Source organism: Trichomycterus rosablanca, chromosome 9, assembly GCF_030014385.1.
Source record: "Trichomycterus rosablanca isolate fTriRos1 chromosome 9, fTriRos1.hap1, whole genome shotgun sequence".
NCBI lineage: Eukaryota > Metazoa > Chordata > Actinopteri > Siluriformes > Trichomycteridae > Trichomycterus > Trichomycterus rosablanca.
Genome location: NC_085996.1, coordinates 32261482 through 32333570, shown reverse-complemented (window position 1 = coordinate 32333570; position 72089 = coordinate 32261482). Strand labels below are relative to the sequence as shown.

Sequence of the window (72089 nt, the reverse complement as noted above, 5' to 3'; positions counted from 1 at the left end):
TGTTTTTGGACTGTGGGAGGAAACCGGAGCACCCGGAAGAAAAACCCACACAGACACGGGAAGAACATGCAAACTCCGCACAGAAAGGACTCGGACCGCCCCACCTGGGGATCGAACCCAGGACCTTCTTGCTGTGAGGCAACAGTGCTACCCACTTAGCCACCGTGCTGCCCTAAAATTGTAACTGAGTATGGTTTTGAATTGTTCAGTCACAGAAAAACAGCATAACACTCATAACATGACTTCAGCTGTATAAAGTGCATTGAAAAACAAAGTAAATTCCATTATTTCAAGCCACCTATCGTAAACGAGCTCAAAGGAAGCAATTTTGGATTTAGTTTCGTATGTTCTTCAGTATGGGTTACTTTTTAACCTGTCGGTGTAGAGTCACAGAGGTGGTATGCACTCTGTTAGATATAGTCGAGACCTGTCTCATTCGCTGATGTTTGTTGCTGTGATAACACCACAGCTTATGCTAACATTACACATTCCTTTTGTAGATGCTTGTTAGGCTACTATAAAGAACAAACCACAGGTTGCAGGTGCATTTTTACAATATTATTAGGTATATGTAGTAATATGCATCCCTGAAAAAATCCCTGTCCAACTTTTGTAAAGGCTTTGTGAAGGGAGTGATAAAGTGAATGATGTGCATTAGTAAGAAAGTTCTATTCATTTATTTATCTATTTAGTAATTTAGTTACTTATTAGGATTTTAACGTCATGTTGTACACTTTGGTTACATTAATGATAATATTTAATGATGGTAGTTACAGGATACACATGATTCATCAGTTCAAGTTCAGTGTCAAACACAGACATGGACATTTTTGTATCTCCAACTTACACGTCTCTTTGGACTGTGGGAGGAGCCCGGAGCTTCCGAAAAAAAAACCTATACATAACGGGACGGGACCACTCCACTTGGGAATCGAATCCAGGACCTTCTTGCTATACGGCGTCAATGTCCACCTGTTATGTTCTATATACTATGTGTTAAATGAAAGTGTGTATGTAAGTGAGTGATTTCATATAGAATAAATTGTTGTATAAATTAATTAATAGCTGTAAACCTAGACCACAACTAACTATAAACAAATTTCAAACAAATACTTGATTACATTTACATTTGTGGAATTTGTGACTGAACACATTTTGAGCGATTGAGGGTTAGGGGCCTTGTTCAATAGCCCAACAGTGGCTACTTGGCAATGATGGAGCTTGAATCGGAAACCCTCTGATTACTAGTCCAGTACCATAATCTCTAAGCTACTGCTGCCCTTCTAGACTAGAATAGTTATGTATTTTTTGACCAACAACTGAGACTAAAAAACAAAAACAAAATGGATTTTTATTTAAATCTTTATTTTTTTACTACTTTTTCCTGGTCATGGTTGTAGTGGGTCTGGAATCAATCTTGAAAACACTTGTCAAAAAGCAAACATACATCTTTGACAAAGTGGGAGTTCATGAAAGAGCGTCACACCAACACTTATTCATTCACAATCAGACTGACATATTGGTTCAATTTATAGAAGCCCATAAGTCTAGTGGCATGTTTTTAGGGTGTATAAGAAAATTAGAGGACTTACACAGACATGTGGAGTACATTTAAATCCCACAGAGACCATTACCAGAGGTATGGATCAAACCTGGGTAACATCAGCGATACCTGCTGTGACACCATACCACCCCAATAATAATAATAATAAAACTAATTTTTTATACATATATATTTATCTGAAATTGCTTGTCACAATGCAGTAACACACCCCAGACAGGTTGGCAATGCATGCGAGGCCTCGGCCATCCCCCCCTGAGAGTTTGCATGCTCTCCCTATGTCTGCGTGTGATTTTTGGGTTTATCTTTTAAAGGCATGCCAATAGGTGGCCTGGCTGCTCCGAATTGCCCCTAGGTATTAGTACATGAGTGAATGGGTAAATGTATAATGCATAATTGGCACCCTATCCACCAACATCACATCCTGGGTATGTTTCTGCCTTGTGCCTAGTGTATTTGGGTAAGCTCCAGATCACCAAGCGGTTAGTGAACATAATAGATGTGAAACCACAACATAAAAAATGCTTTACAGAGCTGGTAGCCTGAGTTGTAGGGTCAGAATAACACACATTGTTTGGTTGTTTAAAAGAACATCATCCCGTTTGTGTGGCCACAAAATAAACTGGCACTGCAGAGTCTTAGATGGGGTAGTGAGCATTGAGAAGTAGCTTAGGCCGCCTCTGTTCCGCATGCTGAGGAGTAGTAATCCCTACACCTGAGGCCGTTCTCAGAGAGGTTCCTGTAAGCCGAGAGCTAAACCAGGACATATCAGCGCAGCGACTACAATGCAGATCTGGCCTATCATGATCCATTACCTGCTAGCAGGAATGTAAAGAATTCTGCTCTTTTAGTGAAAACAGAGATGTTAATACTACTGTTCTCTACCTGGACTATGAGATTTACCACAATTTTAAAATAAAGAAAGACATGTTTAAAATGTGCAATTAATCAATTTAAGTGCACAGTATTTAATAACAAAGTGCTGCACTGAATTTATCACGTGTAGACATAGAGGATTAAGGTATTTCCTTGTGACCAGCAAAATATCCAGAAAACAGAACATACAGTAGCTGTATATCTGACTAAAATGACGTTCAAAATATAAAATAGTGCTATAAGGTGCTAAAACATTCACAATAGGTTAAGGACACCTGAACCATTGTTTATAATATGAGCCCAAAGCAGCGTGGACTCTACTGATTGATGGATGGTAGGTAAAAAGACGGAGCAGAAAACAGTAGCTTCTCTGTGCACTTGAGAAACATGTCTTGATCATCACTAATGCGACAGTAATTGCAGCTCTATGCGTGCCTGGCAGCGCAGAGCAAGCCCTCGCTACATAGAGGTAGGGCAAAGAAGCTTGGAAATGGAATGTCAATGGGATAATCCCCATGTCGCTGCTGACAGATCCTCTTGACCTTCGACTGCTAGATGTAATGCAGGGGCTGGAATTGAACTAACAACATTCGTAATGATGCCAATTTGAAGTAAATAATCAAAGGTTTTAAGATTTTTACTAACACAAGAGGTGGTGTCAGCAGCTTGCTTGTTTGAAAAGACTGCAAATGGTTTTGGCATGCTAGCTAGCAGGAGTAAGTGGGGGAAACTTTCCACAGGTGTAGTTCCCAAGACTTAACTCTTAGGTCTTAACTCTGTCAATGATTCTGTATTTGAAATTCTATTCATAAAATAAAAAAAATCTGATATGGGTGTATATATACTGTATATATATATATATATATACAGATTAAAATACACAGATGATATATTTTAATGATATATATTTATATATATATATATATATATATATACAGTGTATCACAAAAGTGAGTACACTCCTCACATTTCTGCAGATATTTAAGTATATCTTTTCATGGGACAACACTGACAAAATGACACTTTGACACAATGAAAAGTAGTCTGTGTGCAGCTTATATAACAGTGTAAATTTATTCTTCCCTCAAAATAACTCAATATACAGCCATTAATGTCTAAACCACCGGCAACAAAAGTGAGTACACCCCTAAGAGACTACACCCCTAAATGTCCAAATTGAGCACTGCTTGTCATTTTCCCTCCAAAATGTCATGTGATTTGTTAGTGTTACTAGGTCTCAGGTGTGCATAGGGAGCAGGTGTGTTCAATTTAGTAGTACAGCTCTCACACTCTCTCATACTGGTCACTGAAAGTTCCAACATGGCACCTCATGGCAAAGAACTCTCTGAGGATCTTAAAAGACGAATTGTTGCACTACATGAAGATGGCCAAGGCTACAAGAAGATTGCCAACACCTTGAAACTGAGCTGCAGCACAGTGGCCAAGATCATCCAGCGTTTTAAAAGAGCAGGGTCCACTCAGAACAGACCTCGCGTTGGTCGTCCAAAGAAGCTGAGTGCATGTGCTCAGCGTCACATCCAACTGCTGTCTTTGAAAGATAGGCGCAGGAGTGCTGTCAGCATTGCTGCAGAGATTAAAAAGGTGGGGGGTCAGCCTGTCAGTGCTCAGACCATACGCCGCACACTACATCAAATTGGTCTGCATGGCTGTCACCCCAGAAGGAAGCCTCTTCTGAAGTCTCTACACAAGAAAGCCCGCAAACAGTTTGCTGAAGACATGTCAACAAAGGACATGGATTACTGGAACCATGTCCTATGGTCTGATGAGACCAAGATTAATTTGTTTGGTTCAGATGGTCTCAAGCATGTGTGGCGGCAATCAGGTGAGGAGTACAAAGATAAGTGTGTCATGCCTACAGTCAAGCATGGTGGTGGGAATGCCATGGTCTGGGGCTGCATGAGTGCAGCAGGTGTTGGGGAGTTACATTTCATTGAGGGACACATGAACTCCAATATGTACTGTGAAATACTGAAGCAGAGCATGATCCCCTCCCTCCAGAAACTGGGTCGCAGGGCAGTGTTCCAGCATGATAATGACCCCAAACACACCTCTAAGACGACCACTGCTTTATTGAAGAGGCTGAGGGTAAAGGTGATGGACTGGCCAAGCATGTCTCCAGACCTAAACCCAATAGAACATCTTTGGGGCATCCTCAAGCGGAAGGTGGAGGAGCGCAAAGTCTCGAATATCCGCCAGCTCCGTGATGTCGTCATGGAGGAGTGGAAAAGCATTCCAGTGGCAACCTGTGAAGCTCTGGTAAACTTCATGCCCAGGAGAGTTAAGGCAGTTCTGGGAAATAATGGTGGCCACACAAAATATTGACACTTCAGGAACTTTCACTAAGGGGTGTACTCACTTTTGTTGCCGGTGGTTTAGACATTAATGGCTGTATATTGAGTTATTTTGAGGGAAGAATAAATTTACACTGTTATATAAGCTGCACACAGACTACTTTTCATTGTGTCAAAGTGTCATTTTGTCAGTGTTGTCCCATGAAAAGATATACTTAAATATCTGCAGAAATGTGAGGGGTGTACTCACTTTTGTGATACACTGTATATATACACACACACAGATTAAGCAAAACATTATGACCACCTTCCTAACTCACTGATCTGTGGCTATGCAGCCCCATACGCAACAAACTGTGATGCACTGTGTATTCTGACACCGTTCTATCAGAACCAGCATTAACTTCTTCAGCAATTTGAGCTACAGTAGCTCGTCTGTTGGATCGGACCACACATCTGTAAAGAGAACAGGGCTCCAATAGCGGACCTGCCAATTATGGCTTAACGAATTCCCATCGAGCTGCATGGTCCTGGGCTGTATACACAGGTCCCACTAAAAGAAGTTCTGCCCTCATGCCACCTTCATGGACTTTCTGACAGTTTGATGTTCATGTCAGAAACATGAGCATTAGTAGCCCTCTGGAGGTCAATTTTGTAGGGCTCTGGCAGTGCTCCTCCCTGTCTAGCTCTAGCTGTCCTCGTTTAATGGCCCGTGTCCATGCTCTTGAGACTGTGCTGGGAAACACAGAAAACCTTCTTGTGATGACATGTATGCATGAGCGGCACTGTGGCTAAGTGGGTAGCACTGTCGCCTCAAAGCAAGAAGGTCCTGGGTTCGATCCCCGGGTAAGGTGGTCCGGGTCCTTTCTGTGTGGAGTTTGCATGTTCTCCCAGTGACTGTGTGGGTTTCCTCTGTGTGCTCCGGTTTCCTCCCACAGCCCAAAGACATGCAAGTGAGGTGAATTGGAGATACAAAATTGTCCATGACTATATGTTTGATATAACCTTGTGAATTGATGAATGTTGTGTAAGGAGTAACTACCGTTTCTGTCGTGGATGTTACCGAAGGGTGTAATACACTCCGCCATCCTGGAGGAGCTGGATTACCTGTGCAACCTGAATGGGCTGCAGGTACCGCCTCATGCTACCAGTAGTGACAAGGACACTAGAGAAGAAGGGTTGTCTTGCTGTTGCCTCTCCAGTGCAACTGTTCTCACTTTCATTTGCCCCAAAGTGGGTGAAATTAATTCACAATTGCTTATCCTTCCTAACTGGACGGATTCATATCTCTGAAGTTTAAATGACTTGATGTTACACTGTAATGATTAAGCGTTTTCTTATTTTTTGAGCAATGTAGTAATACTTTCATACACATGAGAGAATCAGCTTCTAGTCTTGACCATTAGAAGTCTTGTTTTTGTGATGGGTGATGGCTGATGTGGGTCTTGGTTTGTTCCCCTGTAGGTAATTCCTTTCTTGGAATCATTTGGTGTGGGTTTTGCTCTTGTCTTGCTCTTTGTTGCTGTGGGTCTTACTGGTGTTGGACTTGGTCTTGACTAGTGTGGGTCTTGGTCATGTCTTGGTCTCAGTTTGTGTGGGCCTAGGGCTTGTCATGATATGGGTGGCTGTGGGATTTGCTTGTCTTAATTTTTATTCGTGTGGATCTTATAGGTGCTGGTCTTGACCTGTACTTGGTCTTGGCTAGTGTGGGTCTTGGTCATGTTTCAGTCTTATTTGGTATGGGCCTTGAGCTTGTCATGATATGGGTGGTTGTGGGTTTTGCTCTTGTCTGGATTTTTATTGGTGTGGATCTTATTGGTGTTGGTCTTGACCTGTACTTGGTATGGGCTAGTGTGGGTCTTAGTCATGTCTCAGTCTCAGTTGGTGTGGGCCGTGGGCTTGTCATGGTATGGGTGGTTGTGGATTTTGCTCATCCTGGTCTTGACTACAATATTAAGGTCCAGCTAAAGTGCTACACCAAGCATGTGGAGCGCGCTTAAATATATGTCCAAATAATTAATCTCAAAATCATTGAGGGCCAAGAATTTTTCAACAGTCTGAATTCCTTTGCCATGTGTGAGAAACCAGACTTCCTCCTTACTTGAACTTGAAACTGTAACAAGTTTATTCAGATTAGCAGAGCTGCAGAAAGAAAAAACAGCCCTGCGTAGCTGCAGTAAAAATATAAATGCATACACAATAGTGGTTTGATGCTGAACAGGCTACTTCTGTTAGTTGCTTGTATGTCTAATCCCTACTGAAATCTGATCTGGTGGTAAAATGTTCACGAACACCCTGTAACAAGCATTTTTGGGCCAAACAAGGTGAGCATGGCGATGGCTGGTAAAACATTATCTTTAGCACATTACTCCAGTATCTCAGGGGTGAGAGGAGTCTGTTCAAGTGATCCACATTTCAGCACATAGAAAGGGTCAAGGAAGTGGTGCCAAAAACGTCAGGAGCCTTTCAACAATCCCCTCGGTTTGTCATCAGCCTTATCAGATTCTGCTTTGCCTTGTGCTGTATCTCCTTCCTTGGTGTGAATGGAAAAATGGAATTCATTCAGGCAAGAGAGTGCACAGCAGCTAGCGTATGTGTGTCTTTGACGCTAGCTAAACAAAACTGGATTCTGAAAAATGCCAGATCTTTTCCAGATGGTTTTGCACAGCAGCTCCCGGTGCAGCTTTAGCACTGCGTTTATGATCACGCATCAATTTGGCCATTCAGTTCACAGAGCCGCTCTGAGATGCATGAGATAAATAAATGATTTTTCAGTGCTTTTGTTACTATTAACTTGCTGCTTGGAATTGAAGTGTGAACAACTGTAAAGATGATTTCAAGTTAGTCAAGTACCTGTAATTAATGGAATCTGATTGATTTCTGTGAGAAGCCATACTATTATCAATTCTTTTTTATCATGTCTTCTATCTTCAGTAACCACTTTAAATAGATCAGGGTCCCAGAAAGTCTGGGGACTATCCTAAAAAACCCTGGATCCAAGGTTGGAATCCATCCAAGCCAATCTAACACAGGGTATCACATACTCAGTCACACCTATCAAGAGTAGCTTATCCACCTACTGGTGGGAGGAAACCAGAATGCAAACATGTGGAGAATGACATAATAAAAAAAAGTTCTATTGGATATTGACATAACAAAATGTTCTGTTGTGACCCGCCCTGTTAAAGTAATGCTTTTTAACCCCTTGTTATTACTGCATGATTTCCTGTTTATTACACCAAATAATTGTAGATCATATCTATATCACACAAATGTAACCTAAAAACAAACTAAACAAGTTTTGTAATTTATGATTTTATTATTTTATGGACATTTAAATCCAAATTTAATCGAACATCCATATATCCCTTATCGGTTATAAAGAGTAATAACTGTGACTAAACAGTTTTTCACAACTGTGGTATATAAAATAACATGTGCATAACACACACTCACTCACTTTCTTAATCGCTTATCCAATTAGGGTCATGGCCGGGTGCTGGAGCCTATCCCAGCTTTTCAATGGGCGCAAGGCACACAGTAACACCCTGGACGGGGCACCAGTCCATCTCAGGGCAGACACACACACACACACACACACACACACACACATTCACCTATAGGGCAATTCAGTGTCTCCAATTAACCTGACTGCATGTTTTTTGACTGTGAGAGGAAACCGGAGCTCCCGGAGGAAACCCACGCAGACACGGGGAGAACATGCAAACTCCGCACAGAAAGGACCCAGACCGCCCCGTCTGGGGATCGAACCCAGGACCTTCTTGCTGTGAGGCGACAGTGCTACCCACCCACCGAGCCGCTTATGTGCCCCCGTGCCTTCAACTTTTTGCCATTGGTTTAAAAAAGACCCTTCCCCATTGCAGCATGACTGTGCCCCTATGCACAAAGTGATTTAGAGAATAAAGTCAAGATGATTTTGAGTTAAAGTCGAGATGATTTCGAGATTAAAGTCGAGATGATTTCGAGATTAAAGTCGAGATGATTTCGAGATTAAAGTCGAGATGATTTCGGGATTAAAGTCGATAGCAACTTCCTTGTGTTAAATGGGGGATGTTCATGATTTGGTAAAGTTATACTTTCGTATCAGTTTCACAAAGAAAAAAATCCTCGATCTCCTGCACATCAGCACCAGTTTGTTATTAGTATAAGGATGCTGAACTAACTGTGTTTATTTAGAAGAACGTGCGCCACCGGTGCGCTCGGCGTCTGCGTCGTTGCCAGTACCTCAACCGAGCCTTGTGGACTCATACGATAAACTAAAGCCGTATGGCATTGCTATAAATGATTGCACTGACAAACAATGACCCAAAAAAAGTCAACGCAAGTTATTGGATAACCACACTAACGAGCATTGAAACGCTGCTCTCAGCGCTTGTGTGCTGATCCAGGTACTGAGACCGGTGCTTCTCTGAACTGACAAGCCCACGACGGCTGCACACTCTTTGGCCATAATGTTTCAACTTTATTCTTATAATCATTCCGACTTTTTTCTCGAAATCGAAACTTATAAGACTTTATTCTCATAATCATTTTGACTTTATTCTCGAAATCAAAACTTTTACGACTTTATTCTCATAATCATTTCGACTTTATTTTTGAAATCAAAACATAACATATTTTTTACAGTGGCCCTAATACGCTGTCGTAGTGTTGTCATGTTTTGGAATGAGATATTTTACAAGCTTATGGCCAGATGTCCACATTCTTCTAGCCATCCAGGGTATTCCCATAATATCTGTATTAGTAAACATAAAACATTAACAAGTGCTTCTTTAATAGCATAAATTTATGCTATCCTAAATACGCCCCTGGAGTGGCTAGAAACAAGAAGACAGACTCTCTCTGTTTCCTCTTTTCTCTGGCTAAATTACACAGTTAAATAGATTTAAGCACGAGTCTCCAGTTGAAGCCTGTGTGAGTGTGTATATGGAATTTATTCAGTGTGAGTGTGTGTGTGTTTGCAACCAGCAAAATATGACCAGTCTAAAATCCATATGCAGGTCATCATTATTTTGCTATTGGGCTCTTTTTTCTGCCTCCATGAGCTCGCTACTGCACCAACAATTTGGAGGACAAACGTACAATTGGCCCCGGTAACAGACAGCCCCTTTAGTTAAAGTGGTGCAGTGTGAATTATGGCAAAGCTTTGAATTATGGAGGAGCTACAGTGATTCTTATCTTCAGGGAGTTATTTCTCTGACTTTGTTAGACGGAAAACACCAACCTTTCAAAGAAAAAAAAACACATTTACAAACATTCAGACCATGGTATGTGTGATAAGTGAGCCAGCTACGGTTTAGTAGCCTGGGGGTAGGGTGCTATATGGTTTCTGTTCACATGGTGCCACCGTAGTACATAGTCATACACTCAGGCATGCACACACACACACACACACATTACACACATTCATAATTGTACATTTGATGTATAAAGAACTGAAGAAGTGGCAGTCCAGATATAAGGATAAGATGATATGGCCCACATCCGTCCCGCATCTCCCGTGGGCTATTTAAAAGTACAGTAGGCTGTACTTTCCGCTGCAAAGCCAAGCACCCACCCTTCCGTTTTTGCTCCATATTGAAAACAGATGCTGTTGGATGCAAGGCCCTGCTAATTTAAGTGGACAGGGCATATGGCAAAGAATCACTGCACACTACCCCCTATTGGCTTTCATTTCAGAAGCTTTCAGAAACTTGTTCTATCAACAGACGTCTGTGGTGAAGCCCTGCATGTCTGTTTTACTTTTACGAATACGATCCCGTCCAGAACGGAGTCCGAGTGGGAAGACGGTTCTCCAAAGTCACACGTACTGCCTTTTTATGCTCTTAAGTACACTCCTTGCTGAAGGCAAAGTTCACAGCTGGTAAGCTAAACAAACATTATGCATATGATGATAACAGTATTTCTACAAACACAGGTGCTCATACACACACATCCACACAATATAATTCAGGTCTACAGTATGAACATAGCTTTATACAATTGTTATGTCAAGATATCATCAGCAAAATCTCTTTTAAAAGGAACTACTCGACTCTACCAGCCACCCTAAAGATTAAGCTCACATGGCTGAAACTTAATACTGCACGAATTCCAACAGTGTTGTTTAATATTACTCACGTTTGTAGTGTGTGTGTGTGTGTGTTAAACAAGTAATTTGGTCAAAATAGTGTGTGACTGTGCATGGTTGGGTCGGGGGTGGGGGGCATTCAGAAGAATATATAGTCAGTTGTTGTAATTGAGCATTGAGGTAATTTAAGCTGTTCTGTGCTTTTTTTCAGGTTGAGATTCTGACTCTGTCAAACCTCACCAGCAGTCGCAGACGATCTCTATTGTTATTTAATCCATGCTGACAATTTGAGCTGTGAAATGAACCTCAGATGTATTCTCACCATCTCGTATTATATAAAATACATAAGCAGTAATAAACCATGTACTCTAAAAGACATAAACTTTTTTTTAATGCATTTTCTCCCCTTTTTCTCCCCCTTTAGCGCGTCCAATTGCATCATACTTCCTCTCTGCCTATGCCGATCCCTGCTCTGCCCGAGGAGATCGAAGCAAACCCACGCCCCCTCCGACACGTGGGCAGCAAGCTGCATGCATCTTATCACCCACACATTGACGAGTGTTGTGCCACCTAGCGTTGTGTACGGAGAGACACACACTAAGAGCACTCTTTCCTCATCTCTGTGTAGGCGCCTTTAATCAGCCAGCAGAGGTGGTAATTGCACCAGTCTGACAGAGAGAGACCCATATCCGGCTTAGTCCCGCCCATCTGAACAACAGGCCAATCGTTGTTCATGTGGCCGCTCAGCCTCAGCCAGCAAGGCAGAGCTGAGATTCGATACGATGTATTCGAGATCCCAGCTCTGGTTGCAGCGTGTGTTTTTACCGATGCAACAAAAGACACTAACTTTTAATAAGCCAGATATGTATGTCCAATTTACAAAAATTAAAAATTGCTTAGAAATAAGTAATTATTATTTATTACTATGCCACCATAGCCAGTAATTTTTCTGTAATGATTAAAAAATGACCCATTTTAAGGTTCCTCTAAGGTTAGGCAATGTCGAGGTCTCACCATAAATGTTTAACAGGGTTAGGACTTACCGCTTAAATTATTTGTGTTACACTGGCAGTGTGCTTTGGGTTTTGTGCTCAAACTTCCTTCTCAGTTTAAATCTTTCCCAATATCTCTGTTTACTGCACCATTTATAATCCTAGTAGTCTGCTGATGAAAAACAATTTTTTAACACAATGCTACCACCACCATATTTTACAGTGGGTCAAGTGTTACATGACCTATGTGCCTTGTTAAATATTTAGTCCAATTTAGATATTATGATAGGGTGATGAACTATACACCGATCAGCCATAACATTAAAACCACCTCCTTGTTTCTACACTCACTGTCCATTTTATCAGCTTCACTTACCATATAGAAGCACTTTGTAGTTCTACAATTACTGACTGTAGTCCATCTGTTTCTCTGCATGCTTTTTTAGCCCCCTTTCATGCTGTTCTTCAATGGTCAGGACCCCCACAGGACCACCACAGAGCAGGTATTATTTGGGTGGTGGGTCATTCTCAGCACTGCAGTGACACTGACATGGTGGTGGTGGGTTAGTGTGTGTTGTGCTAGTATGAGTGGATCAGACACAGCAATGCTGACAGAGTTTTTAAACACCTCACTGTCTGAGAATAGTCCACCAACCAGAAATATCCAGCCAACAGCGCCCTGTGGGCAGCGTCCTGTGACCACTGATGAAGGTCTAGAAGATGACCAACTCAAACAGCAGCAATAGATGAGCGATCGTCTCTGACTTTACATCTACAAGGTGAACCAACTAGGTAGAAGTGTCTAATAGAGTGGACGGTGAGTGGACACAGTATTTAAAAACTCCAGCAGCGCTGCTGTGTCTGATCCAGTCATACCAGCACAACACACACTAACACACCACCACCATGTCAGTGTCACTGCAGTGCTGAGAATGATCCACCACCTAAATAATACCTGCTCTGTAGTGGTCCTGTGGGGGTCCTGACCATTAAAGAACAGGGTGAAAGCTGGCTAAACAAGTATGTAGAGAAACAGATGGACTACAATCAGTAATTGTAGAACTGCAAAGTGCTTCTATATGGTAAGTGGAGCTGATAAAATGGACAGTGTGTGTAGAAACAAGGAGGTGGTTTTAATGTTATGGCTGATCAGTGTATAGTTGATAGTTTTACTCATCATAGATTGAACTGAGCTCCAAATTGTAAAGTGCCTTTAATGTGATCTTGTATTTCCCCATCACTAAGCAAAAGACCTTTTGGTATCTACAATTTGATGCTACCTTGAATACATTGCTTCTTGGACATCTTATGAAAAAAAACTCTGCTCACTCGCTTCCTAGCCTCAACTTCTCTGGGAAGGATTTCTACAGCATTTTGAAGTGTGAATTGTGTGATTTTTTTGCAAATTGTCAAATGGGCATTTGTGAGGTCAGGCACTGGTGTTAAACAAAGCCAGATCAAGGCTCTGTTCAGGCCACTGAAGTTTCACCACACCAAACTCAACATTGACCTTGGCTTTGGTCACAGGGGCATGGTCATGCTTTAAAAGGAAAACACTTTCTTCAAAATGTCGCTACATAATTTTGTAACATCATTTTTTGTAATATTTAGACACCTGTTGGCAATGGATGGTGGATAAAATACCTGACCTTAACAACATGGAGGGCTGTCCACACACTTTTGGCCTATAATGTATTTTAGGAAATGTAACACATTGTAATGAAGTAAGATTTTTAAATGATGTTTCTGCATTACAAGTATTGATCATTCAACTGAACTATTTAATTTTTAAATCATTGATTTAAGTCTAACATTGAAATCTAAGCCCTAATATACAGTGTATCACAAAAGTGAGTACACCCCTCACATTTCTGCAGATATTTAAGTATATCTTTTCATGGGACAACACTGACAAAATGACACTTTGACACAATGAAAAGTAGTCTGTGTGCAGCTTATATAACAGTGTAAATTTATTCTTCCCTCAAAATAACTCAATATACAGCCATTAATGTCTAAACCACCGGCAACAAAAGTGAGTACACCCCTAAGAGACTACACCCCTAAATGTCCAAATTGAGCACTGCTTGTCATTTTCCCTCCAAAATGTCATGTGATTTGTTAGTGTTACTAGGTCTCAGGTGTGCATAGGGAGCAGGTGTGTTCAATTTAGTAGTACAGCTCTCACACTCTCTCATACTGGTCACTGAAAGTTCCAACATGGCACCTCATGGCAAAGAACTCTCTGAGGATCTTAAAAGACGAATTGTTGCGCTACATGAAGATGGCCAAGGCTACAAGAAGATTGCCAACACCCTGAAACTGAGCTGCAGCACAGTGGCCAAGATCATCCAGCGTTTTAAAAGAGCAGGGTCCACTCAGAACAGACCTCGCGTCGGTCGTCCAAAGAAGCTGAGTGCACGTGCTCAGCGTCACATCCAACTGCTGTCTTTGAAAGATAGGCGCAGGAGTGCTGTCAGCATTGCTGCAGAGATTGAAAAGGTGGGGGGTCAGCCTGTCAGTGCTCAGACCATACGCCGCACACTACATCAAATTGGTCTGCATGGCTGTCACCCCAGAAAGAAGCCTCTTCTGAAGTCTCTACACAAGAAAGCCCGCAAACAGTTTGCTGAAGACATGTCAACAAAGGACATGGATTACTGGAACCATGTCCTATGGTCTGATGAGACCAAGATTAATTTGTTTGGTTCAGATGGTCTCAAGCATGTGTGGCGGCAATCAGGTGAGGAGTACAAAGATAAGTGTGTCATGCCTACAGTCAAGCATGGTGGTGGGAATGCCATGGTCTGGGGCTGCATGAGTGCAGCAGGTGTTGGGGAGTTACATTTCATTGAGGGACACATGAACTCCAATAAGTACTGTGAAATACTGAAGCAGAGCATGATCCCCTCCCTCCGGAAAATGGGTCGCAGGGCAGTGTTCCAGCATGATAATGACCCCAAACACACCTCTAAGACGACCACTGCTTTATTGAAGAGGCTGAGGGTAAAGGTGATGGACTGGCCAAGCATGTCTCCAGACCTAAACCCAATAGAACATCTTTGGGGCATCCTCAAGCGGAAGGTGGAGGAGTGCAAAGTCTCGAATATCCGCCAGCTCCGTGATGTCGTCATGGAGGAGTGGAAAAGCATTCCAGTGGCAACCTGTGAAGCTCTGGTAAAGTCCATGCCCAGGAGAGTTAAGGCAGTTCTGGGAAATAATGGTGGCCACACAAAATATTGACACTTCAGGAACTTTCACTAAGGGGTGTACTCACTTTTGTTGCCGGTGGTTTAGACATTAATGGCTGTATATTGAGTTATTTTGAGGGAAGAATAAATTTACACTGTTATATAAGCTGCACACAGACTACTTTTCATTGTGTCAAAGTGTCATTTTGTCAGTGTTGTCCCATGAAAAGATATACTTAAATATCTGCAGAAATGTGAGGGGTGTACTCACTTTTGTGATACACTGTACCGACGGCATCCATCAGCTCATGAACTTTCAGGTTAAGTGGGGGTTTTGTTATCCCCCACGTGCCCTTTGGGTGTGATTAGGCTATGTTTGCCCTGTCCACCTCTTGTACTTGTGCTTAAATGTCAAAAGTATGGCAGGAATGCCAGTGAGAAGAGGTGAAATGAGGTCATGCGGAGGATGTAAATAACAATGTTTTTTTTTCTTCTTTCTTAATGGACTTATCCACTTGAGGAAAGGCCACACTGCAAGCCCGGTCCAGTCCTACTGGCCTCTATCTAAGCGTTTTTAAAAAAGTACTAGATCACAATCAATGACCTGACCTAAGTTTTTACACCAGTTTAGGAAGGATCCCATAATCTACACAGAAGGCCCTCTATTTTCCTACAGAATGCAGTGATTGGTTGACTAAACTTTAACAATCATAATAATTACTACTATTAATAAGTTCAGGGTCATAAATGTTATTTTTTCAAGGCTGTTCATAGGATTTTATAAGATTTCACACTTACAGTCACTGGTGCAGGTGTTTGCTTGCAAAAAAAGAACGTCCGGTTTGTACCTGTTTGGTTTCCTAGGCAGAGAAAATTAATATGGCCATGTGAATATGCACCTGTTCTGGAAAAGCATGACTTTACGGGAACTTTTCTCCCACAGGGATTGCCTTAATTATGCAATTTCAGGATCCTTTGACAGAACCTTGATGCTTAAATGTTTGGTCAAGTTCTTGTTCCATGTTAAGTTTACCAACGTGTTAAATGATTTCTTAAGGGATTTCAAGAATGTTTGAGTCTTGGCCTAGAGTTGGAATTATTTTCTTCTATTACACTAGCCCCACCTAGTGCCGAGTGTATTAAAACAACACCTGCACCGTCTTTAAGTCTGTGAAGGTTGGAGAACATTATAAAACACTTTTAAAGGCTTTTTTCCACCACTACAAAAGTACTTTTTTGGAAAACCTACAGCTGACGTCAAATGTTTACATACACTTTATGGCCAAAAATAAGTGTTTTGGCCACTACTGGATGTGTAAAATAAATTATATGCTTCCAGCTTTTTGGCAGTAGTTAGGGAATACAGAAATTCCCTTTCCAGAAATGACTGTTCCAGAATAACTGTGCACAAAACACTATTGAGACATGCCAAGGTAAATGACAGCTTTGGGTCAGTTTTTTGTCCTGTATAACTATGCTTCACTCTAGTGGTTTTATGAAGCTACTACACACATAGACAGTACATGTAGTAAATATTAGAATTCCCATAACCATGATACGACAATAACAATAACACAGTTATTATAATAAGAACCAAATTATTTTTTATGCTTAAACCATGGTTAAGTTATTGGGGTCAGAAGCAGAAAGCTTGTAGCCGAGCAAACAGTTTGTCCACAGAGTGCAATTTTTTGTTTTCTGTGGCTTGAAGTTGGATGTTCAATTGTCCCTGCTCAACCAGTTGATCATTCACTGTCTTTTTTACCACCGAGCCTAGTCAGGGGCGGCACGGTGGCTAAGTGGGTCGCACTGTCGCCTCACAGCAAGAAGGTCCTGGGTTCGATCCCCAGGTGGGGCGGTCCGGGTCCTTTAAGTGTGGAGTTTACATGTTCTCCCCGTGTCCGTGTGGGTTTCCTCCGGGTACTCCGGTTTCCTCCCACAGTCCAAAGATATGCAAGTAAGGTTAATTGGAGACGCTAAATTGTCCATGACTGTGTTTGATATAACCTTGTGAACTGATGAATCTTGTGTAATGAGTAACTACCGTTCCTGTCATGAATATAACCAAAGTGTAAAACATGACGTTAAAATCCTAATAAACAAACAAACAAACAAACATATCCTGGTCAGGGTCAGGGTGATTCACTGGGTGAAATGCAGGAACCATCCCAGACAGGTTGCCAGTCCATCACAGAATACACACACACACACTTAGGGACAATTTTGGAGTTGGTCTAACTGCATGTTTTTGGACTTGTTAAGCTTAGTAGTTAGTTATTACTAAAATTATTACAGCAATTCATCTTTCATGCTTTATTGTGGAAAAGTACAATTCAGATGTTAACGTGGAATTTACACACATTTTACAAAGTATACAGAACTATTTTCATTTGCTTATTTAAGGGAGATGACTTTTTCAAATGTGACTGTACAATACAAGTGAAATAATTATATAAGCGTCTTTGGCTTACTTACACATGTAGTGCAAAAGTCCTTAGAGAGGGTGGATTGATGGGTAGCACTGTTGCCTCACAAGTAAAAGGTCTGGGGTTCAATTCCCAGGTAGAGTTTTCTGGGTCCTTTCTGTGTAGTGTTTGCATGCTCTACCTGTGTCTGCGAGGGTTTCCTCCTTCAGTCCGAAGACATGCAGTCAGGTTAACTGGAGCTACAAAAAATTTGTATTTATTGCAGCAATCATTCATTTAGTTTGGCAAAATAAATTCATATAAATAAATAACAGGCACATCATAAGAATGACATTTACGAGTTTCAAACAAAAAACTAGTCAACGATGATATTCTAGGTAATAAATATCTTGCAATTAGGTGTAAATGCAATACCTCCATTTAGGTGTTAAGCTACAAAATAATTGCAATAACTGATAGAATAAAAAAACAGAAATAATTAAATGAATACTGTCCTTATGTATTTGTTTTTGTACTGGATTTGTATTTGTAGATTCATGTAACTATAAAAGTTAGGTGGTTATTATAGTGTAACAGTTTATCACAGTAAACGGTGTCTAAAGTTGCCTATTTTAGGTCACTATAGGTGACATAGTCCCAGTATTTTGTACATTTTTAACTAATTCATACTGATTCTGATACTGATTCAGTGTGACACTGTATCAGTGGGATTAATTTATCTCACTTGCTAAGATAATATCTCACCTGCTTACCATGCCCTGATTTGTTCAATTGTAACCAGTCAAATTTAAAACAAAGTCCAACATCCAATGTTGAGCTCTGTCTATGGAACACTGGAAGCAATAACAGAAATCCAAACAGTACCTTTCTATATATGTAACAAATATGTTGGTACCCTTAATATCATGTGGCACAGTCTTTGGAGACACTTTTTAGCACAGTCCATGAAGACTATTTTTTTACTTTAAACTCTTGGTGGGTCTTGTCTTCCAATTGCAAGTAGCTTTTTCTACAAATTTTAGAATTAGATAGATTTAGCTTTTTATTCCCCACAAAAGATTTAGATCAGGACTTATAGCTGGCAATTTCAGATTAGTCTCATCTATTCTTACACATATTGACGGGTTAGCTCTCTGTCATGGACACAACCATGTTTAGGTACAGTTGTTAATGTGGTTTTTATTTTATCAAAAGCAGCAGTAACTCATTTTTATGACTTTGGCTGTACTTTTGTTGTTCTAGCTACTGGCATTTTATCAGCACTATTGTTTCTGACTTCCTTCTCCATTTCTTCCATAAAATTACAAAAAATCTCAGCATAATTCCAACACTAATACAATCCTTATTTCTAAAAATGTCATTGTGTTCCTTAGCTGTGGGTTGTAGGCATTTTAAGTTTTCCAATTGTACCGTTTACCAAGAATGTATATGTTAATGATACAGAAGTTACCTCATCATGATTCCATTCCCCAATACTACATGAGTTTTGTATAGTACATGTTATTCTCCTCAGAACTGTGCTGTGTGTGCTGTGTGCTACAAACTTACAGCCGTGTATCTTTTATTTTGGCAGTGGTGACTTAGTGGTTAAGATGCTGGACTAGTTTGTTGCCGGTTCAAGCCGGCAACAAACTAGTAAGGTTGCCGGTTCTAGTAAGGTTGGACTAGTAAGGTTGCCGGTTCAAGCCTCATCGCCACCATTGTTGGGCTCCTGAGCAAGGTCATTAACCCACAATTGCTCAAACTGTATTCAGTCATAACTATAAGTCGCTTTGGATAAAAGCGTCTGCTAAATGCTGAAAATTTAAATGTAGGCAGTTTCTTTAATAATTTGAGTTTAAATTACCTTAGAACCGTTCATTTCTGTTTATTAACACTATAGTATCATCAATACAAGCAGTAATAGTAAAAGGGGGTTTATTTCTATACCCTCAATTACATTTTATCTATAAATTTTAAAAATATGCTGGCTAGCTTCTGTTGTTCTAGCTACTGGCATTTTATCAGCACTGTTGTTTCTCCTCCATTTCTTCCATAGAATTATAAAAAATCTCAGCATTATTCCAACATTACAAACCTTAACTCATTTTCCTTTGTTGTGAGTTGTAGACATTCTAAGCTTTCAAATTGTACCTTGTTTACCAAGGATGTATATGTTAATGACACAGAAATTACCTTCATACTACATGAGTTCTGTTTAGTACATGTTATTCTCCTCAGAACTGTGCAGTGTGTGCTGTATGCTACAAATTTACAGCCGTGTATCTTTTATTTTCTTAGTAGGCACAGTTTCTTTAACAAATTGATGTAAAATTACCTCAAAACTGTTCATTTCTGTTCCTTAAGTGTTCACTTACTCAACAATTACTGTAACGGTAAACGTGTTTACTTCTAGAGGTGAACGCTAAAAAATAGGCGAGGTTGCACCGGAGCCATAATACATAGCCACTGGCGCTAAATAGTCATATTAGTTATTACATACTACGTAGAAGGCTACTAACAAAACAAAAGTGCGCATTTAACAATTGACATATACTACTTAGTAGGGTAGTATGCAGTTTGAGACTAAGCATGAGTCACTTCCTTAGCACAATGTACCTGGGTAGGAAACAGGGAGGGAGGGGTCTAGTCTGGTCTACTGCTCACCTGAGAGCGGTCGTGTCTCATTCCGAACTGCTGAAATAGTTGAGTAAAGATTTTTCTCTGGTGAGTAGATAATATTGTTAATAAGTTATATTAATAACTGTGTAAAAACCGAAATTGTTTTAGTGATGCACTGTAGTAAAAAAAGTATACATGAATCTAGTTTAAGTAATTGCACAGTTGCTCTATTTTACTATGAAAGTACAGTGAAAGGTGGGGCAGTCCAAATAACTTTATTCTTCAGATTAAACTTATAAAAAGTTATCTTAATGTATCATTACATTTACTTTTTCATTCATTTCGTAAATAAATAATGACCAACTTATATCTAGTATCTAGTGGTAAGTTAGGATGTATGGTCTGGTCATATTGCTGTTACATTTATAAAACTATCAAAGTATTAAGTAATCTTTGTTTTATTAATATAAAATTAAAGAGAAATTTTTGGGCTGTTTTTTAATTGTAAAACCAGTTTTGTAATGACAAAATGTGATTGTTGTTTCTTGTTTCTTTTTTTTTCTTAATGGTTTTCAGAAAAAATAATGGATTTTTAAAGCTTTGGCATTACACAACCATTTTCTGTTATTACAAAATACTGTATGTAGAGAATCATCTAGATTTGGATATGTCAGTACAGTGTAATGTAAGTTGTCAATACTTTAATAATGCTGACCAAATTATTACTCTAAGCACATAGTTATTAAGTAAGTTTTACAATTGTGCTGACAACACTATAGTATCATCAATACAAGCAGCAATGATAAAAGGTTTTAAAAGGTATAGGTTTTATTTCTATACCCTCAATTACATTTTATTTATAAATGTTGAAAATATGCTGTCTAGCTCCCTACTTGACAAACACTGATGGTCTGTAACGCGTTACTTAGTAACGCGTTACTCTAATCTGACCTCATTTTTTAGTAACGAGTAATCTAACGCGTTACTATTTCCAATCCAGTAATCAGATTAAAGTTACTTATCCAAGTTACTGTGCGTTACTATTTTTGTCATTTTCCTTAGTGAAAAGATATTTTTGCTTTCTTCTTGGCAGGGGCGGAGCCAGGGGGTGGCCAGTGGTTGCCATGACCACTATAAAGTAATCTTCGGCCACCCCCCTGGCTCCCCCCCTGGCTCCCCCCCCCCGGCTCCCCCCCCCCCCACCGCTTTGCCGGCAATTTTTTGAAGCATTTCTGCACGCAGGAGCAGCGCACCTCAGATGAGTAGTTCTTCACCAAAACAGTGCAGTATTACACTCAACATAAATGTCAACCACCAACACAATTACAGAAGTACAGTAGTACTATTTAGTAGTATTCGTGGCGCGCTACGAGTAAAAGCGCCAGCTTCTCTGCGCATTCCAGTGTTGCCAGATTGGGCGATTATCCGCCAAATTGGGCGGATTTTGTTGGAAAACAATTTAATAGCAGGTAAATAACACTTCTATTTAAAAGAAAATCTTCCGTTTTAAGAAGCTCCAGCATTGTAGAAGGCTATTAAAAGTAAAGTCAATTTTCAATGCTGATTTAGCGTAAGTCTGTATCATATTCTTGAAAGAAAATTAAAATTTGTTTTCCATGCATTCACACTAGCATGTTCTGGGATTCAGTTGAGTCTCATCAGTACACACAAGTTGGCAGCCAAATGATAAAGTATTGCAAAGGAATATCTTTGAAATATTCCGCATTATATAACTAATAAAGTAACTTGTAATCTAACTTAGTTACTTTTAAAATCAAGTAATCCATAAAGTAACTAAGTTACTTTTTAAAGGAGTAATCAGTAATCAGATTACTTTTTCAAGGTAACTAAGCCATCACTGTTGACAAACCAATAAATTTTGATATATTTCAGGGAAACACACCCTGACTAACAATGTGTGCCTACATACATTTTTCCCTGTTACTGGTGAGCATTTCCAGAGTTTGTTTGGATTTGGTTAAGATCAATCAAATGTTATTTTTGTTTATAAAACATGGAGCATGCAGTGACTGCACTGATTTCCATAAGTGACAAAAATGTGAATTAGTTAAATAGGAAAATTACCTGACTTGTGTTCGGGGGAATATGCACTTCTTTGAAAGAATTCACTGAAAACCATGAGGCATGAAGTGGGACTGTGTAGGAGATCATAAAATGTTGAACCTTTAAAATAGGGTACTGGTTACTGGTTATCTTAAGCATATTATAGGGTCTGGAATTAAGGGGTTACATTGCATAGTCCCTTTTGTAAATATTTAATATTCATTTAAAATTTCACATTTTGTCTGCTCTGTATTGCTTGCAACCTGCAACTAGCTTAACTAGGTGTAATGTATTGGTCTGACTATAAGGAAGTTTTATTTGTGCCTTCAGGCATACTATATCAATAGGCTCAGACTTGTATCCCTAAGCTAAGTTTAATTACAAACAAAATGACATCACCTCAGTGTTTTGAACGTACCAACTCATTTAATATTTAGCACCATATACCCTCAACCAACTAGGTGTTAACAAAAAAATTTTATTGAGTTCCCTCCACCATGACTATCCAAACATCATCTAAATAATTATATACTATGGAGCATTGACTGTAACAACAGTTGTGTACAATCATCTGGTAGTCCAACCCTCAACTGCAAAGATTGCTCTTATTCACTCACTGCAGCTTGATTTGTTTACTGATCCATCTGAAATTAGATAAGGGAATTTGTTGGGTTAATGTGCTAAGCTTTTCTGCTCTCAGTCATGTCTCTGCTTGTCTGAAATTCCAGTGGTGAAGTGTTGGCCGTCTTTGTCGATGACCACCCTTCACCACTTTTTATACAATGAAGTCTCACCCATTTTCTGATCCTGTGTATTGTACAATTTTCTAATTAATCAGCCTCTCTAAGCTCTTTCGTTCTGTGCTGTGTAGTTTTGTTCTCTTCTTGTTGAAACATGCCTGATTTACCTTGTAAAGTCTCTAGCAGTTACTGAATGCTTTGAATTTTGTGCTGGGGGAGCAAAACTGCAGAAGTAACAGAATATGTGACTGGAATATACGTATTTAAGCAAATCTTACAAGCTACACAGTTTGAATTAAATACCACACGTCTGGCATTATGGGTAAAATATATAAAAAAACATTTTTTTCTCATTCCTGGCATTGTTATTAGAGCATATACAACAGGAGCAGACTTGTAGCACATGCTGCGAAAATATTTTTGTATTTACCCTTGACATACATACAATAGTAATTCAGTGTTTTGGCTTTAAGATATGTTTGACATTTTTTTTTTACAAATTGAAGTCAAACTAACAATTTGAACTGTGTACGTGTTGTCACTGAAGGAGGAGTATGATTTTGAAAGCATCAACATTTTTCTCAGTAAATATATTTCTAATGGGGCTACTGACATGAAATTTTCACCAGATGTTGGTAACAACCCAAGTAATTTACAAAATACAAAGAAATCAAAACAAACAAAAGCCAAGGAAACTCTCAAGTGGTTTCAGAGAAAAAAAATAAAGCTGCTAGAATGGCCCAGTCAATCACCCGAATTGAATCCAATTAAGAATCTATAGAAAGAACTGAGTTCATAAAAGAGGCCCCCGGAACCTTCAAGATTTGAAGACAGTTTGTGTGGAAGAATGGGCCAAAATCACACCTAAACAATGCATGCGACTAGTTTCTCCATACAGAAGGCGTCTTGAAGCTGTCCTTACCAACAAAGTATTAAATACATTTCAGTAAGCGTGTTCAATACGTTTTCCCTGTGTCATTCCACTTAATTACACATAACTTAATTTATGGACTTATCTGTTTTGATTTCTTGAATTACTTGAGTTGTTACCAACATCTGGTGAAAATTTCATGTCAGTAGCCCCATCAGAAATATATTTACTGAGAAAAATGTTGATGCGTTTAATACTTATTTTCCCCACTTTATAGACCATATTTAAATTATTAGGTCTTCTAAAATGTTCAAAAACACAACACAGTGCAGTGTTTTGTATACTATACAGTTGCCAGGAAACAGAAGTAAACCCTTTGGAATTACCTGGATTTCTGCACTGGTTAATGAAACATGGTTTGATTGTTAATATATTTCAATTATAGGCCAACACAATCTAACTAAACTAATAACACACACACACACACACACACACACACACACACACACACACAGTTGTTCTGTTTAGGTCTTTTATGAAGCATATTGAGTAAACGTCCACAGTATGGGCTGAAAAACTTAGTAAATCTTTTATTTTAATATTGTTAGATCTCCCTGTAGCAGCACTCTATCCAAAACCATTTCATGGAGTTGCAAATAAGATTTGCACGACCTTGAAAAAGAAATATGGACCATTCCTTACTTAAAATGTAATTCTGTTCATCAGTGTGCTCTGTAAAATACATGAACTGTTTGTGTGTTATTAGTGTTTTCTATTACTGGGAATTTGATAACAATTAGACCATTTTTATGAGTATTTAATGCAGAAATCCATGTAAAGGCTCACTTACTTTTTCTTGCAACCTAATATAAATAGGTAGTCTGCTAACTGTATGTCAATGTTAAGCAACTTGGACTGTTGAATCTAAGCTTTAACCTACAATTATATAGCTTTCATAAATGTAAAAACAACATTTTAATACAGTTACATAAATGTAAAAAAACAATATCTTCAATAACAAAAGTCTAATTATTTGTGCATTAGTAATGTAATTAAGTGTATTTGCTAGCCAGCTTTCCTGCATGGTTATTATTTGGAACTGGGTATCAAATAAGAGCCTAAAAGAGACAATAATCTGATTTCCTGTTTCTGATCTTCATCGATACAGATAATGATCCTGTAATTAAATCCACACAGTGACCAACATGAGTGTGTGTGTGTGTGTGTGTGTGTAATTCTTTAGGACAGTTTGTATCCTGTGTACTAATGTCTATATCCAGTTTTGATGCATTTGATGTTTTGGTTTATTTAAACCTCTCCGGCCACTCTGGATGTGTGTTTATAATATTCCACATAACATAAAAATATTTGAATGTGAAATTATCAAGAGAAACTTAAATACTGGTAATAGAACAACATTTCTTGCTTTTATGGGGCTGCAGGAGGACATGAGGCATTTTCTGTGTATATCAGCATAAATATTTATAGATTCTATATTTGCATATGAAGTAATATGTCTAGGCCATTTTAGCCCAATTTTTATGTTTTACTACTCCTTTAGCCTGGTGAGGATCTTGGTGGGTCCAATGTTCCCAAACAATGGGCGCAATGCAGTAACACACCCCATATAGAACACCAAACCTTCATGGGGCCTCAGCCCCCAATAACACCACTGGCTATTTGAATCCCAGGGTTAGTGGGCTAGTGTAGTTTAGCACACCTAATCAGTATTAAAATTAATATTTGTTTGTTTATTGTTGATTAGGATTTTAACGTCGTACACTTTTGGTTACATTCATGACAGGAACGGTAGTTACTCATTACACAAGGTTCATCAGTTCACAAGGTTATATCGAACACAATCTTGGACAATTTAGTGCCTCCAATTCACCTCACTTGCATGTCTTTGGACTGTGGGAGGAAACCGGAGCACCCGGAGGAAACCTACGCGGACACAGGGAGAACATGCAAATTCCACACAGAAAGGACCCGGACCTCCCACCTGGGGATCGAACCCAGGACCTTCTTGCTGTGAGGCTTATTAAAAATAATAAGCCATTTATTATTTCACATGTATTAATATATCTTATCTTAAAAGTATAGTTTTTGGCCACGTGCTCCATTTTATGTGTTATATTTTAAAATTGTTTGATATTTTTTCTTTAATCTTTGGTTCATCTGAAAATGAGAAATACTCTGAGCAGTTTGTGAAAAGAATTTATTGATAGTATTTATTTACTTTTGTTCTGCAGACAAAGCCATGGTCACTGCTGCTGAGTATGGACATAACTCATGGGAGCTGTCTATTCAAGTGGACCAGCAGAAAGAAGAGGAGATGATGAAGTTTAAAATTCTGGTTAAAGGGGACCTTCACATTGGAGGACTTATGCTGAAACTGGTTGAGAAAATTAGTGAGTACTTTTAATCTCTGTTCACATCAATGCTTCTCCTTATATGTCTGTTAAAGAGTAGTTACATCACACAGACAGTAAAGTGTGATTCAGCAGCATTATGTAGGAGTCACCTTATAATGTCTGGTATGCAGCAAACAGTCAGAGCAGAAAAAACTGTTAGAGCACAATATTTTCTTAACAGTCCTAAATAGACTTATTCTTCTGTTGGCTGATATGAATGTAGAGATAAATTCCTTGTTTAAACCTTTGGGTGTGACTGTGTTTGCCTTACGTTAAATTGCTTCTGGCTTCCTGCCACTGTTTTACCACCGTGGTATTATTTACAGACCCAAGGTCTGAAGTTCACCTCACAAACCGACCTGAGAGAATAAAACTAACGGCCTCTCGCTTTAAGAATGTACAAAACACATCATAATACAATTTGGTGTATTATATGCACTGTCACTTTCTTTATATATTACACCAAAATTTCTAGCTAATACTATGTATTCAATGTATTTAAATGTAGACCAAGACCAGCCTCTGGTAAGCAAGAAAATTTTAAGTTCCAAGTATATCCTGTTCACTGACCTGTTATACTGATATCAAATGTTACAGCTACCAGCCACACATGCTAATGGACCTAAAAAAAAAACATACGAGACACATGTCACACAGTGTACCTCATAATTTACAGATTTTATTGGCATCTTTTATGGTCCGATATACTGATGGGCAAATATCAAATGCAAAAAAAACTACATAAAGTGTCTTACTAAGGTTTCAGGCCAATGTGTCTTGGGATTGAATGCAATGTGTGTTTGCATGGATAAGTCTGTAAAATTCTAATACAAGGAGGGAACATATATTTAATACATACATATACACCGATCAGTCATAGCATTAAAACCACCTCCTTGTTTCTACACTCACTGTCCATTTTATCAGCTTCACTTACCATATAGAAGCACTTTGTAGTTCTACAATTACTGACTGTATTCTATCTGTTTCTCTGCATGCTTTGTTAGCCCCCTTTCATGCTGTTCTTCAATGGTCAGGACTCTCCCAGGACCACTACAGAGTAGGTATTATTTGGGTGGTGGATCATTCTCAGCACTGATGCACTCACCACTAGTGGTGGTGTGTTAGTGTGTGTTGTGATGGTATGAGTGGATCAGACACAGCAGCACTGACGGAGTTTTTAAACACCTCACTGTCACTGCTGGACTGAGAATAGTCCACCAACCAAAAATATCCAGCCAACAGCGCCCTGTGGGCAGCGTCCTGTGACCACTGAGGAAGGTCTAGAAGATGACCAACTCAAACAGCAGCAATAGATCAGCGATCGTCTCTGACTTTACATCTACAAGGTGGACCAACTAGGTAGGTCTAATAGAGTGGACAGTGAGTGGACACGGTATTGCAGCGCTGCTGTGTCTGATCCAGTCATACCAGCACAACACACAGTAACACACCACCACCATGTCAGTGTCACTGCAGTGCTGAGAATCATCCACCACCTAAATAATACCTGCTCTGTGGTGGTCCTGTGGGGCTTCTGACCATTGAAGAACAGGGTGAAAGTAGGCTAAAAAAGTATGTAGAGAAATAGATGGACTACAGTCAGTAATTGTAGAACTTCAAAGTGCTTCTATATGGTAAGTGGAGCTGATAAAATGGACAGTGAGTGTAAAAGCAAGGTGGTTTTAATGTTATGGCTAATCGGTGTACATATATTTTATGTAATTGGTGGTTGAAGCTGGTGGAGAGCTGTATACAACACTGGTTTAAAATGTTACAATAGTGCTTACTTGGTTGAAGCTCTGGTAAGTATAAAGAGCATTGCTTATTATTTACATTATATTCATTTTCACCAAATCATTCAGGAAGCTCATGTGCCCTGTGGACGGGAGCAGTATCTTGGAATTTCTACAAGGATATGAATATTTAATGATATTGAACAGGTGATCAGGCAAAATAACTTAAATTACGTCTATAATCTAAGGGGAAATGCCCTTAACATTACTTGTACTTTATTCTCCAAATGGTCATTCAGATTTTCCTTTAATTTGTCACCCATTTAAAACAGTTATGCTAAAACTGCAACATGTTTAAACACTTTCAGTATAGGAAGTGGTGTGGCTTCATGAAGACTCGTCTGCCTTAGTCATTGGGTAGGATCATATAATTAAGTGACATATACAGAAATCACCACCTTGCTACACTCGGTAATTTCCTGTTTGGTCCACGCCGTGTTTGTGTCTGCATGCTGATGAGATCATGTTGTGTTCAATAGTGTATCCATGGACTGAAAACATTAAAATACATTCCACAATCAAACTAAGTGTAATACTATTGCAACACAAGTGATTCATTTTGGAAGCGTTTTAATCTTTCATGGTTAGATAATCTATCCAAAGATTTAATGTCCACATTTAAAATAGTACAGCATTTAAGTAATACACAAATGAAACTGAAACTGTTGTGTGTTATGACAGGGGCCCCTCAGGACTGGTCAGATCATGCCCTGTGGTGGGAGCAGAAGAACTGCTGGCTGCTGAAAACTCACTGGACGCTGGATAAGTATGGAATACAGGCAGATGCTGACCTGCGCTTCACTCCTCAACACAAACCCTTGTGTTTGCAGCTGCCCAACATGAAGACCATTAAACTGACCGTCAGCTTTTCCTCAGTGGTCTTTAAAGCCGTAGCTGAAGTTTGCAGAGCACTCAGTAAGTGTGGGAAGATCTGGTCCTGTTTAGTCATGATAATGCTATGCTTATGCAGTGAAGTTTCTTACCAGATTTGATTTTTAATCAGGCATAAACTTTGTTGCTCTTTCTCAGTTTGTTTCTCTTGTTCTCTTTCTCAATTGTTTCAAAGCAAATGTAGTTAGCATTGAGTAACTCTTATAATAAGCTGTTTTATGATTAACCAGGAGCAGTGTTTTGTTCTTAGACATAAGAAGATCAGAGGAATTGTCCCTCCTGAAACCTCCAGATGATGGCAAAAAGAAAAAGAAAAAGGACAAGGCTAAGGAGTCAGATGAAGATGATATCATTAACATGGACATTATCGCTGGTTCAGGTAATGTAACTGGGAAATGCCTTCTGTATAATTAATTTGTTTAATCACTTTGTGCACAAATTGATGTCCATAAAGACGTAATTTAACAATTCGATTTGTTGTTGAGCAGCTCTAGTGGTCTTTACAGAGCCCTTAACCCCAGTGAACACTTTTGAGATAAATAGTGCCTTACCTGCGCCCAGGTGGCGCAGCGGGACATTCCGCTAGCACACCAGTGCCGAGATTTTGAACTCCTCGGTTCGAAACTCAGCATTGCCACCAGTCGGCTAGGCGCCATCTAGCGGGCATAACTGGCAGTGCCTGCAGCAGACACGTTTCTGCTGGGCAGGGTGACCGGACTATGCGAGTGGGGTCTTCAAACGCTGTGTAAAGACTGTGATTAGCAGATAGGGCTAATAGGGCTAAGGGCTGCGTGTAGGTCGGAGGAGGTGTAAGCAACAAAATACCCACCTCGACTGCAATTAGGGATCCCCCAGCAGCGGAAGACAAAATGACTACGTGAAAAAGGGATAAAATGCATAAATAAAATAGAAAAAAAATAGTGCCTGACCTGACAAATGCTTTTTTAAATAAATGGTCACAAATCTTTCTGCTGTCACCTTACAGCAGAAAGAGCCTGGGCTTAATTTCCTAGCTGGGTGGCCGGGGTCTTTTCTGTGTGGAGTTGGGGTAATATATAACCATTAATCCAGGGTGCAAATGCAACCTAGACATAATATCACAAAGTTATCAAAGTAATTCAGAGTGGCAACCAGATTACAAAACAGTTTTAGGTGAGGAGTCACAATAATGAGTTAAAACTAGGCCACAGCAATACTTGATATGTATACAATGTGCAGTTATAATTACATAAAATTGCATAATACTGTATGGGTATAATTCTCGACACAAAATGTGTTAAATATGTTTTTGTGCAGCTGGTTCTGGCCACTACAGTAGGACCATGACCGCAACATATGACCCTGAAAATGGGATGCCACTGTCGGCTACCAGTATGTGGTTTGGAGAGAACCCTTTAAGTTCCAGCCAGCCTAACGTGCCTCCAGAAGAGCTGGTCAAGATGTACCAGCCTCTCAGTCTGGAGGACAAATCTGTCATTAATGCAGGGTAAGAGTTATACAGAAACAAATGAATAAAATAATAATTACTAGTTGAAGTAGTGTTTTACATCACTGTGGTAGCCTATTTATTGTTTAGGGCAGTGGTAGCTTAGTGGTTCAGGTACTGGACTAGTAATCAGAGAGTTGTTGGTTAATGCCACTGTTGGGCCCCTGGGCAAGGTCCTCAACCCTCACTATAGGTTGAGATCAAATTTGTTACGTTTACATTTATGGCATTATGGACATTTTTATCTAAAGCGATAACAGTTGTGACATAATACAATTTAATCAATTGAGGGTTAAGCACCTTGCACAGGGGCCCAACAGTGGCATCTTGTTGTGGAATAGCTTGAACAAGCGCCTTAACCACTGATCTACCACTGTTGGCATCTTATGACCTATTGTCCAGGAAAAGTGTGGTCAAGCCCCTGTGATGGATTGGCACTCTGTCCAGGATATCCCTGCCATACGCCCATTGTTTCCTAGTGGAACCAGATGGGCCACCACCCTGATTACCCTTTCCTACAGTGTGTCATTGGCGTTTCTGGGTGTCTCGAGTGAACCATCGTAGACGAACAAGCTGCCCCAAAGGAGGTGTGACAGTCCTTATCCAGAGTGGGTCTGGCTGGGTTTGGGCTTTACCAGTTGAGGTGGTTGGTTGCCACTCATGCATTGCTGTCCCCGGCTTGTCCTGTGTTTCCATTATTTGTTCTTTTTCCGGAAACTTGGTTGTCACAGGTGCTCAGAGCAGCTTGCCATTTTAGTTGTCTTGGCCACCTTTCATTTTCCTTTTACCCTGTTTGTTGGTGGCTTTGTAGCCACAGTACTGTTCCACCTTTGTTAAGCATCCTTGTAGGTGTGGGGCTTTATCTGGTGCCCCAGTTGCGCCATTACAAAAAAAGCACCTAATTTAGACTGTCTTCTGTACACAGATCAGCCATAACATTAAAACCACCTCCTTGTTTCTACACTCACTGTCCATTTTATCAGCTTATCACCATATAAAAGCACTTTGTAGTTCTACAATTACTGACTGTAGTCCATCTACTTCTCTACATACTTTTTTAGCCTGCTTTCACCCTGTTCTTCAGTGGTCAGGACTCTCCCAGGACCACCACAGATCAGGTATTATTTAGGTGGTGGATGATTCTCAGCACTGTAGTGACACTGACATGGTGGTGGTGTGTTAGTGTGTGTTGTGCTGGTATGAGTGGATCAGACACAGCAGCGCTGATTGTCCACTCTATTAGACACTCCTACCTAGTTGGTCCACCTTGTAGATGTAAAGTCAGAGACGATCGCTCATCTATTGCTGCTGTTTGAGTTGGTCATCAACTAGACCTTCATCAGTGGTCACAGGACGCAGCCCACAGGGTGCTGTTGGCTGGATATTTTTGGTTGGTGGACTATTCTCAGTCCAGCAGTGACAGTGAGGGGTTTAAAAACTCCAGCAGCACTGCTGTGTCTGATCAACTCATACCAGCACAACACACACTAACACACCACCACCATGTCAGTGTCACTGCAGTGCTGAGAATGACCCACCATCTAAATTATACCTGCTCTGTAATGGTCCTGTGGGGTGAAAAAACAGGGTGAAAGTAGGCTAAAAAAGTATGTAGAGAAACAGATGGACTACAGTCAGTAATTGCAGAACTACAAAGTGCTTCTATATGGTAAGTGGAGCTGATAAAATGGACGATGAGTGTAGAAACAAGGAGGTGGTTTTAATGTCATAATGTTATGGCTGATTTGTGTATATTCCAGAAGAATCATAGAAACAAGACAAACGTAGCAAAATAAAACCAAAAGATATTAACATATAACATAAGCTGTTTTAACACTTAAACAATTTTTATTTGTTCTATGTACAGGTGGTTGGACTCTTCATGCTCTCTAATGGAGCAGGGAATCCTCGAAAATGACAAACTCTTACTGCGCTTTAAGTACCATTGCTTCTTTGATCTTAATCCAAAGGTAAGACAGTTTAATCAGAACGGCTTCCTTGCTAGTATTTATTAAATAACACGATTGTATACTAAGTGTTAACATACATATAAAGTGTATTTACTGTTAGTAAAGAGATTATATGTGTCTTTGTGCTTACTCTGCTGCAGTATGATGCGGTACGGATTACACAGCTGTATGAACAAGCACGTTGGGCCATCCTACTGGAAGAGATTGAGTGCACTGAGGAAGAGATGCTGATGTTCGCCTCACTACAGGTGGAATAATCACACACGGCCTAAGACATGCAAACAAAGTTTTGACACTTGGCACACTGCTGATGTTTTACCACAGTCACAAAGGGTCATTCATAACACTGAGGCCAATATTTAAAAAGCTGCCAATGTGGTCTTCTGAGTATTAAAAATGAAGTGGGATTTAAACCTTGTACTTTGCATAAAGTGAAGTTAATCCTGTATTGTACTAGTTTTTTTTCTATCTGCACATAAATTTTGAGGTGAGATAAGACAAGCTTTTGTGTAGCTGCAGGCAAGATGTTTTAATAGGGTTGGGAAGACAGGTTTTGGTGAGTGGAATGTAAGGAAGCGTGTCAGAACAAAGAAAATGGGATGAATATAGTGGGAGGGATTCCCCCAAACATGATAGAGCAGGACATCAAAGACTGGTTTCACAGGGAGACACTAGTATATTACTACTATATTTTGCTGTTTACCATCTTTTTTTTCTTTTTTTTTAACCCTAACACAGATTGTTAAAAGGAAATAACCTTTGTTCTAGTCTCTATCCATCATGTTTAGAGCCTGTTGAGCATCAAAATGGATGAAACCTTAGTTTTGTTTTTATGAAAAAGAACATAATGTTTAGTCGTAGTGCACTTTAAATAGATGTCTCAGGGCATTTGTTTGGACAGGCAGTAAACATTTATGCAAACTGCCCTTTTTCTTTGTGATCATCATTAGACATTAGTCAAGCTTTAGTGTTCCAAATGTAAAATGTCTGCTTACAATTAGGACCATATATTATGCTTTTATTTATGTTGTAAATAAATATTATACCAGGTGCTCAGGTGACACAGCTGTAAATTATACTAGCTCAATACCTCTGGGATTCAGATTTAGAATCCCCAGAGGTGCTGGTTGGGAGTTTATTTATAGACATAATTGATGTCTGGGGGTGTCCTAAATTGGTACGTTATTGCACTGTGCCCAGTGATTCTGGGGAAACCAGACCAACCATGACCCTGACTAGGATAAAGCAATGGTAAAACATTAAAATGAATAGATAAACGAGTAGGTGAGTGAGTGAGTTAATAAATAATTATAATAATTATAAAAATCAGTAAAACTGTTTATGGATCTCTGCAATACGATTGTGGCAAGACATATATGGGCAGAGATATACTGTATTGTAGAATAATATCTAGGGCTTTAGATATTCCCAGGATCAAAGTTGGTCGTCTGGCCAAATTGAAAAAAACACTGGTAACCTTGTCATTGGAGAAAACAGCTATTTTTGCTGCACTCTATAAATCAGGCCTTTATGGAAAAACGGAAAGTACTACTGAGTTAAAGGCACGTAACAGCCGGCTTAAAAATTGCTAAATGGCATGTAAAAGAATCTGGCGTGGCTTCGGGGCAAGTCTCAAAATGTGCTTGAATCACCCAGCCAAAGCTCAGAATTAAAACCTATGAAACATCTGTGGGGAGACCTGAAGATCACAGACATTCACAGATGAGTAACATCCAATCTGACCGAGTGGAACAGGATCTGGTGTGAAAAATGGGATAAACTGCCCAAAACCATGCATGCAAAGCTCGAAGAGACCCATCCATGTTTTTAAAAAGTGTTCCCAGTTTGTCATTATGGGTGATTATGTATCAATTGATGGGTAAAACTGGTCGTTACATCCATTCTAAATCAAATCCACAATTCAACAAAAAGCAAGAAGTCAAGGGGTCTGAATACTTCTTTAATCCACTCTATACATTTTTCCCTTTAGTATCACATATGCAAACTGACCATGTCAGCTAATCCTGTGGACAATTCTGACGAGCCTGAAATCGATGAAGTGGAGGCAGCACTCTCTCATTTAGAAACCTCTCTCGAAGGACGGAGCACAGACAAGATTTTGGTATGCATAAAGTTTGATAATCACAATTACTGTGGTAATGCCTTTTTTTCTCTCTTCATGTATCATAGTGTAATATTTTTATGTTCTCAGGAGGATATCACAGATATTCCAAAGCTGGAAGACACCCTAAAACTATACAGGTGAGCTGGGGTCATTAGCAGCATTACTGTTGTTGACTGGGAGTTAAATCTATATGACTCCCTTTAGTTAGCACCATTACAGGATTTGAATCATTCTCCTGAGACACTAATGCCTCATTTCGCCTGTTTACTTTACAGGCCTAAACGACTGCTGAGGAATTTTAAAGAGTACTGGTTTGTGTTTAGAGATACCAGCATTTCTTATTACAAAAACAAAGAATCAGCTAATGGGGAGCCCATAGAACAGCTGCATCTACGAGGTAAGAATCACTGGGACCGTGTTCGTGGCTTCATGCTGTCAGCTGTGCTTCAATTACTAAAACATATTCTAATGCCCCTGATCTTACAGGCTGTGAAGTTGTTCCAGATGTCAATGTGACAGAGAAGAAGTTTGGCATCAAACTCTTGCTGCCTGTTGCGGATGGAATGAATGAGGTGTACATTCGCTGTGATAATGTGAGTCAGATTCTACTGTGACATACGGTTAAGGTTAAAACACTTGTAAGTATGGAGTTGGAGTTGCTTCCCCCTCCCCTGCTTTATAACAGCCTCTACTCTTCCAAAAAGAATTTCCACAAAAATATGGTAAGCCCAGATCCTGGTGGTGTTTAAATGGATTGAGGTCTGACCTCTGTTCGGGCCAATGAAGTTTCTAAACACCAAATATGTCAAGTCATGTCTTTCTGGATGTTACGTTATGCCCAAGCCATCCCCCCGACTGTAGCCACCAAGTTGGAAGCATATTTTATCTATCTGTTAGCAAATGGAGTGGATAAAACACCTGAACTTAATACTCATGTGTGTTTACATTCTTTTGACCATATAGTGTATGTCCTGGCAGTCTTGTTGCTTATTGTGGGTTTTATGAGGTGCTCGGGTGACACAGTGGTCTCTCACTGAGATTCAAACCTTGGTGTTTGCTGGCCAGGCATTTACAGACATAATTGGCTATGAAGCCCTGTGATGGATTATCACCCTGTTCAGGGTGTGTTCATGCCTTGCGCTCAATGATTCTGAATGGAATGTGTCCCACCCTAACCAACACTAACCAGAATAAAGAGGTTGATAAAAACAAAAATTGAAATGACTAATATATGACTAAACTGAAAGAAAAAGGATCTTTTTGTACTACCGCTTCATCCTGGATAAGGTCATCTGGTTTTCCCAAAATCAATGGCCGCAATGCACTAAAGTACCCTGGACAGAATCCCAATCCATCGAGGGCCTTATCCCCTCCTCTCAGACACAGCCTAAATAAGGCTAAACTGCATCAAATTGTGTAGTACTGTAGCAAAAAAATTATGCCATTCATAATGTACTAATTAGACGTACTTTTTAGAGTGGTAGTATTCTGTTAGGCTTGGCACCAGAAGAGATTTAATAGCCATTATTAGGTTCCAGTGGTTTAAAAACGCATACATACAGTGTATCACAAAAGTGAGTACACCCCTCACATTTCTGCAGATATTTAAGTATATCTTTTCATGGGACAACACTGACAAAATGACACTTTGACACAATGAAAAGTAGTCTGTGTGCAGCTTATATAACAGTGTAAATTTATTCTTCCCTCAAAATAACTCAATATACAGCCATTAATGTCTAAACCACCGGCAACAAAAGTGAGTACACCCCTTAGTGAAAGTTCCTGAAGTGTCAATATTTTGTGTGGCCATCATTATTTCCCAGAACTGCCTTAACTCTCCTGGGCATGGAGTTTACCAGAGCTTCACAGGTTGCCACTGGAATGCTTTTCCACTCCTCCATGACGACATCACGGAGCTGGCGGATATTCGAGACTTTGCGCTCCTCCACCTTCCGCTTGAGGATGCCCCAAAGATGTTCTATTGGGTTTAGGTCTGGAGACATGCTTGGCCAGTCCATCACCTTTACCCTCAGCCTCTTCAATAAAGCAGTGGTCGTCTTAGAGGTGTGTTTGGGGTCATTATCATGCTGGAACACTGCCCTGCGACCCAGTTTCTGGAGGGAGGGGATCATGCTCTGCTTCAGTATTTCACAGTACATATTGGAGTTCATGTGTCCCTCAATGAAATGTAACTCCCCAACACCTGCTGCACTCATGCAGCCCCAGACCATGGCATTCCCACCACCATGCTTGACTGTAGGCATGACACACTTATCTTTGTACTCCTCACCTGATTGCCGCCACACATGCTTGAGACCATCTGAACCAAACAAATTAATCTTGGTCTCATCAGACCATAGGACATGGTTCCAGTAATCCATGTCCTTTGTTGACATGTCTTCAGCAAACTGTTTGCGGGCTTTCTTGTGTAGAGATTTCAGAAGAGGCTTCCTTCTGGGGTGACAGCCATGCAGACCAATTTGATGTAGTGTGCGGCGTATGGTCTGAGCACTGACAGGCTGACCCCCCACCTTTTCAATCTCTGCAGCAATGCTGACAGCACTCCTGCGCCTATCTTTTAAAGACAGCAGTTGGATGTGACGCTGAGCACGTGCACTCAGCTTCTTTGGACGACCAACGCGAGGTCTGTTCTGAGTGGACCCTGCTCTTTAAAAACGCTGGATGATCTTGGCCACTGTGCTGCAGCTCAGTTTCAGGGTGTTGGCAATCTTCTTGTAGCCTTGGCCATCTTCATGTAGCGCAACAGTTCGTCTTTTAGGATCCTCAGAGAGTTCTTTGCCATGAGGTGCCATGTTGGAACTTTCAGTGACCAGTATGAGAGAGTGTGAGAGCTGTACTACTAAATTGAACACACCTGCTCCCTATGCACACCTGAGACCTAGTAACACTAACAAGTCACATGACATTTTGGAGGGAAAATGACAAGCAGTGCTCAATTTGGACATTTAGGGGTGTAGTCTCTTAGGGGTGTACTCACTTTTGTTGCCGGTGGTTTAGACATTAATGGCTGTATATTGAGTTATTTTAAGGGAAGAATAAATTTACACTGTTATATAAGCTGCACACAGACTACTTTTCATTGTGTCAAAGTGTCATTTTGTCAGTGTTGTCCCATGAAAAGATATACTTAAATATCTGCAGAAATGTGAGGGGTGTACTCACTTTTGTGATACACTGTATATAAGATAATGAATTATGCATCACATATTTAGTGTAAGATTATAGAATAAAATTAATCTTACCAGGAATACTCCGCCTCTTGGTCAGTAAAATAGTTTAACTTGAGCTACTTGAGTAATAAAAAAGTAAACTTACAACATGTAGGAGTGCTAGTAAAATACTTTACTGTATTTCTAATAGAAAGTTGGTTATGAACTGTTTTTTCTTATTTTGTTTTCCAAATGTGTGTGTTAATCATTTTAACCTTGATTAATTTTACATATTGTTGTTACTTTACTTTATTAAAGGAGAGCCAGTATGCTAAATGGAAAGCTGCCTGCATCCTGGCCTCTAAGGGCAAGACCATGGCTTACAGCTCCTACCGCACAGAGGTGAAAAACATCCAGTCTTTCCTGCAGATGAAGAGTTTAGCGCCCCCACCTGGCCAAACTGCTCCTGACGTGGAGTCCATGGACATGAATGCAGAATGCTTTGTGTCTCCACGATACTCCAAAAAATACAAGGCCAAACAGGTAATCAAGGGTTTAACCAGTGGTCAACATTATGAAGTAATATGCCAGCAAATCAGACTTGTATGTGAAACTAAAAAACTATATTAAAAACTTATAAAGCTTGTAGTTATAAAAAAACTTACAATATACACTAATAGTATAACACAAAAGTACCAAATGCTATTTCAAGTATTAGTGCCCTGTTCAAGATGTATTTTTTGCAGCCATGGTTCTCAGCTGGTGCCAGTTCCACTGTAACCCTAATCTGGATAAAGTGCTTACTATAGGTAAATGAGCAATGAAGCAAAGTCACTGATTATGTGCATAATGCAGTATAACAGCTGGTAGTCTGGTAGTCTTTCTTTTCACCTGTCAAAAACCTGCAGAAGGTGTATTACCTTACCTTGGGTGTGAATGTGTTAGTGTGTGTTGCCTTGATCAAATGATGTATTCTTGGACAGTTTTACTCAGTGTTTGTGTGTGGGCCCCAGTCAATGACCTTTAAATGATTTTAATGTCACTTTAATTTTGGATATTTTCTTTTTATATATGTCAATATATGGTCAAACTTATGTGGACACCCCTTATAATTATTAGGCTTAAGTCTTTAGTGTATACAATCAATTATATAGAAGAAATGTTATGCTTGTAACTTTGTGGCAACCATTTGGGAATGCCTTTTCCTGTTCCCTAACTTTGTGTCCTTGACAAGTTTGGTTTATTGGAATTCCAGTAGCCTCCACAGAGCCTTGATCTTAACCTTACTGAATAACTTTAAAAGGAATCGAAATCTTTTGAGTGAATGAGCACACTCAAAAACCTCTCCAAACACACTCCAAAATCTTGTGGAAAGCCTGTCCTAGGAGAAATTGAGCCTGTTATTGTTGCAAATAGGGATAAGATTGTATGCTAGATTTACCATACGATTTCCATATCAGACATTTACAGTGTTAGTGTAAGCCGTTGTTGTTTCGTTCATTGCAGTGTTTGGTAAATTGACCTGTCTGTTCTTTGGGTTATAGCTGACCACAAAAATTTTGGAGGCACATCACAACATTTCCCAGCTTACTCTTATGGAGGCCAAAATGCGTTTCATTCAAGCATGGCAGTCATTGCCAGAGTTTGGCATCAAGTACTACATTGTCAGGTACTGAAAATAAACAATATTTTATACTACAGACAAATGACATGCAATCATGAAATGAACTTAATTGATTAGCTTTTACAGCAAACATCATATTTGTTGTTTAAGACTTACAAAAAAATATGTGCCTGAGGTTCTTTTACCTGGCTGTACATTCTCCCTGTATTAAAATGTAAACCCCTGCTGTTTGCACACAGATTCAGAGGGAGCAAGAAGGATGAGATACTGGGCATCTCATACAACAGGCTGATCCGTATTGACATGGCTACACGCCAGCCGGTGACCACGTGGAGATTTGCTAATATGAAACAGTGGAATGTCAACTGGGAGATCAGACAGGTTGGGAGAAGGGAACACTGACAGTGCATTTCTAAATTTAAGGCTTTTAGTGTAACAAAGCAGAATTTAAAGTGTTGTTTATGAATAAGATTGTTTTTAGTACATACATGATACTTAAAAATACACACCCTGTTTTTCTAAAAAGTTGGGATATTTTGTAAAATGCAGTAAAAACAAGAATCTGTTAAGATAAGAGATAAGATAAGATAATCCTTTATTAGTCCCACAGTGGGGAAATTCACATTGTTGCAGCAGCGAAGGGATAGTACAGCACTCAGTACAAAAGATAGACAATAAGAAGAACAATGTATAATAATAATCAGGAAAAATATTTACAAATAATTACAAATAATTGCACATTGTAATAATTTCACATGGGGAAAAAAGTTGCACATAGTTATGAATAAATTAAAGTGTATGTGTGATCTGTCTGGAACAGTGCTGGTTATATAATCTAACAGCAGCAGGAAGGAAGGACCTGCGGTACCGCTCCTTCCCACATTTGGGGTGAATCAGCCTGTCACTGAAGGAGTTGCCCAGTGCTGCCAGAGTCTCATGCATGGGGTGGGAGTCATTCTCCAGCATGGATGCCAGCTTGGCTAACATCCTTCTGTCTCCCACCAACTGCACTGGGTCTAAGGGGCTCCCCAGGACAGAGCCGGCCCTCTTAATGAGTTTGTTTAGTCTCTTCCTGTCCGCTGTAGAGATGCTGCTGCCTCAGCGTAGCACTCCTAAACTCAATTCACCTAAACCTTTATTTAACTGTCTGAAGTACAAAGACAAAAATCCAGTTTTTACCGGCCAACGTAAGTGTATTTTGTAAATATAAATAAATTAATATTTTGATGCCTGCAACATACACAGTTGGGACAAAGGCATGATTACTACTGTGTTACATCACCTTTCCTGTTAATTTAGTTAATTATTTGAGAACTGAGGAGACTTTTATTGTGAGTTTTTCAGGTGTAATTTTTGCTCATTCTTGCTTAATACAACATTTTAGCTGCTCAACAGTCCGTGATCACTATTTTTCTCTTTATAATGTGCCATATATTTTCAATACAAGACAGAACTGGACTGCAAGCAGGCCAGTCAAGCACACACACTTCGTGTCTACCAAGCCACACTGTTTTGTAACGTGCAGAATGAGAACTGGCATTGTCTGGCACTGATGCAACTGACAGATGATGGCTTTTGCACCTTTTGCTGATAATAGTCAGGATTTCATTATTGGCATCTTTAAAAACAAGCTGAAATGTGTACTCATCTTACCACAGCACACGTTCAATGTCCTTTTGTTCATCTGAGATGAGGTTCGGCCCAGAGAACATAGCAGCATTTCTGCATAGAATTTATGGGTTAATAGCATTATATCATTTCAGTTCGAAATTCTTGAGGCAGTGGTGGCTTGTGTTTACTAAAATTGTTTTTTTTAAAGCATTCCAAATGGTGAAAGACTTCAACTATTTGCAGTCTTGTGTGAGAAATGTTCTTTGAAATATTTGAAACATTTCTCACAAAGTTTGGCACAAAGTGGTAAGCCACAACAAATATTTGCTTGGGTCTTGCTTTGGTACTCTTATCTCTTACCAATTCATCTGCTTATTGTGGAATGTTCCACAAAGGTATATTTTGAATATTCTAAACTTTTTTTACCTTTAATTTACCCCTGTAACAATTGGTTACAAGTTGTGTTGCAGGCATTACATTCAAAATGTGTTTATATTCACAAAATACAATCATGTTGGTCAGCCAAAACATTAAAAGTCATTTCTTTGTACTTTTGTCAGATGATTCAAGAGGATTATCAAAGCACATATGTTTATTGTATATTTATTGTATTTTATGTCCCAGCTTTTCCAGAAATGGGGTGTGTATTATTCATTTATGTACTCGTTTGCCAGTCTACCATGTGTGTAGGTACACTTTGTACAGATACAGTTCTTAACTCTAGTCCATCTATTGCTATGTATAATTTCTCAGTCCTTATCTTTTTCAATAAATGAAAAAGGGCAGCTGTTATACAAGATATTGTGTGGGTGCTGGGCTGTTCTCAGCAAGGAAATGAAACATGGCATAGTAATATCTGTAGCAGTGGTATGATGGTATCAGATGCAGTGTTGTTTTTTTATATTTGGGTAGGCTTCAGAATTATAAGCACCCTTGATAAAGGTTATTAAAAATGTAAGAAACAAATTACAAATACATTTCCTTAAAGAAAATAAAGGGTAAATAAGTGGAAATGTATGAACAAATGTAATATATAAAGGTCATTATTCTCCACCAACATTTTAGGATATACACAAGTAAAATTATATGATGACAACCGAATTAAGCCATATTCATTCTAGTATCTAGGGAAATGTCTTGCTCTGTATTTTTCAATCTTATCAAACAATATAGGAAAAGACACACTGCTGTTGTTGTAAAAGCAAGGCGCCACTAATTGTGGGACAAGGTTTTCCTAAAAACAATTACACTGATCAGCCATAACATTAAAACCACCTTCCTGTTTCTATACTCACTGTCCATTTTATCAGCTTCACTTACCATATAGAAGCACTTTGTAGTTCTGCAATTACTGACTGTAGTCCATCTATTTTTCTACATATTGCTCATCTATTGCTGCTGTTTGAGTTGGTCATCTTCTAGACCTTCATCAGTGGTCACAGGACGCTGCCCACAGGGCACTGTTGGCTGGATATTTTTGGTTGGTGGACTATTCTCAGTCCAGCAGTGACAGTGAGGGGTTTAAAAACTCCAGCAGCGCTGCTGTGTCTTATCCACTCATACTAGCACAACACACACTAACACACCACCACCATGTCAGTGTCACTGCAGTGCTGAGAATGACCCTCCACCCAAATAATACCTACTCTGTAGTGGACCTGGGAGAGTCCTGACCATTGAAGAACAGCATGAAAGGAAAGCATGCAGAGAAACAGATGGACTACAGTCAGTAATTGTAGAACTACAAAGTGCTCCTATATGGCAAGTTTAGCTGATAAAATGGACAGTGAGTGTAGAAACAAGGAGGTGGTTTTAATGTTATGGCTGATCGGTGTATATTTGTATATTTTATGTTATTTTAAGTGCATTTACTTTAAGGTTAGATTTCGGTATTTATGTTTGAAATTGAGATAATTAATCACAATACATTGTTTATACCTTTTTACTGTACTTAAATATGTCAGTAATTGTGGAGCTGAAGTTGTATAGTAAATTGTTTCTAATAAACTAACTATAAATGGGAGATTCCGATGGGTTTAATCGAACAACTGGCAACCGAGTATATAGCATTTTCAACACATACAAAGACAAATGTTAAAAAATATTTACCTAGAAGTGAATAATCAGATAATCAGATCTTCTGTCTTGTCCTAAAACAGTGGAGCTGAATGCCTTTAACTGTCGTTTCATTTATGTTTTTGTTTCAGGTGGCGTTTGAATTTGATCAGAACGTGTCTGTAGCTTTCACCTGTCAGAGCTGTGACTGTAGAGTGGTTCATGAATATATCGGAGGCTACATTTTCCTCTCTACACGAGCCAAGGATCAGAATGAAACACTAGACGAAGAACTCTTTCACAAACTTACAGGTGGACAAGAATGACCCGAAACAACATTGAGCTATGGAAATTCACTATACAACTATCTCTCTGTGTCAGTATTTGGATCTGCAGAGTTTAGTTAAAGACCTTAAATGTATTTATCATGTCAGTTTTCTGTTATTGACGTAGACATTGACTTGAATGGCACCTACACTGAGAATGCACATGTCAGCAGGTTCATGTCATTTTTACATATACTAAATTAGATGCTGCATCATAAATTACATACTGCACCCTTCATATGCTCCGTTCTGTGCCAGTGGTTCTGAATCCTGTCCAGGGAACACTGAGAGCAAGACCGGAAAACACCCAGACTCACTAACTCAGTTACACTTACTCGCACCTAGAGACTATTTAAAGTAGCCATTCCACCTTTTGGCATGTTTTGGGAGAAGCAAGGAACTAGAACATGACATAAACATGCCAGACTTTGGCAAGACAAGCACAACGTTTTTATGTTTTATACTGAACGATTTATATATTTTTGAAATGATGGATTTGTGGTGGTCAAAGCTGTGGTTTTTGTGTGATAGATGCTTAGAATGGATATTTCTTTTGTTGTTGTTTGGCATGTTGAGGCGCACTGTTTAATATTTTATTTTACTTTCTTTTACCAATGAGGTAAAAACATGAGAAAACAAGATTTGCTGCTGTACTTCACCTTGTAGCCACCTTGAATTGGTGGGGGAGCTTCTACACAGCTGATTTTTTTAAATGAATTTTTGTTGTTGTTTTCCTTGTCTGCTGTTTCTGCTACGGAATCCAGTAAGGAATTTACTGGAAGTAAATGATGTAATTTGTTCTAAGCTTCTAATTAAAACATGGCATGATATTGCAAATGTCTCATATACACTGCTGTGAAAAAGTATTTGCCCCCTTCCCACTTTCAAACTGTAAAACTGATTTTAACATTAAAGCTAATCCAAGTAAACACAAATGCTTTTTAAAATGGTGATTTTATTTATTAAAAAGAAAAATGCTGTTCATCCCTTCATGGCCCTGTGTGAAAAGGTAACTTCCCCCTATAGCTACTACTTCAGTTAACCAAATTGAACTGCCAACTGGGCTTTAATTTATTAGTCACACTAGCTACTTGCTGCCTGACCTGTTGAATTTAAACATCACCTAGTCTGACAATGTGAAGCAATTGTGAAGTCTCAAAAAGCAGCACATGATGCCATTTTCTAAAGAGATTCATATACAAATGCAAACTAAGTTATTAAATCATTTTTATCAATATTACCGGTCTGGAAAGGTTACAAAGCCATTACTAAGGCTCTGGGACTCCCACAAACCACAGTAAGAGCCACTATCCACAAAACTTAAAACAGTGATGAACCTTCCCAGAAGTGGCTGGCTCAAATTTAACGAAAATCGCATCAACTTATTCAGGAGGTCACAAAAGAACCTTTCCTCAGTAAGAAAGACACTGGGCAAAATGACATTCATGGGAAAGATGCAATGCACTGCTGACCAAAAAAAGGACAAATTCTTGTCTCGCATTTACCAGAAACATCTAGATGTTCCCCAAGACTTTTGGGATAATATTCTGTAGACGGATGAGTCAAAGGTAAAGCTTTTTTGTAAGACATTAATTAGAAAATAAAGATTTTGGCCCACTCTCATACTTACAGGGACATCTTAGAAATACATTGGCTTATTCACATTTAGACCAACAAAAAAGGGTAAAGCTGATCACCCACTTAATGTGCTATCAAAACAGCCCTGACCCACCCAAGCATGGACTCCATAAACCTTTGAAGGTACAATATTTAATATAAATTTCACCAGATAGCCGCTCAGGTGGTGCAGTGGTAAAAAGCTAGAACACCAGAGCTGGGGTTTCGAATGCATCGTATCGAATCTCAGCTCTGCCTTTCCGACTGGGCTCAGCATGAACAACGATTGGCTGTTGTTCATAGGGGTAAAAAGTCGGATCATAGGTCCTCATAACTGGTGCAGCTGCGGCCCCTGCTGGCTGACTGATGGCGCCTGCACAGGGCTGAGGAATAATGCTGATGGGGGTGTGGCCCTCCGTACACAGTGCCCGTCGGTGTATGAACTCGACTCGTGCAGGTGAAAAATGCAGTCTGTACTGACTGTAAAGAACTGAAAAAGAGGGGAAAATAGAAAATTCAAAAAAAAAATTTAATAATTTCACCAGGATGTGCGATTGTTACGAAACATGTTGCTACAGTATTTGCAATTTTGGGGGGAGGCCATGATGAAAAAACAATGCATTCTCAGCGATCTGCTACACGCACTGGCTGCTTGTTGAACTGCGATCGACTAGTCACCCTGTAGTACAGGAAGCACCGGTGTGTTGTGCACGTGGGTTAAGATTGTGATACACAGTTTATTGTGATGCTGCTTTATTTAAAAGTCGTACACAGTGTTTGTAATATCAGTTAAATTTGTGTTTAAACGTAGTTCAGACTGGAGAGATCAGCTCGATCAGTAGATCGATCAGTAAGAGTAAATGGCGGACTGTGGGGTGGACAGTGAAGCGGAGTGTAGGATCAGTGCAGGAGATTATGTGGTTTTAAAGAGAGGAGATGTTTACAAATCTGTACAGATCGAGACTAAAAAGTGAGTATTAATACAGCTGTAACACTTATTTACACTGCATAGAGGTAAACTCGATCAAATGGGTTATATATCTGGATTTCTACAATACTGTGATGCTTAGTTCTAGTGTACTACACATGATCTAAAGTAAAATACATTAGTAGATCAATCAACTTTATTTCTTTATTTATTAGGATTTTAACGTCATGTTTTACACACTTTTGGTTACATTCATAACAGAAATGGTAGTTATTCTTTACACAAGATTCATCAGTTCACAGGTTTAATATTAAACACAGTCATGGACAATTCACCCCACTTGCATGTCTTTGGACTGTGGGAGGAAACCTACGCAGACACAGGGAGAACATGCAAACTCCACACAGAAAGGACTGCCCCACCTGGGGATCGAACCCAGGACCTTCTTGCTGTGAGGTGACAGTGCTACCCATTGAGCCACCGTGCCGCCCAAAGGAAGTAAATACAAACTTTTAGCAAACTAAAGCAACAGTTAAATGCAAACGTACTTTATATTTAGGGTAGGATTGTCCCTACACCAGAGAAGGTCCTGGGTTCGATTCCCAGGTGGAGCGGTCCAGGTCCTTTCTGTGTGGAGTTTGCATGCCAGGCAAGCGACCCCAGCCTAGCCTTTTGGAAGAGTGTCTGCTGAGTCATCATAAATAAAACAGTTCTGTGGAAACCGGACCCACTAACTCTGATTGGGATAAAGCGATGAAATGACATGAAATTGAGATGAATTGAGATCTTGGAAAGTAAGTCTGCCTCTCAATACTTTCTATGTGCAACTGCAAGCTGTTTTCTGAATGGAAATATGGATGAATAATTTTGTTAATCTCAATTTCTACACTACATCAACCACATCCATTTGGCACAAAATTTAGTGGTTTTAAATCTCCTTCTTACTACCACATAGTGTTTACCAATGCTTTAAGTGATGCACAGTTTAATAATCACACACATACACATACTAATAAGTTAATGTGTAATGTAATGTTTATTCTTTAGTATTGCATAATTCTCAATTATATCTATTTATTATATTATATAGACTACGCACAGGCATATCCTAGTACTTTGTGCATTTGACACTACATGCTTTGACTTTGATTTTTTTACAGAAAGGTCATTTTTGAGAAGCAGTGGATCTTTTTGGATGCTACTGTTGGAGAACTTTATGGCTCGACATTTGAAGTGGATGCAGGAGGGAAACTTAATATACTAAAACCAAAGGGCTCTATGGAAGATTCTGCAGGTGATCAAATGGTATCCATGTATATGCGATAACACTGTGGATGGTAACGGTTCATGATTTACTGCTTTTCTTTCTTTATTTGCAGAGATGAAAGAAGCAGGTCAGGACAACAGACACATTGTAGATGATGGAAAATCACAGAGACTGACCAGAGATGACATCGAATCACTCAAAGAGCAAGGAAAAAAGGGCCAGGTGTGTGTGCACCACTCAGTTTGGGTTGATATTGCAGAGTCATGAGTTGGCTTTCAATTTCTTGCTTTGTCAGAAAGTCATTTATTTGCACTGTAATTGTTTGAGCATTGTCTGATTATTGAAGTAATTGTGTGTACAGCATACTATAATACTCTAAATCAAAATGAGAATTTTATCATTGTTGCTGAGTTGTTGAGATTTGGATTTATGATCATGTGATCCTGTTTAAATAATTCTGTATGTCAGAAAAATTTAAACCAAAAAAACTGTGGGAAATAAAAAGTGGCTGCATCCCAAACTGCATCTACTCATAGTGCATATTAAGTACAATAGTAATCAGCCAGGCGAGCACATTTGATACACTAACTTGTGCAGTAATGTGTGGTTTGGAGGACCACCATTGTTAATGAATACAGAGACATAGAAAATTGCATTATGTGAGAAATCCCACATTATAGAATTATATTTGGACTAAAACCATGATTATACCAAATTTTGGACCAATATTTGGACCAAAACCTCATGATTATATACATATATGGGTGGCACGGTAGCTCAGTGGGTAGCTCCTGGGTTTGATCTCCAGGTGAAGTCTGGGTCCTTTCTGTGTGGATTTTGCATGTTCTCCCCGTGTCTGTGTGGGTTTCCTCCCACAGTCCAAAGACATGCACGTGATTGAACTGATGAATCTTGTGTAACTACCGGTTCTGTCATTAATGTAACCAAAGTGTGTAAAACATGACGTTAAAATCCTAATAAACAAATAAATACACATATATATATAAATATATTGGACTGTAACCAAAACCTTGTATTAGTAATTGTATTTAGTTAAGTAATAAAGTAGGGTTTATAAACAACAACTATTAAAAGCCACTATGATATAAAAGGTTTTGACACCACAACCTCACTACTGGATCAAACAGCTTTACTTCATTAGGTGATGATAAAAAAATCCTAATATTGACTTTAATGTGTATACACACAGGTTATAAGTGCATGTAAATATACTCATTAACTCACTATTAATTTTCACCAGGTATAATTTTATTCATTCTGCTTTATAGGAGATAATTCAGGAACTTATAAACAACAGCACAACATTCAGGGATAAAACAGAATTTGCTCAGCAGAAATACATCAAGAAGAAAAAGAAGAAGTATGTAGCGATGATGGCTTAATTTAAATAAATCAATTAATAAATGTTGGATACATTTTTCTATTTTGTATTTTTATGACTGGTGTACATGTCTGCAGGTATGAAAGCAAAATAAGAGTACTGAAGCCAACGTCTCGCATTCTAGCCATGATGTATCATGGTAGAGAACCCGGCAAAGTATGGTAATGAATCTTAAACTGTGTTTCTTAAAGTTGCTATTATTATTAGGATTTTTTTCTTTTTCTTAATAATTTTTTCTGCTACAGTCACCTGCGGTATGATACTTTGGCTCAAATGCTGACTCTGGGAAACATTCATGCCGGCAGTAAGATCATCGTGTTTGAGACATGTGCCGGCCTCGTCCTCGGCTCAGTTATGGAAAGAATGGGAGGTACAAACAAGATTCTTGTTGCTATTTTTGTTGTGGTTGCTGATAATTCCACATAAGTAAATCTACCCCACCCCCAATATGCTATTTGTATTATAACAGTCTTCACTCTTCTCTGACTCAATCTGTCTGGAATTTGGGTCCATTTAGTTTAATAATATGTAAGATCTGGCAGTGATGCTGAAGGAGAAGGCCTGATATTTCAACTCATCCCAAAGGTGTTCAGTTGGCTTAAGGTCAGGCTCTGGGCAGTCCACTTGGGTTTAACACCAAAGTTCCTCAAATTATGTCTTAATGGACCTTACTCTGTGCTTGGTACACAGGAAATATTTTTCCAACAAATTGTTTTTAAACAATAAACAAAGGCTAAAGCACCTGAACTCAGCATTTGAAAGGGCTGTCCACATACTTTCGGTCATATAAAGTACTTGCACTCGTCTCCATACCTATACCATTAATGTAATGCATACCTTTACTTTTTACCTTTTACTTTCCATACCACTTTTTGGCTAATTTCCCCTCATTTGTGTCGTCTATGCCAGGCCATGGCTCAGTCATCCAGATGTATCCTGGTGGAGGTCCGGTCAGAGCAGGCATGGAGAGCTTTGGCTTTCCCTCACATTTCCACGAGACGTTACACGAGTTTCCTTTATGTAAGGTGAACGCTCTGTTGTCAGGAACACTAAACCTGGATGAGAAAGATACAGATGAACCAAACAATGGACAGTCAGAGGTACAACAGTCTCAGGCTTCCTCAGACAGCTCTGAGCCACAGAGCATGGAGGTGAGCACCGATCCGGCTGAAGTCAAGAAGAGGGAGGAGAGAGAGAAGCTACGTGAGCAAAGGGTGAGTTTTGATACTTGAGAGATGTTGATGATTTACTGATAAAAGACAAATAAGCCATTGTGTAATGAGTGCTGTTCATTAAAAAAGTCATTTGGATTTTATTTGCAGTAGTAAGGTGGATGTTTGAATTTGGAGTGGAGCTGCAGTGCCTTAAAATCTGTGTCGTTAAAAAAAGCTGACGCGGCAGTAATTTAATCCTCTCAGCTTTAATGCTCAGGGCTTAACAGCAGAAGTGTTTTACTTTTTTTACAATTGCACCAAAAAAGACCTGAGCATCCAGGCAGTACCTTTAGAACTTATGCAACTACCAGTTTTTAAAAATAAAAACTACTAGTCAAGTACTTTTAGAATTGTTATGTTTATTCATAATTAAGCAGTTAAACAATGCACAAAGGTAAGCAGTAATCTGCAGTAAGGTAAAAATATAAAGGTTAGCAAAAACTGAACTGAAATTAAAGTGAATTAAGCTTTGAGAGTCCCAATGTTGTGTATTGCTTTTGAACAGACAGGTTTCCAAGTGGTGTCAAAACAGATTGAACTGGAATCTATTTGCTGCAAAGTCGGTACTTTAACAACATTGCACTGCAGGGTACACTATACTGCTGTTTTACTGGTGAGGAAAAGGTGATTGATAAGAGAGACTGACCACTACAATCCTTAGTGTAGATCTTTTTTATAGAGAAATTGCAAATAAAGTCAAGGTGCCAGTGAGTACAGTGACCTTAACCATCAACAGACCATAACTGGTGAACACTGACAGAAAAAGGTCTGATAGACTTAGTCACAACAGCATCAGGAGAAAAGTTAATAGTCAACAGCTTAAGTCGTAGGTGTCTCAAAGACAGCTTAAGACCTATCAAAGAAAGACAGTCTTAGTTTTAGCTGTTTATAAGGTTGAATGATGGTAGGAAAGCCATTACTGTGGTAACAAAATATGAGAAATAGACTTGCCCGGGCCATGCAGCACCACCAGTGGACTACTGACTACTGGAAGGTTTTATGGGACAATATATCAAGATCAATAAATGAAAAAAAAGTCATCTTTTTTTTCATCACACAGGGATTTCGTACATTATCAAGTAGGAAAAATGGACGCCCAGGTGGCACAGCGGGATATTCCGCTAGCACACCAGTGCCGAGATTTTGAACTGAAACTGAAATTTTTCAGAATTGGGTTTGTACTTTACAGTGAAATGTTACATACTAAGTACTTATTTAGCAGTGTGGTCACACCAGTCAGTAGCCACTACCCAACAACCTGCAGAGAACTTCTCACTCTTCTCTTCGGATTGTTGGATAGTGACTACTGATTGACGTGACCGTGTTTTATGCGAAATCGACACACTTGCAGGTCAGGTGCAGATTGTTCTGGATCCAGATTAGAACTGTCCCTGCCTTACCATACTTAATGGTAGAAAAATATCTTGAGATGAGAATATGGTTTGAGATTTAATTCAGGATGCTTACATTTTAGGCACAAGAGAAGAAAGTGAGGATGGAGGAGAAGAGAAAAAAGATGGCGGCTGCTGCTGCCCTGCTCACAAGCCGAAATGCAGACGGGTAAGTCTTCTCTGTAGTGACCATGCAAAACCTGGCATAGCTTTGACAGCAATCCTGCTGTCCTCACCCGGACATGCACAGTACAGCTCTTTGAAGTTCATATAAACTGTATTAAAAGGTGTCTTTAATCTTTAGAAGGTGTTAAGCCATCATGAGCCACAAGCGGCGTTTCAAGTAGCTTGAGGTAAATCCTACACTTTACTGGATGTAGGTGATGTAGCAGCACTTGGGTTGATAGTAAACCAGGCGTGCAGCTTTTTTCGATCAGTTGCAGAGGTCTGATGATGGGCAAGACCCTGCAAGAAGCAGTTTCAGTCTAAAAATTTGATATATCTGGACAAATCTTCCTGATGTTGCACAGGAAAAACAGGCATGATCGGATTGGCTTAGCAACGTGAGCCAAAAAGCCTAGCTGTTTATCTGGAACATCTAAGGTTTTGTACATTTTACAGGGTTTAAGCTCAAAAGAAAATGTGAAAACTTTTTAAATCTTGTTTTTATGGTAATGAAATAAATGGAGTGTAAATTTCACAATAGATTGACCCAGCCTCCCTCCACCCAATGGACCTTCTCTATTCTAAATCATCATCTGAAAGGAATATATTGCTGATGTTAATCTTTGGGTTCAATAAGCCTTGTCATCTCATCTTGTATTTCATTGATTTCTTGCCTGTAGCTGTTTTATTGAACTCCATATTTAGCTGCCAGGTTATTTCATGTGTTGTGCTGAGCTGCAGGTTCTAACTGCTGAATTGGTTGTTTACTGCAGGTTAGTGATTGCCAGTCGCTTTCACCCCTGTCCTGTCCTGCTGGGCTTACTGAAATTTGTAGCACCATCCAGACCATTTGTAGTTTACTGCCAATACAGAGAGGTACTAATGATTTTTTCTGCCAATTTGGCAAAAATGATATTGATTATTGCATTACCAATGTTAATTAATGTAATTATTAATCTCCTTTTTCATTTTAACAGCCGTTGATTGAATGTTATACGAAGCTCAGGGAGCAAGGCGGGGCCATTGGTCTCAAACTGACGGACTCCTGGCTCCGGCATTACCAGGTGATTCAGATTTCACTTTTCTTGGGAATAACCCAGCCTTGTTGGTGGTATGGGGGCCATACTACATGGTTCCTGGGTTTGATCCTTACCTTCAGTTACTCTGTTTAAAGAGTTTCACTTGTTTTTATGTCACACTGTGGGTTTCATCCAGTTATTCTGCTTTATTTCAACCCCCTCGAATATACAGAAGGTTGATGGGTGTGACCAAATTAGCATTTAATGTCCTGTCCAGGGTTTACTTCTACCTTGCACCCATGCTATGAAGTAGCAGTTAGTAAAAATGATCATAACCAATATGATCATAACCAAGTCATAACCAAGATTTCTTGTTGGCATGATGGCACAGTTGGTAGTGTGGTGATGGTCAGCACCATGAGTTTAAAATGTTCACATCTCAAAAACATGCATCATGAACGATTCCTTTTGGCTGATCCCCCTTGGGGTCAGCACAGTAAAGCATTTGTCCTTATATATAATTTGGCATGGTTTTTGCCAGATGCCCTTCGGCTTGGGCTTGGGCCTGGCACCAAGGGTGCACTGATCTAGATTCACATACTGCCGTTGTCTTCTATATTGTGAGCCCAGCCTGGGATTCAAACCCCCGGAACTGTTACCTGTAACTTTTACCATTATGCCACACAAATTTACACACATGACCAAAAGTATGTGGACACCAGACCATGAGCTTTTTAGACTTCCCATCCCAAAACCTAGAGCATTATTTTGGTGTTAATGTGGTAGCTATAACAGCGTTAACTCTAATAGGAAGATTTTTACAAGATGTTGGAGTGTGTCTGTGTGACTTAATTTAATTTGTAAAGTCAAACCCCAACAGGGTTTGGTGATGATGGGAACAGTGCTCTGTGCAGGCCTCACCAAACTTGTCAAACTATGTCTTTATGGACCTCACTTTGTGCTCCTGTGTCATGCTGAAACATGGGGCAGTGGTAGTGGGACCTTTGATTGTTAAGGTACTGGACTAGTAATCATAAGGTTGCCAGTTCAAGTCTTACCACCAGTAATTTTCCACTGTTGGGCCTCTGAGCAAGGCCCGCAACCCTCAATTGCTTGAATTGTATTTAGTGATAATTGTAAGTCACTTTGGGGGAAAAAAGCATGTGCTAAATGCTGCAAATGTAAATGAAACAGGAAGTTGACTTTCCCATATTGTTTCAGTGGACAATAATTATTTTAGTGGTATTTACATACTCTTCATATAGCCTATTTTTATAAAATCTTCATTGTCAGAGTAAAAGCTGGATAAAAATAGTATCTGTTCAGTGGATCCTTTTCATTCATAGAACAATAGTCCTTACAAGTTGATAATTAGACTGAGTGTGTCATCTATTATAAAATCTTGAATCATTTTTTTTAGGTGTTACCCAACAGGACTCATCCAGTACTGCTGATGAGTGGGGGTGGGGGTTATCTACTCTCTGGAATCACAGTCTCCGTGGATGCTGCCACCTCAGGTGTTTCACAAAAAACCTCCGAACCAGCAGCGAAGAGGATGAAGCTCAGTGAGACGAGCAGCACCAGTGACACTGCGGTCTAGTCTTTTCATTTGGTCTAATTTATTTTAGCAGACATAACCTAAATGAGCTTTTCTCCATGGATCAAATCCTTTTTTTTGTTGTTGCAGGCTTTATTGAAAGCCCTGGTCTTTTATTTTTGTATTTGAAGGGCCAGTGTTTGAGCCAGTCATTTTTATATTTTATTTGATGAGTGATTCGCCTGCTGTTTCATGATGTGTTGAACAGCTGACCTCGCATAAGCATGATAACAGTCAATAAAATATGACATTAATTAAAAAGTTTTTTTTTTTCATCACAGTGACACAATTAAGGGTTTTTGTCCCATTTTAACTTTTTATTTGATGCAGACAACCAATGAAACATTTTGACAAATTCTACAAAATTTAGAACAGTTGACATGCTGTTGTTTTTATGCACAATCCACAAGTACATACGAGACAATATAACAAGCATAGTTTGTGAATTTATTTTGTTGGTTTTTTTTAATAATGCTTTTGGTTTCAGATACAAGTCAACCTAATAAATACAAAAGAGTGCAAAAGTTTTCATACCCAGTGAATTTAATTTAAGCAAAGCTTTCAGTGTATGAGGTTTCACTGCAGTTCTGTTGATATGTGGATATCAAATTAGTAAATACTTAAGATATTAAAGTAGAACTGTAACAATTGGGTGTTTTTTATATCAGCAAATACAGGTATGCCAGATATTTGGGGTGGAAAAATACATTACACTCTATAAAAAAGAATTGCTAGAATGACACTTCTTTTTGAATAGCAATTTAAAAAGAAGTTTAGAATAAGAATTAGAATTTGCTTTCTAAATGTGATTTTTATTTACTGATAACTAATCATTTTGATCTGGTGACATTTCATTCGACTGCTATACTTGTCTTCTGATCAGCTTTTGGATCTTTGCATTTATCTAATAATATATTTCCAACATTTAATAGTAATATCATGAAAATGATAGTAATTTTTGAATGGTATCATTTGTTAAAACTATTCAAGACTTTAATATTTGATTAAAAATTAAATATTTTAAAAATAATTTACTAAATTGTATATTAAGGTCACCCATCAGCCCAGCTACTGTATATCTGTGTGCTTTTGTTTAGGATGAGACATAGTTCTATGCACATAGCTTTTTTAAAATCTCTTAGCTAATTTTAGCTAGTAGGTGGGTAGAAGGATTGTTTTTGACCTGTTGTCAATCAGTCCACTGTGAATTTGTATTGTCACTGATTGTAAATGAAGGGCTTAAGGTAAAAAAAAAAATGTGTGTGCATGCACTTTACATTAACCTCTACACAAACTTCCGGCACAGCCTATGTTCAAACGTAGGGTGAATGCTCTTTCGTTAAAGTTAAGTTTCATTCAAGTTTGGGGAAAACTGCTTTAATTGTAGGCCCTGTGTGAGAAGGGTTTAAAATACATTTTACATGTATCATATTAATGCCTAATCATGAATAGAATTAAAATATATTGTGTATAAAGTTATGAGATTCAAAAAATACATTTTACCATGGTTTCGCAGCACCTAGGTGTCACAGTCAGCCATCACACTTTAAAAACTATAGTTCTAGACCTATATGTTCTTTTATATCTGCACATAAACAGTGTTTGGAAATTGGTAGGATACACTCATATTCAATTTTTATCCTTATGTAAATTCTATTTAATTTATTTGTTTACAACCATAGGGGTTGTAAACTTCTGCACTTAATATGTATTTAGGCTTTATACAGGTAACGCAGGCCTCTACTAACTGTCAAACATGATTCACATTAATAGACCTCATAGTTAATACATCATGCAACAATTAATCTAAAAGCAGCTTAAAACAGTAGCAGCAACAACACAACAAGGTTTTGGAGTTTTATAATAAGGATGCCAGATGTAAGAATGTCTGGGTCACCTCTGGTTTACAACATGGCTTATTTATCTGCTCCACTGGGACCAGTTTCTCCAGTTCTTTCAGCTGTGGTAGAAAAGAAGAGAAGACAATATCAAACCAAGTACTGCTGGTGTTGAGATGAATGAGGACTACTGAAAATATATTATTGTTTATTATTTTACAGCCTGATTCTTCTGTTTGAAGACAGTTTTTAGAACAGGATCATGTTCAGCGCAAGGTGGGAATACACCCTGCTCAGAACAGTTTATAGAACAGAATGTTTGTTTCATTCTGTATATCCCAGCTAGCTTGTTTGGTAGCTAGAGTCAGAGCATAGGGTCAGCTCCCCAATGGCTAGGCTGTTCAGCCAGCACCCCCCTCAGACAGAACCAGGTATGTCTGTGTTGAAGCCTGACCGACGTGTTCCAAGATGTCTGTGCCTCTATGCTTAAAGCAAGGTTCATTGTTTGGACATTGTTTGATATGTGGGGATTCTATTTTAGTTTTGACATGATATGACCAACATGCACATATTCAGGTGTCCACATAGCAATGTAAGGTATATCTGAGATTGCCTAGTGTTACTATTGATTGATAGATATGAGATTAAAGCCAACCCTTACACCAATCACTGGGTTAATTATTCACTCTTAGACTCCTGGTCAAGAATGGCTGTGGGAAGCCGCTCAGGTGGCGCAGCGTAAAATATACTAGCTCACCAGAGCTGGGTTTTCGAATACATCGTATCGAATCTCAGCTCTGCCATTCGACTGGGCTGGGCGGCTGCATGAACAATGATTGGCTGTTGTTCATAGGATTAGGGGCAAGTCGGATCATGGGTCCTCATAACTGGTGCAATTACGACCCCTGCTGGCTGATCGATGGCGCCTGCACAGGGCTGAGGAATAATGCTGATCAGGGTGTGGCTCTCCGAGCACAGTGCTGATCGGTATATATGAACTCGACTCGTGTGGGTGAAAAATGCAGTTTGTATTGAGCACGTATCAGAGGGGCATGTGTCAGCTGAGAAGAGTCCTCAGTCAGTGGTGGAGGGTTAAATCAGGGTAATTAGACACGACTAGATTAGGGGAGAAAATTGGGGGAAAAGGTTGGAAAAATAGAACATTTTTTAATGGCTGTGGGATTATCAAGGAATTAGATCAACGTGTTATCTAATGAAGGTAGTGTGAATAGTTTTTGTTGCCCCATTTGAGAGTTCATTTCTTTCATTGATTTATTTTATTTTGATTGACTTCATTTTTGATTACCTACTCTGAAGTAAGAGCGTTCTGATGAAGCTCGTCCTTTTCTCCCTCAGTTGCGTCTTTCATGTTAAGCAGACCCATTTTTAATCGGAGAGCATTAGCAAGTTCCAGTTTCTGGGAAGGACTTAGATCTGCAAGCCTTTCACTTGTCTCAAGATATCCGTCTTCTGCAGAGGAATCACTATCTCGTTTGTGGTTATTTCTGTGTCGGTATCTATTAATAACTCTCCGTTTTTCCCTCTCTTCATTCCTCTGGAGGTCTTCCTGCCTTTGGTCATTATCTTCATACCTTCCTCCACCTGTCAAGAAATTGTGTCTCTTATAGACAAAGTTTGGAAAGTCTTCCTGGCTTCTGTCATAGTCTGGATCTTCATGTTCATTCCTGCTTGACTCACTATCTCGTTTGTGGTTATTTCTGTGTCGGTATCTACTAATAACTCTCCGTTTTTCCCTCTCTTCATTCTCCTTGAGGTCTTCCTGCCCTTGGTCATTATCTTCATACCTTCCCCCACCTGTCAAGAAATTGAGTCTCTTATAGACAAAGCTTGGAAAGTCTTCCTGGCTTCGGTCATAGTCTGGATCTTCATGTTCATCCTTGCTTGACTCACTATCCCGTTTGTGGTTATTTCTGTGTCGGTATCTAGAAATAACTCTTCGTTTTTCCCTCTCTTCATTCTCCTGGAGGTTTTCCTGCCCCTGGTCATTATTACTATCTTCATACCTGCCCCCACTCATCAATAAATTGTGTCTTTTGTAGACAAAGCTTGGAAAGTCTTCCTGGCTTCGGTCATAGTCTAGATCTTCATGTTCATCCTTGCTTGACTCACTATCTCGTTTGTGGTTATTTCTGTGTCGGTATCTACTAATAACTCTCCGTTTTTCCCTTTCTTCATTCTCCTGGAGGTCCTCCTGACCCTGGTTATTATTACTATCTTCGTATCTGCCCCCACTTGTTAAGAAATTGTGTTTCTTATAGACTAAGCTTGGAAAGTCTTCCTGGCTTCGGTCATAATCTGGATCTTCATGTTCATCCTTGCTTGACTCACTATCGCGTTTGTGGTTATTTCTGTGTCGGTATCTACTAATAACCCTCCGTTTTTCCCTCTCCTCATTCTCCTGGAGGTCTTTCTGCCCTTGGTCATTGTTACTATCTTCATACCTTCCCCCACTCATCAAGAAATTGTGTCTTTTATAGACAAAGCTTGGAAAGTCTTCCTGACTTCTGTCATAGTCTGGATCTTCTTGTTCATCCTTGCTTGACTCACTATCTCGTTTGTGGTTATTTCTGTGTCGGTATCTACTAATAACTCTCCGTTTTTCCCTCTCCTCATTCTCCTGGAGGTCTTCCTGCCCTTGGTCATTATCTTCATACCTTCCCCCACCTGTCAAGAAATTGTGTCTCTTATAGACAAAGCTTGGAAAGTCTTCCTGGCTTCGGTCATAGTCTGGATCTTCATGTTCGTCCTTGCTTGACTCACTATCTCGTTTGTGGTTATTTCTGTGTCTGTATCTACTAATAACCCTCCGTTTTTCCCTCTCCTCATTCTCCTGGAGGTCCTCCGGCCCCTGGTCATTATTACTATCTTCATACCTGCCCCCACCTGTCAAGAAATTGTGTCTTTTGTAAACAAAGCTTGGAAAGTCTTCCTGACTTCGGTCATAGTCTGGATCTTCACGTTTGCTCTTGCTTGGTAGGAGATAGAGTCTTTTGTAGATGAAGCTTGGAAAGTCTTCCTGGCTTTGGTCATAATCTGGTTCTTCACGTTTGCCCTTGTTTTTCAGGAAAATGTGCCTTTGCTGCACATAATTTGGAAAATCCTCCTGACTTCGTTCATTATCTTGATCCTCATGCATCTCCTTGGTGGGAAGAAAGTGTCTTTTTTGAGGAAAATCCTCTTGGCTTCTTTCATCCTCTGGACCTTTAGGTTTTTCTTTGCCTGTTAAAATATAGTGCCTTTTATAATAGTCTGGAAATTCCTCCTGGCTACGTTCTTCATTCATGCCCTCATGCTTTTGCTCATTGTTCTTGAGAAGTTCATCAATGACTTCTTGTGCCAAAGCATCAGATACTTCATGTTTGTTCTCATCTTGCTCTGAAGAATGTACATCTCCCTCGTTCTTTCTTACTGGAGGAGTGTGACTGAAACCTATATTAAAATGCACATATGAATATATTATTAGAATATAGAATATAGTTAAAGTCACATTTAAAGCAGCAGGTAGAATGGGGCTGCACAGCTTCTGGGGTTTCATTGTTTTATCTTCAAAAACCACTTTATCCTGGTCAGGGCCACATGCAATATGGAGGCTATATCTGGACCACTATGCAGCAATTCATTCTGGACAGAGGGCCAATCAACCATAAAGCATCACACACTTACATATTAACAGCTAGGGTAATTTAAAGTAGACTGTCCACCTACAACCTTAAATTAAGTTGCCCAAAAAGGGGGTTTCTTTTGGTAATGCCATAGAAGAACCATGCTTCAGTTTGTGCTTCAGTGAATATTCAATTGCACCAAAAAGAACCCTCCTTAACAATATTAATAGTGGAAAATGAGTAATCAATTTATGATGTTTGTTCCTTTGTTGTATGAGCTGATATGTTTAGGGGAAAGACGGAAACAGTAAGACCTACAGAAAACCCACACAGACAGTGATTAAAAGCACTGTGAAGCACGAACAGGTTAAAAGTCAAAAGTTTGTATATAACCTAAGCCATGGTTTTTTTTGTTCATTTTAAGATAAGTTTTCTGCCAGTTTTCTCTCTTGCATGACATTCTCTGAAAATGACAGTTTGTTTTTTGGCACAAGACAGATAAGTCACCATCTGTTAGTAAATCTAAATCTCTGACTAAAAATGAGAAGGGCTATTTTGCTATTACTGTTTATATCACCCAATTAAAAAAAAAATTAAAAAAGCATTTGTGAGATTAGAGTGATGTTGGACAAGAAGGCCTTAACATTGTAAAAGTTTTTTTATGGGGTTGAAGTTGTCACTGGAGTGGTCTACACCAAATCTATTCACACCAAACTTGTCAATGTCATCATGGTTATGCTTTGTGCACTGAGAACAGTCAAGAGTGTCCACAATTTTTGGCCATATGATGCAGCGGTCCCCAGCCTTTTTTGCACCACGGACCAGTTTCATATAACATATCATTTCACGGACCGGCGGGGGTGGGGGTATTTTAAATAGAATAACTATAGAATGGAAAATCAGTGTGAATCCTTAGCTTTTTCGCTGCAACATCTCGTTGCTCCCACCTAGTGGTGATTGGGGACAATTAACACCCGAAGAGTGATAGAAATTTCTCTAATTATTCATTCTTTCTGTGCGGCCCGGTAATAAATGACCGGTGCTTGGGGACCACTGATATAATGTAGACATACCACATCAATGTATGTAAACTTTTAACTGCAAATTTGCTAAAGATTTAAAGTGAAAACCAAAGCAGATTACTTGCCTGTCTTGAGAATTTCCTTACACTCTGGTTGTAGTGGAGGACCATCTGGTTTGGCCAGTACAGACAGCAACTCTAGTACACACCCAGGGCGCTAAAATAAAAAAAATATATATGTATTTTTGTATGTAACTATTTAGATTTTTTAGGATGTTGCATTAAAAATGTGGCACTACATGTGGCATACCAAGTCTTCCTTCTTGCCATCTGCTTCATAAGATAATGACTCTGTAATTTCAAAAGAACAAGACATTAGTACATAAGAGCAGATTTTAATTATCAGAATGACATAATGTTGCACATTACCCATTAAATACCCCCCACACCCCCGAGAAAAGATCAGTTTTTCAAAGCCCTCAAGCCACCAGGGACCCTGTAAAAATGCAAGATTCTGTATTATCATTTTACCATTTTGTTATTTATTTTCTTTATTAATTGATTATTTTATTTTCACTTTCACTTTACCCTGATAAGGGTATCCGCAGGTTTGGTCACTCCTGGGCACTCCAGAGGCAGGGCAGAAATCCACCATGGAGAGTGTGCTACCCCACATTCATTTATTTATTTATTGTCTGTTTTACCAGCGCTTGATCTCGGCAGGGTCACAGTTGGTCTGATTTATTGAGTGAGAAGTAGTAAACATCCCGGACAGGTCATCAGTTCATCACAGGGCAGACACACACACATTCAAACACACATACACACTTAGGGCAATTTTTAGTAGCTTCAATTGGCCTGACTTAGAGGAAATAATCCACACAGAAAGGACCCTGTCCACTCAGCCGGGGAACTGTACCCAGGCCCTTTATGCTGTGAGGCGACAGTGCTACCCATGTCCATGGATGTCAAAATGTTTAGGCCATAACAGACAATTGGCATTCTACAACCTACAATTTCCTGACCTATAGTCCAGAATGGAAAAGAACACCTTAGTGGACTGGGGGAGATAAATGTAAAGATATTACCAGTTTTTGCTTCTTAAAAGCATATATTATACAGTGACTGGTTTATATGTCATGTAAGCAAACAATGTTATTCATTCATTTTATTCTCTATTTATCCATTCAGCTTTAATAACTGCTTCCTTCCAATCAGGATCACTGCGTCTCAAGCCTCAGAATACCGTACATCCCGTGCCAGTCTATTGCAGGTCACCACACACTCGCCCCGCAAGTAACATGTCACAGAGCAACTGCACTGCATACATATGCTATAAATGCTTTAAACACCCTATTAGAAGGCTCTCTAACCACACATCTCAATCATATTAATAAAAAAAATTAAAAATGACAATCCTTTTTTTTACTAAGCACTTCGTCCTGGTCAGGGGTGCAGTGGAATTCATTACAGGGCAACACATTTTCATAATTACTCCCTCACTCATTTACTCATATCAAAGGCCAGGTCACCTTCTTTATATTTTATAATTGTATTCTTTAGAGAAGTCACACAAACAGTACGAACATGCCAAATCCCTTATAGTTGATTAAGTTCTTTATTTTGTAATACCTGAACAAAAGCCACACTGGGGGGAGAACATGCCTTGCTCTTTACAGACAATGACCACAGACAATATGTGCATAACAGGACTAAAACTTCTACTGGACCTATCTAATTTAGGGCAACAAATTTTCACACATGTATTCACTTATTCACATGTAGGGACAAATTATTAGCCAGTTCACCCTCTGCATTATTGTGGGAGGTTGAAGAAAAAACATGTTATAGTATAGTATAGTCTTTACTCAAAATGACCAGAAGCACGGGTGCATAGCAGGAATAAAACTAGGACTGGATGCCTATCCAGTTTCAGTGCAACAAAGTATTACACATTATTCACTCATTCACTCAATTCAAATCATTTACATGAAGGGACAATTTGTTGTAGACAGTTCACCCTCTGTATGATTGTGGGAAGTGGAAGGAAACCAAAATACCTATAAAAAAAAAAACTCTCAGACACTGGGAGAACATGTCAAACTCTTAACAGTCAGTGACCTGAAGTGTGAATGTAACCTATAGATCCCCAGGACATGTGTGTAATTTGTTCTGTAATTTTCAACATATAGCTTGTTGAGTTTGTTTTCCTGTATTTTGGGGTGGCACGGTGGCTCAGTGGGTAGCACTGTCGCCTCACAGTAAGAAGGTCCAGGGTTCGATCCCCAGGTGGGGCGGTCCGGGTCCTTTCTGTGTGGAGTTTGCATGCGTGGGTTTCCTCCGGGAGCTCCGGTTTCCTCCCACAGTCCAAAGACATGCAAGTGAGGTGAATTAGAGATACAAAATTGTCCATGACTGTGTTTAACATTCAACTTGTGAACTGATGAATCTTGTGTAAGGAGTAACTACAGTTTCTGTCATGAATGTAACCAAAGTGTGCAAAACTTGACGTTAATAAATAAATAAATTTCCCTGTATTTTTATATAATAATAATTTATTTACATTTAATATAATTTATATACATTTATGAACATATATTTGCAGTGGGTGATTGGAGTGATACTAGTAGATGCCACAAAATATCTATACTGGGTTTGAATGCTATGAATTGAAAAGAAATGAGACTCGTGATGATGCGCGCGCTGGTATTGAGCTGATGTTAGTGGTGCTGAACCGAGCGCGCGCCGTCCTCACTACAGCAGCACAATTAAATGTGAACCACTTACCTGCCAGCACGGACACGGTCACGACGAGAAGAAATACAAACTTCATGATGAAAAATGTTCAGCGATGGTAAAGATGCTTCGATGCTGAATCGTGAGGAAGGACTTCTGAATGCCTCCGCAGCTCTGAGCTCCAGATGTGGATCTGTTCAAACAGTGCAGGAACATTCAGGACTGAAGCAGAACCCGCGCAGTGGGCCGGGCTTCAATTAACGCATCACTGCTCGAACCAGACGCTCCCACAGCCCGCTTTATATCTGCACCATCTACTTCATCAGCATAGAGGTGCAATATTCATGAGCCAGATTTCTGGGGACACGTGTCTTTGATATTTTTTTTAAAGCTACACCTACCATAGAGTAGTAAGTATACACCGATTAGTCATAACATTATGACCACCTTTTTGTTTCTACACTTACTGTCCATTTTATCAGCTCCACTGACCATATAGAAGCACTTTGTAGTTTTACAATTACTGACTGTAGTCCATCTATTTCTCTGCACGGTGGCTCGGTGGGTAGCACTGTCGCCTCACAGCAAGAAGGTCCTGGGTTCGATCCCCAGGCGGGGCGGTCCGGGTCCTTTCTGTCTGGAGTTTGCATGTTCTCTCCGTGTCTGCGTGGGTTTCCTCCGGGACCTCCGGTTTCCTCCCACAGTCCAAAGACATGCAAGTGAGGTGAATTGGAGATACTAAATTGTCCAGGACTGTGTTCGATATGACCTTGTGAACTGATGAATCTTGTGTAACGAGTAACTACCGTTCCTGTCATGAATGTAACCAAAGTGTAAAACATGATGCTAAAATCCTAATAAACAAACAAACAAACTTTCACCCTGTTCTTCAATGGTCAGGACCCCCACAGGACCACTACAGAGTAGGTATTATTTGGGTGGTGGATCATTCTCAGCACTGCAGTGACACTGACATGGTGGTGGTGTGTTAGTGTGTGTTGTGCTGGTATGAGTGGATAAGACACAGAGTGTTGATGGAGACACTGCTGGACTGAGAATAGTCCACCAATCAAAAATATCCAGCCAACAACGCACCGTGGGCAGCGTCCTGTGATCACTGATGAAGGTCTATAAGATGACCAACTCAAAAAGCAGCAATATGTGAGCGATCGTCTCTGACTTTACATCTACAAGGTAAACCAACTAGGTAGGAGTGTCTAATAGAGTGGACAGTGAGTGGACACGGTATTTAAAAACTCCACACACTAGCACAACACACACTAACACACCACCACCATGTCAGTGTCACTGTAGTGCTGAGAATGATCCACCACCTAAGTAATACCTGCTCTGTGGTGGTCCTGTGGGGGTCCTGACCATTAAAGAACAGGGTGAAAGTAGGCTAAAAGGGTGTGTAGAGAAATAGATGGACTACATTCAGTAATTGTAGACCTACAAAGTGCTTCTATATGGTAAGTGGAGCTGACAAAATGGACAGTGTTTTAATGTTTTGGCTCATCTGTGTATAACTACTGACTGTTGCACATCTTTACACTTTCTCACACCATGTACCCTTTGAGGAGATGTTTTGGGTGGTGGACATGCAATGACATAATTGTATCGATAGCATAAACATAGTATTAGTGTAGCAGGTGCAGCATTGTTGTTGGGATTTTAAACACACCTGTGTTAATCCTCAAAATCTTGTAATAAAAAGTGTCCACTGATAAAAGACTTAACACGCATTGTGCATGAAAATGGAAACTAGCTCTAGTCTCTAACTGTGCACCTACAACAAGTGCTAACAAATAAAGAGGCCAGTAAGTTTTTAAGAATCCCAATAACAGCACTGCACCTGATACATTTAAACCAGAACAACACACACCACCATGTCATTGCCATGCTAGTTTCATTGCAGTGCTAAGGATGGTCTGCAAGCCAAACATCAGTTGGTCAGTGGGATGTTATGGTACCTAAGGAGGTTCCAAGCATGTTGAGTCCTGACCTCCTACCAGCATATCAGCCTAACCAAAGCATAAACAGAACCAACCACACAAACTGGCAGGAAATGAGCAATAAGCTGAGTAAGGCAGGTTATAAAGGGCCAACCATGGCAGAAATGAATTACGCTTAATTAGGCACAGAGACTGCTTTTGAAATGCCTTTTAAAGGGACCAGTTAGTTAATCTGTGCCTCTCTGTGAAAATCCACTGCTGACTGGTGTAAAGCAGCAAGTGACTTCAAACATGTGAGCCTCAGCCGCTCAGGTGGCGCAGCGGTAAAAACACACGCTGGAACCAGAGCTGGAATCTCGAATACATCGTATCGAATCTCAGCTCTGCCTGCTGGCAAAGGCTGAGCGGCCACATGAACAACGATTGTGTTACGGTTGGCACTGAGCCAACACAAAGGTTTTGGAGGAACCCTGAGGCGAACACCACACCACAGACACAGAGATGAGTATAACAAAAATTTATCTGAAACACAAGGCCAGGGGCAAATGAACTCAAAAGCGACAACTGGGAAACCAGGAAGCGACGGAGGATGTGAGTGGGGGAAGCCTGGACACCGGAACAGCAGGGAGGGAACCAAGGAGCAGGTGAAGCTGTCAGCAGAGAACCAGAAGCCTGGGTGATGAGGCTGGCGGAGCTCAGGAGAATCAGCAGGGAACCAGAAGGCTGGAGTGGCGGCCGAAGGAACTTGCAGGAACTCTGGAGACTGGAGAGAGGCAAGGAACCAGGGAACCAGGAAAGGAGGCGGCTGGGACCGGAACCGAGGAGGCAGAGAGTCCAGGGAAGAAAAACTGCAAAAACTGTCAAAATAGCGTCAGAAAAACAACCAGTAGAGCTGAGCAGCAAAACGCCTACTTCAACGGACGATCTGGTAGTGAGTGAATGAAAACCAAGGGCTTTTAAAGACTGAGTGGAAATGAGCTGATTGATGACAGGTGTGTCTGATTAGCTTGGGAGGAGATCCATTGGCTGAGTCAATGGGGTGAAGTTCCCCTCAGCTACACCAGAAGTCGCCAAACCTCTCCAACAGGTGCCTGATGAATAAGCAGCATAGGTGGAACTCCTAACAGATTGGCCTGTTGTTCAGATATGGGCGGGACTAAGCCGGGTGGGGTCTTTCTCCCATGACTGGTGCAATTACCACCTCTGCTGGCTGATTGATGGCGCCTGCACAGAGATGAGAAAAGAGTGCTCTTAGGGTGTGTCTCTCCGTACACAACGCTGAGCTGCACTGCACTCATCAAAGTGTAGGTGATAAGATGCATACGGCATGCTGCCCACGTGTCGGAGGGGGCGTGGGTTAGCTTCGTTCTCCTCAATCAGAGCAGGGATCGGCATTGGTGGAGAGGAAGCATGATGTAATCGGGCAATTGGACAAGCTAAAAGGGAGAAAAAGGGGAGAAAATGCATAAAGAAAATGTAAATAAAACAAAAAGCATGCAAGCCTTAATAAGTGCTTGTCTAAGGCCCTCTCTGGTCAGTGTGAAGGTAGTGCACATGGTCAAGGAATCGTAGTAAAGAAAATTACAAATTTAGTAAAAAAAGCAAAACATAAAATGCACAAATTATACATGGGTTGTTTTCTTATATTCTTCTTGACCTAGTTTACATTTTGTATAATGATCTGATCAGTTATGCAGAAACATAGGCAGTTAGGAGGGAAGAAAATACATATTGTTGTGTAAATCTGTTATTTAAGTATGTTTCCTTGTGTTTAAGCTTATTATGAAATGTTAGTAATGACTGCATTTTCTGTTGCTCCACAGTTTTCAGTCCATCTATGAATATGTAAATATGTGCATTATGTATATTTAATGTATACACTGATCAAGCATAACATTATGAAGACTTTCATAATATTGTGTTGGTCCCCTTTTTGCTGCCAAAACAGCCCTGACCCGTCGAGGCATGGACTCCACTAGACTAGACACACTAGAAGGTGTGCTGTGGTATCTGGCACCAAGATGTTAGCAGCAGATCCTTTAACTCCTGTAAGTTGCGAGGTGGGGCCTCCATGGATCGGACTTGTTTGTCCAGCACATCCCACAGATGCTCATCACCAGTTTACCACTGTTCCTTCCTTGGACCACTTTTGATAGATACTGACTACTGCAGACCGGGAACACCCCACAAGAGCTGCAGTTTTGGAGATGCTCTGACCCAGTCGTCTAGTCTCACAATTTGGCCCTTGTCAAACTGGCTTAAATCCTCACACTTGCCCATTTTTCCTGCTTCTAACACATCAAATTTGAGGATAAAATTTTCACTTGCTACCTAATGTATCCCACCCACTAACAGGTGCCGTGATGAAGAGATAATCAGTGTTATTCACTTCACCTGTCAGTGGTCATAATGTTATGCCTGGTCGGTGTATAATATGTGTCATTTTAATAGAGTAGTGCTTATGTTTACTTTATTTTTTATATGTGTTTAACATCATGCAAAGCCCATTTCAACTGAACTGTTCTATTTTTAATTTGCTTTGTAGAAGCTCCAGATATTCCAGCCTCCATGGAGATGCGATTTATTTTTTTTGTGCCATGCAAGTGATTATATAATCTCGAGAAAATCGTTCAAATTTTAAAACCATATTAAACAGCTGTGCATTTCCAAGGATTTCTGCACAGATAAGTGTGTGCTACTTATTAGTCGGCTGATATTTATTTTTAGTTCTTAATTGCTGCCATTGTCGTGCCTAATTTATTCCAGTTGCATAATTGCTCGAAGACACAAAAAATGAGCAGACTCATAAGCAATGATAATCACCAGAAAATTTAATGTTTATTCATTCTGAGACATGGTGGCTTATAATAAATAACATTGCAGTACATATACAAGTAACAGAAAAGAAATAATTCTTTTGGGATTACAGAACTGCTCTTTAAAATAAACCTAAACTCCTACAACACTCTTCTGGAAGGCATTTTATACAGTTTTTTGTATCTTTGAAAATTTGTTCATATTTTGTCAACAGAGTATTTGTGAGGTTAGGAACTGATGCTGGATGAGAGGGCCTGGCAATTCATTTCAAAGGTGTTCAATGTGATTGATGTCAGGGCATTTTGCTGGACACTGGATTTCATCAAATCATGTTCTCATATATCCTGCTTTGTACATAGTCATGCACAGTCAAACTGGAACAGCAACGAGCTTTCCCTAAATTGTTGCCACAAAAAAAATATAATATATATATAATATAATTTAGTTTATATAATTAATAAAATTAATAAAAACTAAAACCTAAACCTGAAATTCTCTGCATACTCTCCATATTGTAACGTTGGGCTAAACACACACAGAGATATTATTTTTATTTTATGCGTTTTCTCCCTTTTGCTCCCGATTTTTTAGCACATCCAATTTTTACCCAACTGCGTTATGCTTCCTCTCTACTGGTGCTGACCCCCACCCCTGATTGTGGAGAGCGAACTGACACCCCTCCGACATGTGAGCAGTAGTCGACTGCATTTTTATACCTGCACCAGCCGGTGAATCAGTGAATCAGCCCTGTGCACGGAGAGCCACACCCTGATCAGCATTATTCCTCTACTCTGTGCAGATGCCATTAACCAGCCAGCAGAGGTCGTAATTGCATTAGTTATGAGGTCCTTATCCGGCTCCCTAACCCTGTATGAACAACAGCCAAACATTGTTCATATAGCCACCCAGCCCAGCCGGATGGCAGAGCTGAGATTCGATACGATGTATTTGAAATCCCAGCTCTGGTGTGCTAGCGTATTTTACCGCTGCGCAGAGATGTTTTAACAAAGTATTTAATAATAACTAGAGACAAGACAGGTTGCACAAAACAAGACACACTAAATTAGCTAATCGCTAACACTAATTTAAACACACATTAACAACGCTAAAGTTAAACGCTACACTAATCTAAGCACATAACTTGACTAAACTATCCTAAGCTAAAAATACTAACGCTAAACATGAACAAGACTAATACAAGACATGAACAAAACTGAAACATGAACAAAACATTTTATCTTGCATATAAATCATCTGTTTTACATTGGAACACTCACTACTGAGTTCTAAACTGCATCTAAAGCAATATCAGCACTATTTGTGGGAATTTTCATGGACTGGGTTTTCCTGGACATGCAGGAGCTTACAAGCCTGTCACCACCCACAATATCAAGAGGTGACAAAAGCCCACTACCATTGGACTCTGAAGCAATAAAACACATTCTTCAAAGTGATGACATTCATTGATTATTGTATGCTTCTAAATTAAGACAATAGCTAGTTTAAGACACGACAGTAGCACTCTACACAAACAGTTTGGTGGGGTAAAGTTAACTAGCCTGCACAGATCTCTTACCCTATCCAACTCCATGGATTTTATTACTAACATCAATGCCCAACCTTACTAATGCTCTTGTGCAAAAGCATATCCCTGTGGTCATGTTTCAAAATGTAGTAAAAAGCCTTTCTAGAGCAGTGGAGACTGCTGTACTGTCTATTTCTTTAATGTAATGTGTTATATAGTCATAATGTGTTGAATGTTTGGGTTTATATTGCATTAATATTTAATGCAGGCATAAATATGGGAGCTTTACTACATTGGTGTATACAATAATAAAATTAATGATAGGAATGAATTAGCTTCAATGCATGCACAGGACATTACAATGTGCACTTGGTTTTAATTAAAATTATAAGGTAAATAATAATAATAATAATAATAATAAATGGCCTTTATTCAGTAGGAAGATGGATGATCACAAACCATTAAACAAAGCCAAGCAGCTTGAATTTTATTGTCATAAAGTCACCTAATAGCATTGTGAAAGTCTAGTAGAAAGACTGCAAACATGAAATGTGTGAATAAAATCTATTTTTCTTTCAGCATATGTTAATTTCTGAGCTCTTCTTCAGTGTAATTAATTAATATTTTAGTATTTATTATAATAATAAATACACCGATCAGCCATAACATTAAAACCACCTCCTTGTTTCTACACTCACTGTCCATTTTATCAGCTCCACTTACCATATAGAAGCACTTTGTAGTTCTACAATTACTGACTGTAGTCCATCTGTTTCTCTGCATGCATTGTTAGCTCCCTTTCATGCTGTTCTTCAATGGTCAGGACCCCCACAGGACCACCACAGAGTAGGTTATATTTGGGTGGTGGATCATTTTCAGCACTGCAGTGACACTGACATGGTGGTGGTGTGTTAGTGTGTGTTGTGCTGGTATGAGTGGATAAGACACAGCAGCGCTGATGGATTTTTAAACACCTCACTGTCACTGCTGGACTGAGAATAGTCCACCAACCAAAAATATCCAGCCAACAGCGCCCCGTGGGCAGCATCCTGTGACCACTGATGAAGGTCTGGAAGATGACCAACTCGAACAGCAGCAATAGATGAGCGATCGTCTCTGACTTTACATCTACAAGGTGAACCAACTAGGTAGGAGTGTCTAATAGAGTGGACAGTGAGTGGACACGGTATTCAAAAACTTTAGCAGCGCTGCTGTGTCTGATCCACTCATACCAGCACAACACACACTGACACACCACCACCATGTCAGTGTCACTGCAGTGAGAATGACCACCTTAATAATACCTGCTCTGTAGTGGTCCTGTGGGGGTCCTGACCATTGAAGAACAGGGTGAAAGCAGGCTAAAAATGTATGGAGAGAAACAGATGTACTACAGTCAGTAATTGTAGAACTATAAAGTGCTCCTATATAGTAAGTGGAGCTGATAAAATGGACAGTGGTCCAAGGAGGTGGTTTTAATGTTATGGCTGATCAGTGTATGAACTTGTTTGCCTTGCATTGGACAATGTTCTAAAATGCTGTATCTAATTGAGCTGTGATGTTATTTTCGTTGCTTGTTTATCCTTGTGAAGATCATGTTCTTCTAATAAACATCCAGTTCTCAAAGTTCATGTGCAGGTTTGTAGTTGTTGCCATGGTAGCTTTAAAGTCGTGACAGAATTTTCAAGTGATGTTGCTGCTTCATGTCAACGTTGTTCTAATTAATTTCTAAATGGCCACAAGCTTTTTGTTTAGTAATGAGACTGCATGAAGCAGAGGTTTCTCTCAGGTCACTGTAGCAGCAAAGCTTTCCTAGCTTTTTGTCCCACAGGTCTAGATACACTATATGATCAAATGTTTATCAGCACTTACAATGACATCCATAGCCGGTAGAACTTGATACTACAACAGCCACCATTTTTAGAGTCATTTAACTACATTTAATATTCTTTTATATGTTTCTCTTCAGTGACAGTGGTAGCCTAGCGGGTAGAGCTGTGGGTTACCAGCTAGAAGATTGTGTATTTCAATCCCGGTTCTGCCATGCAGCCACTGTTGGGCCATTGAGCAAAGCCCTTAATCCTCCTGTCCCGAGGGGCTCCGTACAATGACTGCACTCTGTCCCAAGCAACCAAAATAATGTACTGTACAAATTGTACTGTACATGTATATACTGTATGTACTGTATATATGACAAATAAAGGCACTCCATCTGCCCTACATTAACCTGATTATTCTGATTATACTCACAATGGCATTGGTGAGGTGGGAATTTTAACAATTTTTTACATGTTGGGTGGGATTAAGGTCAGGGCTCTGTGCTCTTAAGTCACATGCTTTAACACCAAACTCTGCAAATCATTTTAAGGACCCAAATTTACAGGGGAAATGCTGCAATGCCCATAATATCTAGAAGCACACACATTAGATTTGAGCACACACACTAGAATCTAAAAGGTGTGATTAAAATAATTTCTGTCAATGCTTAAAATCATTCATGGTGATTGTTAGCTTGTGTGTGGCTGCATGGCCGTGGACCAAATCCATGAGGCTCTTGTGTTGAAGAAGTAATTTTTGAGTTTTTAGGCAAGGGCAAACATTCATAGTAATAATACATGCAGATAAGTGGGTTGACTCTAGGTTGCATGATATGATAATGCCATGATAGTGCATGGCCATATGCTTGATTATGTACCTGCAAGCAATTAGTATGTCTGTGATACTGAATTACACCACTTAGTAGAGACAGAGTACTTTCCATTGGCAATGTGATATACC

At 39.6% G+C, this 72089-nt stretch overlaps 3 protein-coding genes across 3 annotated transcripts; 2 read left to right on the top strand and 1 right to left on the bottom strand.

Annotated features, from left to right (window-relative positions):
- The first annotated feature begins 20132 nt into the window (after positions 1-20132).
- fermt1 (FERM domain containing kindlin 1) lies at positions 20133-43196 on the top strand. The gene is made up of 15 exons (XM_063001373.1): positions 20133-20155; positions 25978-26136; positions 28617-28850; positions 29077-29205; positions 30123-30312; positions 32180-32282; positions 32423-32530; positions 34273-34404; positions 34495-34544; positions 34683-34804; positions 34894-35000; positions 37899-38123; positions 39125-39249; positions 39444-39585; positions 43023-43196. The coding sequence occupies exons 2-15, from the start codon at positions 25986-25988 to the stop codon at positions 43194-43196; spliced, it is 1992 nt and encodes a 663-aa protein (XP_062857443.1). The 5' UTR covers positions 20133-20155; positions 25978-25985.
- Positions 43197-45534: 2338 nt separating this feature from the next.
- On the top strand, positions 45535-55424 carry trmt6 (tRNA methyltransferase 6 non-catalytic subunit). The gene is made up of 11 exons (XM_063002251.1): positions 45535-45783; positions 46902-47035; positions 47121-47230; positions 48298-48389; positions 48488-48571; positions 48656-48780; positions 49320-49624; positions 51099-51184; positions 51954-52056; positions 52158-52244; positions 53620-55424. The coding sequence occupies exons 1-11, from the start codon at positions 45674-45676 to the stop codon at positions 53797-53799; spliced, it is 1416 nt and encodes a 471-aa protein (XP_062858321.1). The 5' UTR covers positions 45535-45673; the 3' UTR covers positions 53800-55424.
- Position 55425: 1 nt separating this feature from the next.
- chgb (chromogranin B) lies at positions 55426-58965 on the bottom strand. Its single transcript, XM_063002250.1, has 2 exons — positions 56941-58965; positions 55426-55756 (listed from the first exon to the last, which is right to left on the bottom strand). The coding sequence occupies exon 1, from the start codon at positions 58936-58938 to the stop codon at positions 56941-56943; it is 1998 nt and encodes a 665-aa protein (XP_062858320.1). The 5' UTR covers positions 58939-58965; the 3' UTR covers positions 55426-55756.
- Positions 58966-72089: the final 13124 nt, after the last annotated feature.

Coding starts and splice junctions, on each gene's coding strand:
- fermt1 (XM_063001373.1), top strand. CDS start 25,986: ATGGTCACTGCTGCTGAGTATGGACATAACTCATGGGAGCTGTCTATT. Junction 30,313..32,179: donor AAATCTGTCATTAATGCAGG/GTAAGAGTTATA, acceptor TTCTATGTACAG/GTGGTTGGACTCTTCATGCT. Junction 32,531..34,272: donor TGATGTTCGCCTCACTACAG/GTGGAATAATCA, acceptor TTTTCCCTTTAG/TATCACATATGCAAACTGAC.
- trmt6 (XM_063002251.1), top strand. CDS start 45,674: ATGGCGGACTGTGGGGTGGACAGTGAAGCGGAGTGTAGGATCAGTGCA. Junction 45,784..46,901: donor GTACAGATCGAGACTAAAAA/GTGAGTATTAAT, acceptor ATTTTTTTACAG/AAAGGTCATTTTTGAGAAGC. Junction 48,390..48,487: donor ATCAAGAAGAAAAAGAAGAA/GTATGTAGCGAT, acceptor ACATGTCTGCAG/GTATGAAAGCAAAATAAGAG.
- chgb (XM_063002250.1), bottom strand. CDS start 58,938: ATGAATGAAGAACGTAGCCAGGAGGAATTTCCAGACTATTATAAAAGG.